The 70,958-nt window shown below is 47.6% G+C and overlaps 3 protein-coding genes across 5 annotated transcripts in view; 1 reads left to right on the top strand and 2 right to left on the bottom strand.

The window, feature by feature from the left end:
• Positions 1 to 3,470, bottom strand: part of LOC112443425 (group IID secretory phospholipase A2-like) — a 12,407-nt gene extending 8,937 nt beyond the window's left edge. For both annotated transcript variants that reach the window (XM_024983116.2, XM_059879945.1), the window contains exons 1-2: positions 3,396 to 3,470; positions 1 to 24 (exon numbers count right to left, since the gene is read on the bottom strand). The exon at positions 1 to 24 is cut by the window's left edge and continues 121 nt beyond it. In XM_024983116.2, coding sequence (XP_024838884.1) covers positions 1 to 24; positions 3,396 to 3,435 — 64 coding nt within the window. In that variant the 5' untranslated portion in view covers positions 3,436 to 3,470. The remainder of the gene's footprint in view (positions 25 to 3,395) is intronic.
• A 19,094-nt stretch (positions 3,471 to 22,564) lies between these two features.
• Positions 22,565 to 30,504, bottom strand: PLA2G2D4 (calcium-dependent phospholipase A2 PLA2G2D4). 2 transcript variants are annotated; one of them, XR_009496606.1, is made up of 5 exons: positions 30,433 to 30,504; positions 26,875 to 27,019; positions 25,012 to 25,118; positions 23,707 to 24,425; positions 23,182 to 23,269 (listed from the first exon to the last, which is right to left on the bottom strand). XR_009496606.1 is itself a non-coding variant. In NM_001012687.4 (4 exons), exons 1-4 carry the CDS (start codon positions 30,470 to 30,472, stop codon positions 23,118 to 23,120), a joined length of 444 nt encoding a protein of 147 aa, NP_001012705.3. In that variant the 5' UTR covers positions 30,473 to 30,504; the 3' UTR covers positions 22,565 to 23,117. The 2 variants fall into 2 exon arrangements, 1 of the variants encoding a protein (NP_001012705.3); NM_001012687.4 differs by lacking the exon at positions 23,707 to 24,425 and having other exon boundaries at positions 22,565 to 23,269.
• Positions 30,505 to 55,697: 25,193 nt separating this feature from the next.
• Positions 55,698 to 68,594, top strand: PLA2G2F (phospholipase A2 group IIF). The gene is given in 5 exon segments (NM_001102522.1): positions 55,698 to 55,917; positions 56,574 to 56,626; positions 59,960 to 60,104; positions 61,469 to 61,578; positions 64,669 to 68,594. Coding segments are annotated over 5 exon segments (591 nt in total). The 5' UTR covers positions 55,698 to 55,807; the 3' UTR covers positions 64,842 to 68,594.
• The last annotated feature ends 2,364 nt before the right edge of the window (positions 68,595 to 70,958 follow it).

The raw sequence follows: 70,958 nt of genomic DNA, 5'->3' as shown, positions 1-70,958 counted from the left end.
TGTCGGCCTCGGCTGGAGCCACACCTGCCAAGGAGCCCAGCCACAAGGAGAGGACGTGAGTCTCAGGGGAGTCCAGGGGCTGCAGGCCTGGCACCTCTGCTCTGCCTGGGCCAAACCAATGACCTTGGATAATAAAGTAACAACAAACACTATGGTATTGGAAATATAATGACAGTTGGTAACTGATTACCAGGGATCTTTTCATGTGGAGACCTACTGACTTCTTCCTTTCCATGAGAGACTCTTTTTTTTTTTTTTTAATCCTTTTATTTTGGTTTATTCTCGATGTAGAGGAAAGTTGCCAAGATCATATAAAGAGATCTCATACACCTCCCCATTCAGTTTCCTCTCATCATGGTATATGTATGAAAACTAAGAAGCCAGTACTGGAACCATAAATGCTGTTTTTAATCTCCATTTTAGGGATGAACACACTGAGGCTCAGTAACTTGTTCCAGGTCATGGTAGCTGGTAAACAGAGGAGCAGGATTAAAGCCCAGGGCAGTCTGGTTCTGCTCTGTCTCTGGGTCACATTCTGTAGTAGGAAGACACTCCCCCCACCACCCCTGACTCCCACCACAGCCCACAGGGAATCCACACATTAAACAGTATGTGTGGGGGCTTCCCTGGTGGCTCAGTGGTAAAGAATCCACCTGCCAGTGCAGGAGACACGGGTTCAATCCCTGGTCCAGGAAGAGCCCACGTGCTGAGGAGCAGCTAAGCCCGTGCGCCACAGCTGTCGTGCCTGGGAGCCACAACTACAGAGCCCACGGGCTGCAGTTACTGAAACCTACGCCCCCTAGAACCTTCCTTCCACAACAAGAGAACCCCCCGTGCTGAGAAGCCCACACACCGCTACTAGAGAGAAACCTCACCCAGCAACAGAGACCCATCACTCCCAGAAATAAAATAAAATAAATAAAATCATTTTTTAAAAAAGCCTCTTTAAAAAACTATGCATGGCTCTTCTGGGAAGCAGCGTGATTTAGAAATCAATGTTTTTCATGAATATTTTACACTTCAGTCATAATATCTGCTGGTGAGAATTGATCATAAAGGAAATTCATTTTATTGGGAGAGAGGAATGCATTATATTGAGTTAGGAGAAATAAAATATGTTAATCCAGTGAGTTCAGGGAAGAATTTGGGAGAAACAGATGAGATGCGAAAGGGACTGGAATGTACCTGTGTGCAACCTCAGGAGATGACCAAGAACACAGATGGAGCCCAGAGTCTCAGACAGACTGGGCTGGGGAGGCCCCTTCGGGTGACCCTAGTTTTGGGAGCTCACCCCCCACCCTCAGGTAAATGGTGTTACAATGAAGCTCTCAAATAAAGTGAGTAATAAGCAGGGGAGAGCCCTAAACTACGGAAAGCTGGGGCTGGGATGAACTCATGCAGTGGGCCGGGGGTGCCATCAGAAGCAGGGTGCTTGCCTTGTGAAGAAAGTGATAGTTACTCAGTGGTGCCCGACTCTTTGCAACCCATGGACTGTAGCCTGCTAGGCTCCTCTGTCCATGGGATGCTCCAGGAAAGAATACTGGAGTGGATAGCATTCTGTTCTCCAGGGGATCTTCCCGACCCTGGGATTGGATCTGGGTCCATTTCAGGCAGATGCTTTACTGTCTGAGCCACCAGGGCTGCAGCTAAACGGTGACTGGTAGAGTCTGGACTCGCAGGTGGGTCGTGTCCCAGTGTGTGGAAGTCCACATTGCCACTCTCGTCTGCCATGGTGGCTCTAGCTGTGCAGATGTTAAGAGAAACTTACTAATTTTGACTGTGCTGAGGAATGGCCCCAGGCCCCTTGGAACCCCAGATCTGGTGATAAGGGCCCAGAAACAGCCCACGGCCAAGAGAGTTAATGTGCACCCAATAGGCCAGCCAGGGATCTGAATTCAGAATCTCACCTTTTTGCTGAGCCTCCATCCCCTTGTGCACCCCAAGTTTAGACCTTTCTATTCCAGCTTAGAAGTAGCCACACTAATTCACACCTGAATTCTGCAGCTGTTCCTCGCCTAGCAAACAAATTCAGCTTTGATTCAGGGTGCTTTCAGTGGTCTTATTTCTTACAGTTTTACATTGAGGTCAACCCAGTCCTTGGGAATCGAGGAGCTCAAATTGTGGTCAAGAGGGCTTCAGGACACTGACTTAGCTTAACAGTGATTCCTGCCTTGGTTGCTTTTTCCATCCTCAGCTGTCGCTTAGGAGGATGGAGCCCCTTCTCCCAAGGGTTAGTGACAGTGGCAGGGGCCATGTCACTACTAACTCATGCATGCACTTTGTGTGAAGTTACTTCTCGCTAACTGTTACTTACACTTGCTAAGGTTTTGTGTATATTTTCTCATTAGAGTCCTTCTAACAACCCAATGAAGAGGATATTATTGTGCCCACTTTACAGATGAGGATATAGAGGGGTAGGGGGACTTGGCCAAGGTCATACCACCGGAAGCTGATGGGCCAGCATCTGAATGCAGGTTCTTCTGTGTATTTCATCTCTACACCATATTGCCTCTTTGCATCTGAGAGATGAATTTGTGCAGCTTGATTGCAGTTTTCCTAATGGTTTTCACTGTAACCCTGCTGATGTGTTCCTCTAGGGAATTTGGGAGTCCCCAAAACAACATAAAGCACATTAAAAAATGAAGTGCAAATCCTTTTTCATATCACATATTCTGAGATGGATCAACAAGTAAAAACTCCAGTTTGCTAGCAACCAGATTTGCAACATTTGATCTGTTAAAGATCAGGTGGAAACTTCACCATTTCCCAATGGACCACAGAACCCCCAGGGTCAAGGGAGCTGAAAGGGTTCTAAAAATGTAGTGGTTTATCACTAAGTCATGTTCAACTCTTTCGACCCCATGGACTCTAGCCTGCTAGGCTCTGCTGTCCATGGGATTTCCCAGGCAAGGATACTGGAATGGATTGCCATTTTCTTCTCCAGGGGATCTTGCCAACCCAGGGATCAAACTTCAGTCTCTTGCATTGCAGGCGGATTCTTTACTGACTAAGCCACCAGGAAAGTCCCCTAAAAGTGTGGAGAGGTGTGCATATGTAAGAAATTACTATTATCTAGTCAGAGGGACACAGGAGAGCAGATCCATTTCTGTAGTTTGTGTCCGAAGTACCACAGACGTCAGTTCAGCTGGAGCCCAGTTTCTGAACTTCTAGTTTCCCGCCTTTGCCTGCCACATAGCTTGGCCATCCACAGCTCTCTGACTGAAGCCACTGTTCCAGGGGATTGAGCCACTGACGACTCCTTGCAGGGGGCCGAATAGTGGGGGACTGGTACCGGGGCAGTGACGATCAGCACAGCAGCTCAGTTTAGGAAAGAGATACAGGGCATCCCAGCTTCCCTCCCCACCTTCCTGGCCATGGGTGGTGTCCCCACTTACCAGCAAAGACCAGCAGTGCACAGAGCAGGGAGAGGCCCATGACCGCAGCACAGAGCAGTGGAGGCAGCGACTGGAAGTCCCTTGTGAGCCAGCAGCCCCTTATATCAGATGGGCCCTGCTCGCTGAGCTCGCCCCCACCCTCCCAGCTTCAGCTCTGCTGGAGGTCACCCATGCTCTTTGTGTTTCCTCTTTTCTGGCAATGCGGAGTTTTATTATTTCTGTTTTCAATATCTTTAAAAAATGTTTTTGATTGCATGTTTGGCATAGAGGATTTGGAGAACTTGAACAACTAGAAGCAATTTAAAATCATTTGTGAATCCATTCATCACCATTAATTTTTTCAATGAAATTGACATATAACATTGTGTAAATTTAAGTGTACAATATATTGATGTGATACATTTATATATCATGACCTTGTGTTAGTGCAGCAATAACTAGAATTTCTATCACATCACATAATTACAATTTCTCTTTGTGGCTGGAATAATTAAGGTCTAGTCTCTAGGCAAGTTTGGTGATTATGACACAACATTGTTGTCTATATGCACTGTACTGTCTAGGACTTATTTACTACTTGTTGCAAGTTCGTACACTTATACAATACTTATCCTAGCCCCCCACCCCCGACCCCACTTTCTGTAACCACCATTTTACTCTCTATTTTAACATGTCTGTACACACACACACACACACAAATGGAATCTTCTTTACGCACTCATCCATTGATGGGTGCTTAAGTTGTTTCCATCATTAACATTTTCGTGTCAATGTTATCCTGATTCTATTACTCTCTGTATATATATCCTTTTTCCTGATCAAATTAGGTAAAGATTACAGGTAGTACATTGCAGTCTGTCTTTTCATTTACTAAAATAACTTAAACATATTTCTATGTTGTTAAGTCATCTCCTGCAGAAACATTTTGAAAGGTAGCCTTGTATGCCATTCATTTAAAGAATCCCCTGTTGTTGGGTATATGGGTTATTTCCAATATCATACTATTCTAGACCACACAGCAGGACAGTGAAAAAACTCTTTGAGATGAAATCTCGTCCCTGCCCAGAATCGTTTCTATAGGGTGTACTCCTGAAGTGGGCTTGCTGAGTCAAAGCACACCTACAATTTGAAGGCAATTGACATGTGTTGACAACTTACCCTGCAGAAGGTCTGCCCCAGTTTAAAATGGGACTCCTAATGAGGCACATGACGTTGACCCAGCCCAACTAGGGTGGAGGTGCTGATGGCAAGACATGCTTGGCATTACAAATGGGTAGTCTGCTGCAAACGCTCTACCAGTAACCCCTAAGGTTTGCCAGAGAGTCCACGAGAGCAGAAACTGAGCTTCTTTGGTGCCTGTCAGATGGCTGTTCAAGAGCATAGAGCACAGGCTGACCTCTTTGCTGCCAGCTAACTGGTCTACCCAAAAAAAGTCAGGTCAAGGCTGGGTGATCTCCCTCTCCCTCTTCCCTGTCTCTTTAAAATCTAATTTTCCTTTATTCCTAGACTCAGTCATTAACTGATCATCTCATACATGAAAAAGCAATCTGCATGCAAAATACTAAGCAGCAAATACATGAAGTCTCTCTGGCATAGTCTTGGGCATGCCTCCCCCGTGTGTGCTCTGTAGCCATATGCTCTTTCCCTTTATGCTCTGACCACCGTGGGACCTTCCTGTGCACTCTTCTAGGCCTGTGGTTACCCTTCTGAGCCCCAGCTTCCCCCTGAGTTGGTCTCAATCAGGCAGAAGCAAAAGTGGCCAGGACTTCTGCTGATTCCAGAGGTCTTTGCCCTAGTGGGAGAGAAGACTTGATAGATGCTGCAAAAAGTCTTCAAAATCTGCTGTCCCAGACGTTCCCAGAGGTCCCAGGGCACAGTTCAAAGGGAACACATTCAAACTCTAGCTTCTTCAGCTACCATCTTGGGACCCTGGGGCAAGTCATTTGACCTCAAGAGCCTTGCTTTCCTCATGTGCAGAACGTGCACAATGTGGAGGCAACCGACCCTCTCTCCTCTGATGGCTGTGGGCTTTAGAGACCACATGCACACAACACGCTGCGTGCAACACACCCGCAGAGAGATGATGTTATGGTGACCACAACACAGGTTATGTAGCATCACATGGAACAAAGAGGCCGGGAACTGGAACCCAAACCCAGGCTGCCTCCCTGGCGTTCCAGATGCTTCCTGGGAGAAAGCTGCTCAGCTCCGTGTCTTCCATTTTCTCACGCGTGAAACAGGGTGGTGAGAGTGTTACGGAACCAAACTTGAGTCCACTTGCCCAGAAAAGCCAGTCTACTGACTTCAGGTCATGGTGAAGTAAAGAGCATCATTTATTGCAGGGCACCAAACAAGCAGTCCAGACAGCTAATGCTGAGTTCAGTTCAGTTCAGTCACTCAGTCGTGTCCAACTCTTTCTCAAAAGGCCTGAATTCCCATGGTGGCTTTCAGGGAAGGCTTTAAAGACAGGCTGAGGGGAAGGGGTTTGGGGGTGTGTGGTCAGCCTGTGGGCATTCTTATGATTTGTTGGTTATAAAAGAATTAAGGGATCAATATCGTCAACAATCTGGTTCCAGCCGTCTGGGGTCTATGTGCTTGTGACAGCTTACATACAGTTGACTTCTTCCACATGGTGCAGTCTGTGAAACAGTTCATACGATTGGCTCAGAACAGCCCTTAAGGAGGAACTAAAGGTCCTCGAGTTTGTTTAATGGCTAAACTTTTATTACTTTTGTCCTGTTTTCTTTTGGCTTTGCATTTTTCTTACTTTTCTGATTAAATGTATTCTTTGGAACTTGGGGAAGACCTAGGAGGTTAAAGTTTTTTTTCATAAGTGAGAGGCAGGTGGAAGACTCAAGTGGGGGCAGGTCTGTCCTGAGAAAGCACCATAGGGTCCAGCTTGGTTACCATAGCACCTGCTTCATAGACTTGTGGGAATTAAATGAGGTGATATGGGGACAGAGCTCCGTCAGTAGCCAGAAACCAACAAATGTGGGCTACGGTGACTCCCCGTACCATCATCTTCATCTGCACCTTCGCTGCTTAAAATGAACAGAATAAATAGATAACCTTTGCTTTTACATTGTCTAATCTGCATTAATCCTCTCTAGTCTGTCTTCTCAGTGTTTTTGTTTCTCTCTAGAAATTTGATCTAGTTTTTTTTTTTTTTTTTTTTTTTAATATCTCCACATCCAAGGAGCAGTGGTTACACGGGTGCAGGAGGGCCGAGAGGAGCTACTCCATGTTCAAGGTCAGGAGGGGCGGCGGTGAGGAGAAACCCCTCGTCCAAGGTAAGGAGCAGCGGCTGCGCTTTGCTGGGCCAGCCGTGATGAGATACCCCACATCCAAGGTAAGAGAAACCCAAGTCAGAAAGTAGGTGTTGCAAGAGGGCATCAGAGGGCAGACACACTGAAATCATACTCACAGAAAACTAGTCAATCTAATCACACTAGACCACAGCCTTGTCTAACTCATTGAAACTAAGCCATGCTCGTGGGGCCATCCAAGACTGGCGGGTCATGGTGGAGAGGTTTGACAGAATGTGGTCCACTGGAGAAGGGAATGGCAAACCACTTCAGTATTCTTGACTTGAGAACCCCATGAACAGTATGAAAAGGCAAAATGATAGGACACTGAAAGAGGAACTTCCCAGGTCAATAGGTACCCCATAAGCTACTGGAGATCAGTGGAGAAATAACACCAGAAAGAATGAAGGGATGGAGCCAAAGCAAAAACAATACACAGTTGTGGATGTGACTGTGTAGACCCAAGGTCCAATGCTGTAAAGAGCAATATTGCATAGGAACCTGGCATGTTAGGTCCATGAACAAGGCAAATTGGAAGTGGTCCAACAGGAGATGGCAAGAGTGAATGTCAACATTCTAGGAATAAGCGAACTGAAATGGACTGGAATGGGTGAATTTAACTCAGATGATCGTTATATGTGCTACTTCGGGCAGGAATCCCTTAGAAGAAATGGAGTAACCATCATGGTCAACCAAAGAGTCCAAAATGCAGTGCTTGGATGCAATCTCAAAAACGACAGAATGATCTCTGTTCATTTCCAAGGCAAACGATTCAGTATCACAATAATCCAAGTCTATGCCCCAACCAGTAATGCTGAAGAAGCTGAACAGTTCTATGAAGACCTACAAGACCTTTTAGAACTCACACCCAAAAAAGATGTCCTTTTCATTATAGGGGACTGGAATGCAAAAGTAGGAAGTCAAGAAACACCTGGAGTAACAGGCAAATTTGGCCTTGGAATACGGAATGAAGCAGGGCAAAGGCTAATAGAGTTTTGCCAAAACAACACACTGGTCACCCTCTTCCAACAACACAAGAGAAGACTCTACACATGGACATCACCAGATGGTCAATACCGAAATCAGACTGATTATATTATTTGCAGCCAAAGATGGAGAAACTCTATACAGTCAGCAAAAACAAGACTGGGATCTTGTGGCTTGGATCATGAACTCCTTATTGCCAAATTCAGATGTAAATTGAAGAAAGTGGAGAAAACCACTAGACCATTCAGGTATGACCTAAATCAAATCCCTTATGGCTATAGTGGAAGTGAGAAATAGATTTAAGGGCCTAGATCTGATAGATAGAGTGCCTGATGAACTATGGACTGAGGTTCCTGACTTTTACAGGAGACAGGGATCACGACCATTTCCATGGAAAAGAAAAGCAAAATGGCTGTCTGGGAGGCCATATAAATAGCTGTGAAAAGAAAATAAGCGAAAAGCACAGGAGAAAAGGAAAGATATAAACATCTAAATGCAGAGTTCCAAAGAATAGCAGGAAGAGATAAGAAAGCCTTCAGCGATCAATGCAAAGAAATAGAAGAAAACAACAGAATGGGCAAGACTAGAGATCTCTTCAAGAAAATTAGAGATAACAAGGGAACATTTCATGCAAAGATGGGCTCGATAAGGGACAGAAATAGTATGGACCTAACAGAAGCAGAAGATATTAAGAAGAGGTGGCAAGAATACACAGAAAAACTGTACAAAAAAGATCTTCACGACTCAGATAATCACAACGGTGTGATCATTCACCTAGAGCCACACATCCTGGAATGTGAAGTCAAGTGGGCCTTAGACAGTATCACTAACAAAGCTAGTGGAGGTGATGGAATTCCAGTTGAGCTATTTCAAATCCTGAAAGATGATGCTGTGAAAGTGCTGCACTCAATATGCCAGCAAATTTGGAAAACTCAGCAGTGGCCACAGGACTGGAAAAGGTCAGTTTTCATTCCAATCCCAAAGAAAGGCAATGCCAAAGAATGCTCAAACTACCGCACAATTGCACTCATCTCACATGCTAGTAAAGTAATGCTCAAAATTCTCCAAGCCAGGCTTCAGCAATACGTTAACTGTGAACTTCCAGATGTTCAAGCTGGTTTTAGAAAAGGCAGAGGAACCAGCGATCAAATTGCCAACATCTGCTGGATCATGAAAAAAGCAAGAGAGTTCCAGTAAAACATCTATTTCTGCTTTATTGACTATGCCAAAGCCTTTGACTGTGTGGATCACAAGAAACTGTGGAAAATTCTGAATGAGATGGGAATACCAGAGCACCTGACCTGCCTTGTGAGAAACGTATATGCAGGTCAGGAAGCAACAGTTAGAACTGGACATGGAACAACAGACTGGTTCCAAATAGGAAAAGGATTACATCAAGACTGTATACTGTCACCCTGCTTATTTAACCTATATGCGGAGTACATCATGAGAAACAGACTGGAAGAAGCACAAGCTGGAATCAAGATTGCTGGGGGAAATATCAATAATCTCAGATATGCAGATGACACCACCCTTATGGCAGAAAGTGAAGAGGAACTAAAAAGCCTCTTGATGAAAGTGAAAGAGGAGAGTGAAAAAGTTGGCTTAAGCTCAACATTCAGAAAAGCAAGATCATGGCATCTGGTCCCATCACTTCATGGCAAATAGATGGGGAAACAGTGGAAACAGTGTCAGACTTTATTTTCTGGGCTCCAAAATCACTGCAGATGGTGATTGCAGCTATGAAATTAAAAGATGCTTACTCCTTGGAAGGAAAGTTATGACCAACCTAGATAGCATATTGAAAAGCAGAGACATTACTTTGCCAACAAAGGTCCGTCTAGTCAAGGCTATGGTTTTTCCAGTGGTCATGTATGGATGTGAGAGTTGGACTGTGAACAAAGCTGAGTGCCGAAGAATTGATGCTTTTGAACTGTGGTGTTGGATAAGACTCTTGATAGTCCCTTGGACTGCAAGGAGATCCATCCAGTCCATTTTAAGGAGATCAGCCCTGGGATTTCTTTGGAAGGAATGATGCTAAAGCTGAAACTCCAGTACTTTGGCCACCTCATGTGAAGAGTTGACTCATTGGAAAAGACTCTAATGCTGGGAGGGATTGGGGGCAGGAGGAGAAGGGGTCGACAGAGGATGAGATGGCTGGATGGCATCACCGACTCGATGGATGTGAGTTTGAGTGAACTCAGGAGATGGTGATGGACAGGGAGGCCTGGCGTGCTGCGATGCATGGGGTCACAAAGAGTCGGACAGGACTGAGTGACTGAACTGAACTGAACTGAACTGATGTTTCTAATTGGCTTCCTTGGTGACTCAGACAGTAACGAGTCTGCCTGCAGTGCAGGAGACCCAGGTTCGATCCCTGGGTCAGGAAGATCCCGTGGAGAAGGAAATGGCAACCTGCTTCAGTATTCTTACCTGGAAAATCCCATGGACAGAGGAGCCTGATGGGCTACAGTCCATGGGTCGCAAAGAGTCAGACACGACTGAGCTACTTCCCTTTCTTTTTCTATGTTTCTAATTAACAGGCTCAAGCTTTCCTCTATTTTCTTAAACATATAGAGTATAGTGTAAGACTGTCTTAGTATGTTTATCTACTAATCCTATCATTTTTGTTCCTAAGTCTGTTTCTATTGATTTTTTTTTCATTATGACTTTTAGGTCGCCATTGCTCATCATTATAGGAAACACTCTGAGGACTTCCCTGAGGGTCAGAGTGGTTAGGACTCTGAGCTTCCACTGCATGGGGTGCTGGTTTGATCCCTGTTTGGAGAACTAAGGTCCCCCATGCTATGTCGCCAAAGAAAAGAAGAGAAAAGACTATGATAATAATAAATCTTTGTCTATTTTAAAAAGGAAGTGTCTTTAAAGTAGATTTCCAGAAGTGAAATTGCTGAATCAGAAGATAGAAATGTTCTTAGAGTTCTTCCTTTTTCTGAAATTGGTTGAAATTTAGAAACTCTCTAGCTTTTGGCTCCATCAGCAGCATATAATAGATGGAACCAATCATCTCCTGAGCCTTTCCAGCAAACCTGAGTTTTCACTTCCTTGGAAACAGAGGAGACACACTTGGTGATACTGTTCGCCCATGATCCATCGAGATCTCCAGGTGGAGGATGGAAGGAAGTAGGAGAGGGCTTAGACCCTGACGTGCAAATTCTATTAAGAATAGTTACCATCAGCTGGGGCCCAGCGAGGTTAGGAACCTGCCCAGAGTCACACAGCAGCAGGTGAGTGGCAGATTTTGGGTCAGAATACAGGTCAGCCAGAGCTGCCCCTACTACATGCTGGGCACTGTTCTAAGTGGTTCACACAGAGTAAGTGCAGAGAGGCACTGCCAGGATCCCCATGATACAGATGAGTCATTGTACCCAGGGGCTACTTTCTGAGCCAACATAGATGGAGGTGGAAATGAGAAGAGCTGGCAGAGCTTGGAGTCTGCTGCCCCCAAGCTCACTGCAGAGAAGGTGAACCCCCATCTCCTAAGAGACACCCCCTTTCAGCCAGTGACCAGAGTCCTTTGCTTGACTCATGTGCTAAGTCGCTTCAGTTGTGTCCAGCTCCTTGCAACCCTATGGACTGTAGCCTGCCTGGCTCCTCTGTCACCCCTTCCCATAAAGTCTCGTTTACTGAAATGGCCCCACTGCCTGGATTCCATCTGTGATGAAACCTGCCAGAGGCTGCTAGATGCAGCTCCGAATTATTATTATTGGTGCATAATGTCTGCATGGGAAGAGGAAATTGAAGGAAGCTGGGCTTACCAAGAGATGCTCACACTAAGGGAGAAAAGCAAAGAAAGCCAATACTATATGACATCACTTATATGTGGAATCTTTCAAAAAATGATACGAATGAATTTATTTACAAAATAAAAACAGACTCACAGACTAAGGGGAAAGTTAGGGGAGGGATAAATTAGGAGTTCAGAATTAACAAACACACTACTATATATAAAATAATGAACAAGGACTTACTGTACAACACAGGGAATTCTACTCAATATTGTGTAATATCCTATATGAGAAAAGAATCTGAAAGAGAACAGATATATGTATATGCAGAACTGAATCTCTTTGCTGTACCTCTGAAACTAATACAACATGGTAAGTCAACTAACTACCTTCCAATACAAAATAAAAATTAAATTAAAAATATAAAGAGAAAAATAGGTTAAAAATATGTATTTGTTTTCACTGCACAGCTTCAATTGTTGTTCATAATTTCATAGGATATCTTACCATCTACAAACATATTGGATGACGTAGGGGACACAGGAGATGTGGGTTGGATCCTTGGTTCAGGGTTGGATCCCTATGTTGGATCCGTAAATATCTATGGCTGATTCCTGTCGAGGTTTAGCAGAAAACAAATTCTGTAAGCAAATATCCTTCAATAAAAATACAAATTAAAAAAATAAAGAAAGAAGCTGGGCTTTCTTAGGGTCTCCTGCACTTCGTCTCCGATATGCTCTGCCAAGCGAGGAGGAGGGAGAGATTTAAAATTCCTTTGTGGGAGAGTGACCCACTTTTCTCCAGCTGCACCAAGGCAGAACTAAAGCAAGTGAATTAAATGACCAGAAACCACTCAAATGTCTGTCTGCTGCAGAATGGTAAATTATGTGATTATACCACCAACAAACCACAGCTGCACATAACAACAGGGAAAGCCTCACAAACATTATGCTGAACACAAAAGAGTACATGTTGTAAGAGAGATTTATATGAACTTCCAGACAGTCAAGCTAATCTGTACTTTTAGAAGTCAGGACAGTGGCTACCCATTGAAGGCCGTGGTGACTGGTGGGGTTACTAAGAGGGCTTCAGGGATGCTACCGATGGTCCTTCTCTTCTGGTATTGGAGACGTTGGTGTGTTCATATTCTGAAAATTCTTCCAGCTGTTCAGTTTTGATTTGTATATTCTTGTGTATCTTTTATATATACAATGATGTGAGTAATAACAATGATAATGAAGATCGTGAGAGTAAAAGCAAGTGGACTCAAACTTTGGTAGGAAAGACTTGAGATAGCCTTCTGGATGATCAGAGAGCCTTCTGGTACTTAAGATATCCTTCTGGATGATCAGATATCCTTCTGGATGATCAGGTATCCTTCTGGATAATCAGATATCCTTCTAGTACTTGAGACAGCCTTCTGGATGATCAGATATCCTTCTAGATGATCAGATATCCTTCTGGATGATCAGGTATCCTTCTGGATGATCAGATATCCTTCTAGTACTTGAGATAGCCTTCTGGATGATCAGATATCCTTCTGGATGATCAGATATCCTTCTAGATGATCAGATATGTTTCTGGGTGACCCAGTATCCTTCCAGGTCATCCAATATCCTTCTAAGTGGTCCTTCTGTGTGCGTGCGTGTGTGTGTGTGTGTGTGTGTGTGTGCGTGCGCATGCGCGTGCACACATGCGAGGTCACTTCAGTCATGTTTGAGTCTTTGCAACCCCATGGACTGTAGCCTGCCAGGCTCCTCTGTTCATGGGATTTTCCAGACAAAAATAGCAGAGTGGGTTGCCATGTCCTTCAACAGGGGATCCAACCCTGAACCAAGGATCGAACCCACGTCTCCTGTGTCCCCTACGTCATCCAATATGTTTGTAGATGGTAAGATCTCCTACTAAGTTATGAACAACAACTGAAGCTGTGCAGTGAAAACAAATTTCTACTTTAATATCAAGCAAATCTGGCTTCAAATTCTAGCTTTTTTATGACATTAATTACATTACTTTGTCTCTCTGAACCTCAAGTTTCCCATCTGAAACTGGGACCGACATGCACTCTTTGAGGCTTGTTGTCATGATTACAAGTAGAATGGCTGGCACACAGTTGATAGTAAACGCATGGCACCTGGTGACCCCTCCCCGTCAGGAGAAAAGAGTTTAAAGTTCTGAGCTCCCCTTACACCTCAGGCCCAGAGACTCTTGCTTCTAAATGATACAGTTGGTCATAGACCAGGGAATTTCCACTTTGACTTCTCAGACAAGTGGCCACAGAATGTGATTTCAGAAGCACTCAAAACCTGCCTTCCCAGCAACTTCAATATTGTCATTGCTTGAAGGTTCTTCTTGTTTTCAGACTTGGCCTGAGTCCCTGTGACCTTCCACAAGGTCACATTACCCTGGGAAGCAGCAGAGCCTGGGTGTTCAGAAGGAGGCTTGGGGGTTAGATGGCCCAGATGTGGATCCTGACCCCCACTTGTGTTTCCTCATCTGTTAAATGGGGTGAAGGAACATGAGACTGCCCAGCTACTGGAGTTCTTGTGAGAATTCTGAGATATGGGGCTTGTGCCTAGACAGCATATTAAAAAGCAGAGACATTACTTTGTCAACAGAGGTCTGTCTAGTCAAGGCTATGGTTTTTCTAGTAGTCATGTATGGATGTGAGAATTGGACTATAAAGAAAGCTGAGTGCCAAAGAATTGATGCTTTTAAACTGTGGTGAAGGAGAAGACTCTTGAGAGTCCCTTGGACTGCAAGGAGATCCAGTGAGTCCATCCTAAAGGTGATCAATCCTGGGTGTTCATTGGAAGGACTGATGTTTAAGCTGAAACTCCAATATTTTGGCCACCTGATGCAGAGAGCTGACTCATCTGAAAAGACCCTGATGCTGGGAAAGATTGAGGGCAGGAGGAGAAGAGGACAACAGAGGATGAGATGGTTGGATGGCATCACTGACTCAATGGACACGGGTTTGGGTAGACCCCTGGAATTGGTGATGGGCAGGGAGGCCTGGTGTGCTGGGGTTCATGGAGTCACAAAGAGTCGGAATTGACTGAGCGACTGAACTGAACTGAGCTGAACACAGTAAGTGTTCAGTAATGGTAGTTGATGTTGCTGTTATTAGTACTATCTTGTGGGAGACAAAGACCACCTGTCCAAGAAATCTCAGAGGAAGCTAGCAAATGATTGATTCAGCAGGCATTTTGTAAGCACCTACTATATGCCCCATCCCCGAGTCAGACCCACCACACTGTGTGGGGTGCAGACAAGAAGCAGTAAGATACATCCCCACCTGCTAGGAGATAGTGTCCCTGGAATGACCAGACACTTTTGAGCTGGTTGGATCCTGAGCTGTGTCACCCCGCAGTGGCCTGTCTGGTGGGTGTGGGTTGGATCCTTGCATTAATTTGCACAGGCTGATTTGTGTGGAAGTGGGCTGATCTGCCTGAAGAGTCGAGTTGGGGGGATGACCACAGACCCCAAGATATTTGTCTCATGGCTTTGGCCTGAGCACTGTGGACAGAGTCCTCAGGCACAGGCTCCAGGAAGCTCCAGGCCCAGGCTCTGGTCACTGAGGGGGCCCTGCAGGGCACAGGGAACAAAACGGTGCCAATTCCGTACAGGACAGGGCTGGGGACATGCCCTGCCTCTGTGCAGAGCACGGAGTGGCTCTGACACTGGAAGGTAGGGAGACCCCACTGGGCATCCGCAGGCCCACAGCTTTGGGGTGCTGAGACCTCCAGGAACAGCAGCAGAGGTGGGGTAGGGGAGCAGAGCAGAAGACTGTGAGAGGCCTGGAACCCCTAAGTCTGCTCTGGAGACCCCCAGAAAGAACAGCAAGATTTCATGTTGTGAGGATTTAGAATGGAGCTGACTTATGTGGACCAGACAAGAGACCAGAGGCATTTCTGGCTGTTAGTATGATTCTCCCAGGGGCCCACAACCTCTTGAGACTGGGTGGAAGGGTACTCCCAAGAGATACACCATTAGCAGTGCTTTGCCTTTTTCGTTTTTAATTTTAATTTATTGCAGTATAGTTGCTTTACAATGTTGTGTTAGCTTCTACAGCACAGCAAAGTAAAGGAGCCACACACCATGTAGGTCCCTACCCTTGTGGACTTCCTTCCCACTCAGGTTACCCCAGAGCCTTAACTGGAGTTCACTGCACTATACACCATGTTCTCGTTAGTTATCTAGTTTCCGACATTGTTGCTCAGTTGCTAAGTCATGTCTGACTCGTTGTGACCTCACAGACTGTAGCCCGCCGGGCTCCTCTGTCCACGGCATTTCCCAGGCAAGAATATTGGAGTGGGTTGCCATTTCCTTCTCCAGGGGATCTTCCCATCCCGGGGATTGAACCCAACCCACATCTCCTGCATTGGCAGACAATTCTTTACCGATGAAATACCAGAATAGTACCGGTAGTACACATACCATTCACACAAGGTCTTTGATGGCACCATTTGTACCATGGGTATTATTTGTTCCATTTGCAGAAGGGGTTAGTGGAGCTCCATGGGGTCAAGTCACCTCCCAGGCAGGGCACTGACTAGACCCGGTCTCCTGTCTCAAGGCTGATTCTTTCCCAGTGGGCCTTCGACATGGGCCATCTGGACAATGGGTGGTGTTATGGGTTGAACTGTGTCCCCCCACTCCCACAAATGTATATACCCCAGTACCATGTTTGGAGATAGGGTCTTTAAAGAGGTACTTAAGTTAAAATGAGATCATTAGTGTGGGTCCTATTCTAACATGACTTGTGTCCTTTAAGAAGAGGAGATTGGGACACAGGCAGGTAGGTAGGAGACTGTTATCTGCAAGCCAATGACAAAGGCATCAGAAGGACCCAATCCTGCCTGAAATGGATCAGGACCCTCTGGTCTTTGTCCCCCCATGTCCTCTGCCTGACTTTTGTCTGTGGATAAACCTTAGCCAAAGAACAAATTTAATCAGAGAAGTGAGAACATGGAGAAACAAAGGAAAACTGTCCAAGAAGACCAAAGAATAATCATGGAGCCATTAAGCACAGTCAAGGACCTTTAGTTCCTCCTCCAGGACTATAGAGAGTATCCTGAGCCATATCCTGTGAGCTGTCTCCTAGATACTGAAACCCCAACCAGGTGGTGGTTATAAAGTGGTGGTTTAGTCACTAAGTCAAGTCCGACTGTTGTGACCCCATGGGCTGTAGCCTGCCAGGCTTCTCGGTCCATGGGATTCTCCAGGCAAGAACACTGGTTGCCATTACCTTCTCTATGCAATTTCCTTCTACCTGGTGGAGAAGTTAACTGCCTTATGACCAGACTGTAGCCTGACAAAAGCTTCCACAGTTCCAAGAATTGGCCTCAGGGAAGTGGGAACAAACTGACCCTGGAACTGAAGACCAACTATACTTGAAACAATCAAGATGATGGTCAGACCACCGATGGTCAATTTCAAAATGACTGTGAGGGCTGACTGTGCTGTTTCTGTTATGTAGCCCCCTCCTCTGTCTGTAAAAGCTCTTGCCCCCTGATTGTCAGGGGCAGGGTATGCCTTTAGACAGGCATCTGCTTTCCCTAAAACCCCTCCTAGTTGCTGGTATCCAAAATAAATTTTCCTTTCCACCAGCCTTGCCTATTTATTGGCTTTTTTGGAGCAGCGAGCAGCTGGACCCCACATCTGGTTATTTACAGTACCTTGATATCTGACTTCCAGCTTCTAGAACTGTGAGAAAACAAAATTCTCTTGTTTAAGCCACCCACCCTGTGGTGCTTTGTTATGGCAGCCCGAGCAAACTAACACAGGTGTTAGGAGAGCCCAGACATGATAATGGATGCACAGGCAGGCTTCCTGGAGGTGAGCGGCCTCTAGTCATGACCTTCTTTCTTCTTCTTGGCCTCCTTCCTCTCCCCACAATGTCAACACGTGCCAAGTCAGCAGGAGAGACTGTTCTGAGGGGCTGTACTGGTCCCCAGGGTGCTGCCTGTAGCCAGACCTTCCCTGACTCCCTGAGCCACATGGCTTCCCATCTTGCTGTCTCAGTTTCCACCTCCATAAAATGGGAATCCTTTGATGCCTCCCTCCTCCAGAGTCAACTGCTTACAATTAGGAATTATTTGGCTAAATAGTCATTATACACTGTTCATGGGGTTGCCAAAGCAAGAATGCTGAAGTGGTTTGCCATTTCCTTCTCCAGTGGAGCACAACTTGTCAGAACTCTCCACCATGACCGATCCATCTTGGGTGGCCCTACACAGCATGGCTCATAGTTTCATTGAGTTAGACACAGTTGTGGTCCATGTGATCAATTTGATTAGTTTTCTGTGATTGTGGTTTTCATTCTGTCTCCTCTCCAAGGGCAATAAGGAGTTCATGATCTGAGCCACAGTCAGTTCCCGGTCTTGTTCTTGCTGACTGGATGGAGCTTCTCCATCTTTGGCTGCAAAGAATATAATCAGTCTGATTTCGGTGTTGACCATCTGGTGATGTCCATGTATAGAGTCTTCTCTTGTGTTGTTGGAAGAGGGCATTTGCTATGACCAGTGTGTTCTCTTGGCAAAACTCTATTAGCCTTTGGCCTGCTCCATTCCATGCTCCAAGGCCAAATTTGCCTGTTATTCCAGGTGTTTCCTGATTTCCTGCTTTTGCATTCCAGTCCCCTATAATGAAAAGGACATCTTTTTTGGGTGTTAGTTCTAAAAGGTCTTGTATGTCTTCATAGAACCATTCAACTTCAGCTTCTTCAGCGTTACTGGTCGGGGTATAGGCTTGGATTACCGTGATATTGAATGGTTTGCCTTGGAAATGAACGGAGATCATTCTGTCGTTTTAAAGATTACATCCAAGTACTGCATTTCAGACTCTTCTATTGACTATGATGGCTACTCCATTTCTTCTAAGGGATTCTTGCCCACAGTAGTAGATATAATGGTCATCTGAGTTAAATTCACCCATTCCAGTCCATATTAGTTCACTGATTCCTAGAATGTTGACATTCACTCTTGCCATCTCCTGTTTGACCACTTCCAATTTGCCTGTTCATGGACCTAACATTCCAGATTCCTATGCAATATGGCTCTTTACAGCATTGGACCTTGCGTCCATCACCAGTTACATCCACAACTGTGTATTGTTTTTGATTTGGCTCCATCCCTTCATTCTTCTGCAGTTATTCCTCCACTTATCCCCAGTAGCATATTGGGTACCTAATGACCAGGGGAGTTCATCTTTCAGTGTCCTAACTTTTTGCCTTTTCCTACTGTTCATGGGGTTCTCAAGGCAAGAATACTGAAGTGGTTTGCCATTCCCTTCTCCAGTGGACCACATTCTGTCAGACCTCTCCACCATGACCCATCCATCTTCGGTGGCCCCACACGGCATGGCTTTGTTTCATTGAGTTAAACAAGGCTGTGGTCCGTGTGATCAGATGGGCTAGTTTTCATGATTATGGTTTCAGTGTGTCTGCCCTCTGATGTCCTCTCGTAACACCTACCATCTTAATTATGTTTCTCTTACCTTGGACGTGGGGTATCTCTTCATGGCTGCTCCAGCAAAGGGCAGCCGCAGCTCCTTACCTTGGATGAGGGGTATCTCCTCACGGCCACCCCTCCTGACCTAGAACATGGAGTAGCTCCTCTCCCACTAGACCATTCAGATATGACCTAAATCAAATCCCTAACGATTATACAGTGGAAGTGAGAAATAGATTTAAGGGACTAAATCTGATAGATAGAGTGCCTGATGAACTATGGATGGAGGTTCGTGAAGTTGTACAGGAGACAGGGATCAAAACCATCCCCAAGGAAAAGAAATGCAAAAAAGCAAAATGGTTCTCTGAGGAGGCCTTACAAATAGCTGGGAAAAGAAGAGAAGTGAAAAGCAAAGGAGAAAAGGAAAGATATTTACATTTGAATGCAGAGTTCCAAAGAATAGCAAGGAGAGATAAGAAAGCTTTCCTCAGCAATCAATACAAAGAAATATAGGAAAACAACAGAATGGGAAAGACTAGAGATCTCTTCAAGAAAATTACAGATACCAAGGGAATATTTCATGCAAAGATGGGCTCAATAAAGGACAGAAATGGTATGGACCTAACAGAAGCAGAAGATATTAAGAAGAGGTGGCAATAATACACAGAAGAACTGTACAAAAAAGATCTTCATGACCCAGATAGTCACGATGGTGTGATCACTCACCTAGAGCCAGACATCCTGGAATGTGAAGTCAAATGGGCCTTAGGAAACATCACTTCCTATGACAAAGCTAGTGGAGGTGATGGAATTCCAGTTGAGCTATTTCAAATCCTGAAAGATGATGCTGTGAAAGTTCTTCATTCAATATGCCAGCAAATTTGGAAACTCAGCAGTGGCCACAGGACTGGAAAAGGTCAGTTTTCATTCCAATCCCAAAGAAAGGCAATGCCAAAGAATGCTCAAACTACCACACAATTGCACTCATCTCACATGCTAGTAAAGTAATGCTCAAAATTCTCCAAGCCAGGCTTCAGCAATACGTGGACGATGATGTTCCAGATGTTCAAGCTGGTTTTTGAAAAGGCAGAGGAACAAGCGATCAAATTGCAAACATCAATCGATCATCGAAAAAGCAAGAGAGTTCCAGAAAAACATCTATTTCTGCTTCATTGACTATGCCAAAACCTTTGACTGTGTGGATCACAACAAACTGGAGAATTCTTAAAGAGATGGGAATACCAGACCATCTGACATGTCTCTTGAGAAACCTGTGTGTAGGTGAGGAAGCAACAGTTAGAACTGGACATGGAACAACAGACTGGTTCCAAATAGAAAAAGGAGTACATCAAGGCTGTATATGGTCACCCTGCTATTTTAACTTCTATGCAGAGTACATCATGCGAAACACTGGGCTGGATGAAGCACAAGCTGGAATCAAGATTGCCGGGAGAAATATTAATAACATTAGATATGCAGATGACACCACCCTTATGGCAGAAAGCGAAGAACTTAAGAACCTCATGATGAAAGTGAAAGAGGCGAGTGAAAAAGTTGGCTTAAAGCTCAACATTCAGAAAACTAAGATCACGCCATCAGGTCCCAGCACTTCATGGCAAATATAGGGAAACAACGGAAACCATGACAGACTATTTTTTTGGGCCAAAATCACTGCAGATGGTGACTGCAGCCATGAAATTAAAAGACACTTACTCCTTGGAAGAAAAGTTATGACCAACCAAGACAGTATATTAAAAAGCAGAGACGTTAGTTTGCCAACAAAGTATGGTTGACAGAGCTATGTCTAGTGACTAGCTAGTCAAAGTTATGGTTTTTCCAGTGGTCATGTACGGATGTGAGAGTTGAACTATACACAAAGCTGAGCGCCGAAGAACTGATGCTTTTGAACTGTGATGTTAGAGAAGACTCTTGAGAGTGCCTTGGACTGCAAGGAAATCCAACCAGTCCATCCTAAAGAAAATCAGTCCTGAATATTCATTGGAAGGACTGATGCTGAAGCTGAAACTCCAATACTTTGACCACCTGATGTGAAGAACTGACACATTGGAAAAGACCCTGATGCTGGGAAAGATTGAAGGTGGGAAGAGAAGGGGATAAAAGAGGATGAGATGGTTGGATGGCATCACTGACTCATCAATGGACATGAGTTTGAGTAAGCTCTTGGAGTTGGTGATGGACAGGGAGGCTGGCGAGCCCCACCATGGGGTCGTAAAGAGTTGGAAACTACTGGGTGATTGGACTGAACTGCTCAGGTTTTGGGATCTTAGTTCCCCAAACAGGGATCGAACCTGGGCCCTTGGCAGAGAAGGTGCAGAGTTCTAGCCACTGGACTGCCAATAAAGACCTTGGAATCTGAACCTGGCACCCATAGTTCTAAGCCTCTACTGTGCTCTCCGGCATGAGCCTCTGAGCTTCACGCAGATGGGAAACCACTCGGTCAGCTCTTTCACAGATGTGTGTCACAGCCCGGATGGTGTGGGTGGCTCCAGGTGCCCCGGCCATGTAGCTAATCCTTTATGAATGACAGGTGGGACTTCTTGTAAGAATATATTCACCATCTATCCATTCATCCAATGAAGGCAGATTCCCTAACTGCCAAGCCTGGGATGAGAATTCTTGGGCAAGGGAATGATTTATTGAGGAAGTGCCTTAGGGAGAAACCTGTAGGAGAAAGAGAAAAACAGGGCAGCCACGGCACAGATCCAGACGTCTAGGCTGAGCCCAGGAAGAGCCCTGGGGCACGCCGTGTACGACCCAGATGGCCTTGCATCAGGCGGGGAGAGGGCGGTTATGCCCTCCACAGTGTCATTCTCCCAACTCACTGGTTAGAGGTGGGCGAGGAGGGGTGGGTGATGAGCAGGGTGGCACCCAGCAGCCTGGGGGCAATCCTCAAGAGAAGGAGGCCGAAGTGCGCACTTGGCAGCTGACCCCTGGGTTGGGGACCTGGGCCAAGAGGGGATCTGGGTGGGGCCTGAACACCACCTGCCCCCACCTCCATCTCTTCTCTGGGGGCTCTTTGATTCCAAAGCATTGACTGCACACCTATCACCTGGGGGAACGGAGGAAGCAGAGATGAGAGTGACGTGGACTCCACCCTCCCGGAGCTCCAGTCTGCTCAGAGCGGCCCAGACAATCACACACCACTCAAGCGGGAGCTGGCAAGGTGAAGACACATAAAGTGCTGCGGGAGCTTGCGGGTGGGACTGAGCCCTTGGAACTGGAGAGGAATTCGCCGGGCAAGACTGTACTAAGTAGCCCTTGGACCCCGAGGAGCCTCAGGTGGGCTTAGCTACCTGGGGGACAGCAGGCCAGTGGAGCGTCGCTGCAGAAGTCCAGGTTGAGCAAATGCCTGGCAGTCAGAGAGGAAAGAGTGCCCGGAAGTCCCATGGCCTGCAGACCTGGAGCCCAGGGAGCTTGGTCTAGTCCTTGCCTCGAAAAGTATTTACTGAACCCCTCTGGGCTCGGGTACTGCTTTGGCCACCAGAGCTGCAATGAGTCCAAGACAAGCATTAGCCAAGTCTGCAAGGGTCCCCAAGGCTCCAAGGGACAGGGACACACTGCCAGGTAGTAACGGGTCCCAGACACTCTGCCTGCTGCCCCCCGCCCTGTCCTGGATGTGCAGAGCCTTGGGGTTGTGGGTTTTCTTTTTTTTTTTTTTTCATCTATTTATTTTTAATTGGAGGATAACTGTTTTGTAATATTGTGTTGGTTTCTGCCACACATCAGCATGAATCAGCCATAGGTACACATGTGTCCTGTGATGACTGGAGGGGTGGGATGGAGCGGGAGGCAGGACTCGGGGCCTTGGGGTTTGAAGAAGCAGAGTCCCATGGACAGAAAGATCCATATCGCCCTTTACAGAGGCCACTCTGGCAGCTGCTTGGATGGTGTTTTAGGGGTGGGGAGAGCCCCGAGGGGCCTGGTGAGTGGTCATGAAGGGAGAACCTGCCCCACCCTGGCCACAGACCCTGCCCCCATTGCCCACTGCTTTGCCCCAAACACACACACCCCCTGTCGGCTCCCTGGCCTTGGTTTTTCCTAAGATCTCAATCCACCCTCGGAACAGACAGCCTGGGAGATTCAGAAGGTCCAGGAGGCAAGTGGTAGCTAGGGGTGAGGCCAAGCCCCTTCCTCTTCCAGGAGTGCTTTAAAGGCTCCAGGCGGGAGTCGGGGCTGTGGCCAGTGGTCCTGGGGGGCCTTCCCCAGAGCTCAAGATGAAGGGGGACAGGCTAGAGTCTCGCCCTCGCATCTGGACAGACGACGCAGGTGATTCTTGTAGGTGTTCAGGTTCCGCTGCAGGCAGAAGGCCAACGTCTTGTCACAGGCGCACAGCTGCTGCTCACACCAGCTCCCCTTGGTGGCTGCGAGGGAGTGAAGGAGGGCACTTAAGCGGTCTGCCCCTTCCCGTGGTAGGGTGGGTCGTCGCCCCTGGAGGGGAGCTGCTGAAGGCAGCTCAGCCCTCGTCCACCCTTTGGTGCCCTTCCCGGGTCCTTGGACTCTGGCTCTGTGACCTTGGGCATGGGGTGTGACCTCCCTTTGTGCCATTGGTCCTTCGTTCATTCATCCGTTCAGTAAGCAACTGAGCACCTGTCCTTCGGGAGTCTTAGGAGGGAGAGGAGAACAGAATGGACCCCTGAGTTCACACTCCCCTGGGGCGGGGCGGGGGTGGGCAAATGTCAGAGAAGCGTGTGGTCGTTGTTGTTCAGTGGCTCAGTCCTGTCTGACTCTTTGTGACCCCACGGATGGCAGCATGCCAGGCCTCCCTGCCCTTCACAGAAGTGAGTGCAACTGTGCTTACCCGGAAGTAAGGAACAAGGCAGGGGCTCTGAGCTGGTGACTGATGGGACTGACTGAGTGTCAAAAGCCATTTGAGCTGAGATCAGAAGAGTGAGCTGTTGCTCCTACTCTGGAAAGCCAGGGTGGAGGAGAGGGACTGTCCCTGGCAGAAGGAACAGCATGTGCAAAGACTCTGAGGAAAGACAGACCATGGTGCTTCAGATTCACCATCTGTCAAATGGGGATAAGAGAGCCGGACCTACTCTATAGCATGGGGAACTCTGCTCAGTATTTTGTAATAATCTATAAGGGAAAAGATTATGTATACATACATATATATATATATATTCAGATTAAAATAAGAAGGCAAAGCCTTTAGCACATAGTAAGTGGTCTATAAATGTTGGCCATTTCAGTTGTTGCCACTAAGTTCTCAGTTGACAGGGACAGCTGGTGAGCCCATTCAGCTTCTAGCCCCGGGACTTGCTGCCTTTCTCCGTGCGTGGACCCTGGGGCTTGGTGACCTGGGTTACAGCCCAGGCTTTCTCATTTGTAGCTGTGTGACCCTGAGCAAACAGTGCACTCTAGTTTCAGTTTTCTTGTCAGTAAAATGGAGATCAGGGCTTCCCAGGTGGCTCAGAATTTGCCTGCCAAGCAGGAGACATGGGCTCAAGTCCTGGGTCAGGAAGATCCCCGAGCAAGGAAATGGCAACACACTCCAGTATTTTTGCCTGGGAAATCCTGTGGACAGAGCAGATGGGCGGGTCACACGTCATGGGGTTGCGAAGAGTAAGATGTGACTTAGCGACCAAGAACAACAAGAAAGTGATCACCGGGGTGGTGCTGCCTCCTATCTGGGTTGCTCTTGAACCCATGATGATGAAAAAATGAACACTAACCTCAGTAGCCGGAGAATTCATCAAGCATGCATCTGCAGGGCACCTTATGTCTCCTCCTATTTTAGTTTTTGAATTAACTTTATGGAGCAGAATGCTATTATCATCCTGAATTTCCAGAGGAGGATCCTGAGGTTCAGAGAAGTTAAGCAAAGTGTTCAAGGTCACACAGCTGGTCGGTGGTGGGTCTGGGATCTAAGCTGAGGTCTGGCAGCCTTCCAGATCCTAAAGGGGTCAGAGTGCCTATGGGACCTCTCCGTACTTCTACCCCTATTGCTGCCTCTCCTTCACAGCCCAGATATTGAACTGGATATATGAGAAAAACAGAGAGGCTGAGCAGCTTGTGCTTTGTCACACAGCATACGAAAGCAATGTGTGCGATAACTCCTTTGCTCAGCCTCCTACTCCAACCCTGAGGCCCAGGCACTCACAACACTGGACTTTCCCCTGGAAAAAGGTGTAGTCATAGTGGTCGAAGCTGATGTCACAGTTGTCAGATTTCAGGTGACGGTAGCAGCAGTCATGTTCACGGCAGCACCTGGCAGGAGAGGACAGGAGGTGGGTGAGTCCTTGGCTGACTTGAGTCTCAGGTTGCCCCTGCCTCAGAGCAGAAACTGCGTATCTGCCTCGGAAGTCAAGACCTGCCAGGGTCTAATCTTCTTTCTAGCTAAAACTTCTCGAGTGCTTCCTGTGTACCAGGTGGTGGTTTAGTCTCTAAGGCGTGTCTGACTCTTGCGAACCCATGGACCGTAGCCCGCCAGGATCCTCTGTCCATGTGATTCTCCAGGCAAGAATACTGGGGTGGGTTGCCATTTCCTTCTCCAGGGGCTCTTCCTGACCCAGGAATCGAACCCGGGTCTCCAGCATTGCAGGAAGATTGTTTACCATCTGAACTATGAGGAAGATTCCCTCCTGTGTACCAGGCACCTGCTCTACCTAGGAATTCTCTCTTAATCCTTTTGGCCGCTCTGGGATAGAGGTACTAGCATTATCCCCATTGCACAAATGAGGAAACTGAGGCTCTGGGAGGTCAGGCCACATGCCCAAGATCATATAGCCTGTATGTGGTAGGTGAGGGTGCTGGCCTCGGGCCTGGCTGGCTCTCATCCCTCCTCTGGCAGATCCCTGGGTTGCTGTGAAAACCAGTGAGATCGTGGCAAAATGAAGTGGGGCTTTTTTAAAAACAATGTTCAACGGCAATGGGAAGTGTCTGTGGCTCTTCTAACTAGTTTGGGGTTGAGAGTGCAAGACAGACTTCAGAAAGTCTGAGGAACCCTCCAGAAGGGCTGGGGCTGGATCGGAGCTCAGTGGAGTTCCTAGCAGGGAAAAATATGAGAACATTCAGGTAAGACCTAAATCAAATCCCTTGTGATTATACAGTGCAGGTGATTAATAGATTCAAGGGATTCGATCTGATAGACACAGTGCCTTGAAGAACAGCTATGGGCTGTGGTTCGGAACATTATACAGGAGGTGGTAACCAAAATCATCCCAAAGAAAAAGATATGTAAGAAATTAAAATAGTTGTCTGAGGATACCTTACAAATAGCTGAGAAAAGAAGAGAAGCGAAAGGCAAAAGACAAAGGGAAAGATATTTCCAAATCAATGCAGAGTTCCAGAAAGAGCAAGGAGAGATAAGAAAGCCTTCCTCAGTGATCAATGCAAAGAAATAGAGGAAAACAACAGAATATGAAGGACCAGAGATCTCATCAACAAAATTGGAGACACCATGGGAATATTGCATGCAAAGATGGGCACAATAAAGGACAGAAATGGTACGGACCTAACAGAAGTGAAAGAGATTAAGAAGACGTGGCAAGAACACACAGAAGAACTATACAAAAAAGGACTTAATAACCTGGATAACCACCACAGTGTGATCACTGACCTACAGCCAGACATCCTGTTGTGTGACGTCAAGTAGGCCTTAGGAAGCTTTACTAGAAACAAAGCTATTGGAAGTGATGGAATTCCAGTTGAACTCTTTCAAACCCTAAAAGATGATGCTGTAAAAGTACTACACTCAATAAGCCAGGGAAATTTGGAAAACAGCAGTGGCCACAGGACTGAAAAAGTCAGGTTTCGTTCTGATCCCAAGGAAAGGCAATGCCGAAGAATGTTCAAACTACTGCACAATTGTGCTCGCTTCACATGCTAGCAAGGTAATGCTCAAATTCCTTCAGGCTAGGCTTCAACAGCACATGGCACCAAATGAATAAATGGATGGAGAAGAAGCAGGAGGGAAAAGGGGAGGGTCCCTGGGGAGAGGCAGAGCACGATTGGGAGGCATTACCTGTCTGTGGCATCTCTGGGTTGGCCTTGGCCACCTTTTCTGCAGTAACAGCCATAGTGTGAATAGAAGAAGATGGGGATCTTCCCCGTCACTTGTCTGACCATCTCGTTCAGGTCCAGTATGTCGGCCTCGGCTGGAGCCACACCTGCCAAGGAGCCCAGCCACAAGGAGAGGACGTGAGTCTCAGGGAGTCCAGGGGCTGCAGGCCTGGCACCTCTGCTCTGTCTGGGCCAAACCAATGACCTTGGATAATAAAGTAACAACAAACACTACGGCTATTGGAAATATAATGACAGTTGGTAACTGATTACCATGGATTGGAAATATAATGACAATTGGTAACTGATTACCATGGATCTTTTCATGTGGAGACCTACTGACTCCTTCCTTTCCATGAGAGACTCTTTTTTTTTTTAATCCTTTTATTTTGGTTTATTCTCGATGTAGAGGAAAGTTGCCAAGATCATATAAAGAGATCTCATACACCTCCCCATTCAGTTTCCTCTCATCATGGTATATGTATGAAAACTAAGAAGCCAGTATTGGAACCATAAATGCTGTTTTTAATCTCCATTTTAGGGATGAACACACTGAGGCTCAGTAACTTGTTCCAGGTCATGGTAGCTGGTAAACAGAGGAGCAGGATTAAAGCCCAGGGCAGTCTGGTTCTGCTCTGTCTCTGGGTCACAGTCTATAGTAGGAAGACACTCCCCCCACCACCCCTGACTCCCACCACAGCCCATAGAGAATCCACACATTAAACAGTATGCCTGGGGGCTTCCCTGATGGCTCAGTGGTAAAGAATATGCCTGCCAGTGCAGGAGACACGGGTTCAATCCCTGGTCCAGGAAGAGCCCTCGTGCCGAGGAGCAGCTAAGCCCGTGCGCCACAGCTGTCGTGCCTGGGAGCCACAACTACAGAGCCCACGGGCTGCAGTTACTGAAACCTACACCCCCTAGAACCTTCCTTCCACAACAAGAGACCCCCTGTGCTGAGAAGCCCACACACTGCTACTAGAGAGAAACCTCACCCAGCAACGGAGACCCATCACTCCCAGAAATAAAATAAAAATAAATAAAATCATTTTTTTAAAAAGCCTCTTTAAAAAACTATGCATGGCTCTTGTGGGAAGCAGCATGATTTAGAAATCAATGTTTTTCATGAATATTTTTCACTTCAGTCATAATATCTGCTGGTGAGAATTGATCATTAAGGAAATTCATTTTGTTGGGAGAGAGGAATGCATTATATTGAGTTAGGAGAAATAAAATATATTAAGCCAGTGAGTTCAGGGAAGAATTTGGGAGAAACAGATGAGATGCGAAAGGGACTGGAATGTACCTGTGTGCAACCTCAGGAGATGACCAAGAACACAGATGGAGCCCAGAGTCTCAGACAGACTGGGCTGAGGAGGCCCCTTCGGGTGACCCTAGTTTTGGAAGCTCACCCCCCACCCTCAAGTAAATGGTGTTATAAAGAAAGCTCTATACTCAAATAAAGTGAGTAATAAGCAGGGGAGAGCCCTAAACTAGGGAAAGCTGGGGCTGGGATGAACTCATGCAGTGGGCCAGGGGTGCCATCAGAAGCAGGGTGCTTGCCTTGTGAAGAAAGTGATAGTTACTCAGTGGTGCCCGACTCTTTGCAACCCATGGACTGTAGCCTGCTAGGCGCCTCTGTCCATGGGATGCTCCGGGAAAGAATACTGGAGTGGATAGCATTCTGTTCTCCAGGGGATCTTCCCGACCCCGGGATCGGATCTGGGTCCATTTCAGTCAGATGCTTTATTGTCTAAGCCACCAGGGCTGCAGCTAGACAGTGACTGGTAGAGTCTGGGACTCGCAGGTGGGTCGTGTCCCAGTGTGTGGAAGTCCACATTGCCACTCTCGTCTGCCATGGTGGCTCTAGCTGTACAGATGTTAAAGAGAAACCTTACTAATTTTGACTGTGCTGAGGAATGGCCCCAGGCCCCTTGGAACCCCAGATTTGGTGATAAGGCCCCAGAAACAGCCCACGGCCAAGAGAGTTAACGTGCACCCAATAAGCCAGCCAGGGATCTGAATTCGGAATCTCACCTTTTTGCTGAACCTCCATCCCCTTGTGCACCCCAAGTTTAGACCTTTCTATTCCAGCTTAGAAGTAGCCATGCAAATTCACGCCTGAATTCTGCAGCTGTTCCTCGCCAAGCAAACAAATTCAGCTTTGATTCGGGGTGCTTTCAGTGGTCTTATTTCTCACAGTTTTACAGTGAGGTCAACCCAGTCCTTGGGAATCGAGGAGCTCAACTTGTGGTCAAGAGGGCTTCAGGACACTGACTTAGCTTAACAGTGATTCCTGCCTTGGTTGCTTTTCCCATCCTCAGCTGTCACTTAGGAGGATGGAGCCCCCTCTCCCAAGGGTTAGTGACAGTGGCAGGGGCCATGTCACTACTAACTCATGCATGCACTTTGTGTGAAGTTACTTCTCGCTAACTGTTACTTACACTTGCTAAGGTTTTGTATATATTTTCTCATTAGAGTCCTTCTAACAACCCAATGAAAAGCATGTTATTGTGCCCACTTTACAGATGAGGATATAGAGGGGTAGGGGACTTGGCCAAGGTCATACCACCGGAAGCTGATGGGCCAGCATCTGAATGCAGGTTCATCTGTGTATTTCATCTCTACACCATATTGCCTCTTTGCATCTGAGAGATGAATTTGTGCAGCTTGATTGCAGTTTTCCTAATGGTTTTCACTGTAACCTGCTGATGTGTTCCTCTAGGGAATTTGGGAGTCCCCAAAACAACATAAAGCACATTAAAAAATGAAATGCAAATCCTTTCTCATATCACATATTCTGAGATGGATCAACAAGTAAAAACTCCAGTTTCCTAGCAACCAGATTTGCAACATTTTATCGATTAAAGATCAGGTGGAAACTTCACCATTTCCCAATGGACCACAGAGCCCCCAGGGTCAAGGGAGCTGAAAGGGTTCTAAAAATGTAGTGGTTTATCACTAAGTCGTGTTCAATTCTTTTGACCCCATGGACTCTAGCCTGCTAGGCTCTGCTGTCCATGGGATTTCCCAGGCAAGGATACTGGAGTGGATTGCCATTTTCTTCTCCAGGGGATCTTGCCAACCCAGGGATGGAACTTTGGTCTCTTGCATTGCAGGCTGATTCTTTACTGACTGAGCCACTAGGAAAGCCCCCTAAAAGTGTGGAGAGGTGTGCATATGTAAGAGATTACTATTATCTAGTCAGAGGGACACAGGAGAGCAGATCCATTTCTGTAGTTTGTGTCCGAAGTACCACAGATGTCAGTTCAGCTGGAGCCCAGTTTCTGAACTTCTAGTTTCCCGCCTTTGCCTGCCACATAGCTTGGCCACCCACAGCTCTCTGACTGAAGCCACTGTTCCAGGGGATTGAGCCACTGACGACTCCTTGCAGGGGGCCGAATAGTGGGGGACTGGTACCGGGGCAGTGATGATCAGCACAGCAGCTCAGTTTAGGAAAGAGATACAGGGCATCCCAGCTTCCCTCCCCGCCTTCCCGGCTGTGGGTGGTGTCCCCACTTACCAGCAAAGACCAGCAGTGCGCAGAGCAGGGAGAGGCCCATGACCGCAGCACAGAGCAGTGGAGGCAGCGACTGGAAGTCCCTTGTGAGCCAGCAGCCCCTTATATCAGATGGGCCCTGCTCGCTGAGCTCGCCCCCGCCCTCCCAGCTTCAGCTCTGCCGGAGGTCACCCATGCTCTTTGTGTTTCCTCTTTTCTGGCAATGCGGAATTTTATTATTTCTGTTTTCAATATCTTTAAAAAATGTTTTTGATTGCATGTTTGGCATAGAAGATTTGGAGAAATTGAACAACTAGAAGCCATTTAAAATCATTTGTGAATCCATTCATCACCATTAATTTTTTCAATGAAATTGACATATAACATTGTATAAATTTAAGTGTACAATATATTGATGTGATATATTTATATATCATGATCTTGTGTTAGTGCAGCAATAACTAGAATTTCTATCACATTACATAATTACAATTTTTCTTTGTGGCTGGAATAATTAAGATCTAGTCTCTAGGCAAGTTTGGTGATTATGACACAACATTGTTGTCTATATTCACTGTACTGTCTAGGACTTATTTACTACTTGTTGCAAGTTTGTACACTTATACAATATTTGTCCTAGCTCCCCCCACCCCACTTTCTGTAACCACCATTTTACTCTCTATTTTAACATGTTTGTACACACACACACATATGCACAAACGGCATATTCTTTACGCACTCATCCATTGATGGGTGCTTAAGTTGTTTCCATCATTAACATCTTGGTGTCAATGTTATCCTGGCTCTATTACTCTCTGTATATATCTTTCCACACTGTTCCCTGACCAAATTAGGTAAACATTACAGGTAGTACGTTGTAGTCTGTCTTTTCATTTACTAAAATAACTTGAATATATTTCTATGTTGTTAAATCATCTCCTGCAGATTTTGAAAGGTAACCTTGTATGCCATTCATTTAAAGAATCCCCTATTGTTGAGAATATGGGTTATTTCCAATATCATACTATTCTAGACCACACAGCAGGACAGTGAAAGAACTCTTTGAGATGAAATCTCATCCCTGCCCAGAATCGTTTCTATAGGGTGTACTCCTGAAGTGGGCTTGCTGAGTCAAAGCACACCTACAATTTGAAGGCAATTGACATGTGTTGACAACTTACCCTGCAGAAGGTCTGCCCCAGTTTAAAATGGGACTCCTAATGAGGCAAATGACCTGGACCCAGCCCAACTAGGGTGGAGGTGCTGATGGTAAGACATGCTTGACATTACAAATGGGTAGTCTGCTGCAAACGCTCTACCAGTAACCCCTAAGGTTTGCCAGAGAGTCCACGAGAGCAGAAACTGAGCTTCTTTGGTGCCTGTCAGATGGCTGTTCAAGAGCATAGAGCACAGGCTGACCTCTTTGCTGCCAGCTAACTGGTCTACCCAAAAAAAGTCAGGTCATGGCTGGGTGATCTCCCTCTCCCTCTTCCCTGTCTCTTTAAAATCTAATTTTCCTTTATTCCTAGACTCAGTCATTAACTGATCATCTCATACATGAAAAAGCAATCTGCATGCAAAATACTAAGCAGCAAATACATGAAGTCTCTCTGGCATAGTCTTGGGCATGCCTCCCCCATGTGTGCTCTGTAGCCATATGCTCTTTCCCTTTATGCTCTGACCACTGTGGGACCTTCCTGTGCACTCTCTAGGCCTGTGGTTACCCTTCTGAGCCCCAGCTTCCCCCTGAGTTGGTCTCAATCAGGCAGAAGCAAAAGTGGCCAGGACTTCTGCTGATTCCAGAAGTCTTTGCCCTAGTGGGAGAGAAGACTTGATAGATGCTGCAAAAAGTCTTCAAAATCTGCTGTCCCAGACATTCCCATAGGTCCCAGGGCACAGTTCAAAGGGAACACATTCAAACTCTAGCTTCTTCTCCTACCATCTTGGGACCCTGGGCAAGTCATTTGACCTCAAGAGCCTTGCTTTCCTCATGTGCAGAACGTGGACAATGTGGAGGCAACCGTCCCTCTCTCCTCTGATGGTCGTGGGCTTTAGAGACCACATGCACACAACACATTGCGTGCAACACACCCTCAGAGAGAATGCCGTTATGGTGACCGCACACAGATTATGTAGCATCACATGGAGACAAAGAGGCCGGCGTTCCAGATGCTTCCCGGGAGAAAGCTGCTCAGCTCCGTGTCTTCCATTTTCTCACGCGTGAAACAGGGTGGTGAGAGTGTTACGGAACCAAACTTGAGTCCACTTGCCCAGAAAAGCCAGTCTATTGACTTCAAGTCATGGTGAAGTAAAGAGCATTGTTTATTGCAGGGCACCAAGCAAGCAGTCCAGACAGCTAATGCTGAGTTCAGTTCAGTTCAGTCGCTCAGTCGTGTCCAACTCTTTCTCAAAAGGCCTGAGTTCCCATGGTGGCTTTCAGGGAAGGCTTTAAAGACAGGCTGAGGGGAAGGGGTTTGGGGGTGTGTGGTCAGCCTGTGGGCATTCTTATGATTGGTTGGTGATACGAGAACTAAGGGGTCAATATTGTCAACCTTCTGGTTCCAGTCGTCTGGGGTCTATGTGCTTGTGACAGCTTACATACAGTTGACTTCTTCTACGTGGTGATGTCTGTGAAACAGTTCATACGATTGGCTCAGAACAGCCCTTAAGGAGGAACTAAAGGTCCTCAAGTTTGCTTAATGGCTAAACTATTATTGTTTTTGTCCTGCTTGTCTGTTTTCTTTTGGCTTTGCATTTTTCTTACTTTTCTGATTAAATGCATTCATTGGAACTGGGGGAAGACCTAGGAGGTTAAAGTTTTTTTACATAGGTGAGAGGCAGGTGGAAGACTCAAGTGGGGGCAGGTGTCCTGGGAAAGCACCATAGGGTCCAGCTTGGTTACCATAGCACCTGCTTCATAGACTTGTGGGAATTAAATGAGGTAATATGGGGACAGAGCTCCGTCAGTAGCCAGAAACCAACAAATGTGAGCTACGGTGACTCCCCCCACCATCATCTTCATCTGCACCTTCGCTGCTTAAAATGAACAGAATAAATAGCTAAGCTTTGCTTTTACATTGTCTAATCTGCATTAATCCTCTCCAGTGTCTTCTCAGTGTATTTGTTTCTCTCCAAAAATTTGATCCAGTTTTTTTTTTTTTTTTAAATATCTCCACATCCAAGGAGTGGTGGCTGCACGGGCACAGGAGGGCCGAGAGGAGCTACTCCACATTCAAGGTCAGGAGGGGCAGGGGTGAGGAGATACCCCTCGTCCAAGGTAAGGAGCAGTGGCTGCGCTTTGCTGGAACAACCGTGACAAGATACCCCACATTCAAGGTAAGAGAAACCCAAGTCAGACGGTAGGTGTTGCAAGAGGGCATCAGAGGGCAGACACACTGAAACCATAATCAAAGAAAACTAGTCAATCTAATCACACTAGGACCACAGCCTTGTCTAACTCAATGAAACTAAGCCATGCCTCTGGGGCCACCCAAGACTGGCGGCTCATGGTGGAGAGGTCTGATAGAATGTGGTCCACTGGAGAAGGGAATGGCAAACCACTTCAGTATTCTTGCCTTGAGAACCCCATTAACAGTATGAAAAGGTAAAAAGGTAGGACACTGAAAGAGGAAGTCCCCATGTCAGTAGGTGACCAATATGCTGCTGGAGATCAGTGGAGAAATAACTCCAGAAAGAATGAAGGGATGGAGCCAACGCAAAAACAATATCCAGTTGTGGATGGGACTGGTGATAGAAGCAAGGTCCGATGCTGTAAAGAGCAATATTGCACAGGAACCTGAAATGTTAGGTCCATGAATCAAGGCAAATTGGAAGTGGTCAAATAGGAGATGGCAAGAGTGAATGCCAACATTCTAGGAATCAGCGAACTAAAATGGCCTGGAATGGGTGAATTTAACTCAGATGACCATTATATCTACTACTGTGGGCAGGAATCCCTTAGAAGAAATGGAGTAGCCATCATGGTCAACAAAAGAGTCCAAAATGCAGTACTTGGATGTAATCTCAAAAATGACAGAATGATCTCTGTTCGTTTCCAAGGCAAACCATTCAGTACCAGAGTAATCCAAGCCTATGCCCCGACCAGTAATGCTGAAGAAGCTGAAGTTGAACGGTTCTATGAAGACCTACAAGACCTTTTAGAACTAACACCCAAAAAAGGTGTTCTTTTCATTATAGGGGACTGGAATGCAAAAGTAGGAAGTCAGGAAACACCTGGAGTAACAGGCAAATTTGGCCTTGGGGCATGGAATGGAGCAGGCCAAAGGCTAATAGAGTTTTGCCAAGAGAACACACTGGTCATAGCAAACACCCTCTTCCAACAACACAAGAGAAGACTCTATACATGGACATCACCAGATGGTCAACACCGAAATCAGACTGATTATATTCTTTGCAGCCAAAGATGGAGAAGCTCTATCCAGTCAGCAAAAACAAGACCGAGAACTGACTGTGGCTCAGATCATGAAATCCTTATTGCCAAATTCAGACTGAAATTGAAGAAAGTGGAGAAAACCACTAGACCATTCAGGTATGACCTAAATCAAATACTTTATGATTATACAGTGGAAGTGAGAAATAGATTTAAGGGCCTAGATCTGATAGATAGAGTGCCTGATGAACTATTGACTGAGGTTTGTGACATTGCACAGGAGACAGGGATCAAGACCATCCCCATGGAAAAGAAAAGCAAAAAAGCAAAATGGCTGTCTGGGGAGGCCATACAAATAGCTGTGAAAAGAAGAGAATCAAAAAGCAAAGGAGAAAAGGAAAGATATAAGCATCTGAATGCAGTGTTCCAAAGAATAGCAAGAAGAGATAAGAAAGCCTTCTTCAGTGATCAATTCAAAGAAATAGAGGAAAACAACAAAATGGGAAAGAGTAGAGAATCTTCAAGAAAATTAGAGATAACAAGGGAACATTTCATGCAAAGACGGGCTTAAAAAGGACAGAAATAATATGGACCTAACAGAAGCAGAAGATATTAAGAAGAGGTGGCAAGAATACACAGAAGAACTGTACAAAAAAGATCTTCACAACCAAGATGATCATGATGGTGTGATCACTCACCTAGAGCCACACATCCTGGAATGTGAAGTCAAGTGGGCCTTAGAAAGCATCACTATGAACAAAGCTAGTGGAGGTGATGGAATTGCAGTTGAGCTATTTCAAATCCTGAAAGATGATGCTGTGAAAGTGCTGCACTCAATATGCCAGCAAACTTGGAAAACTCAGCAGTGGACACAGGACTGGAAAAGGTCAGTTTTCATCCCAATACCAAAGAAAGGCAATGTTAAAGAATGCTCAAACTACTGCACAATTGTACTCATCTCACACGCTAGTAAAGTAATGCTCAAAATTCTCCAAGCATGGCTTCAGCAATACGTGAACCCTGAACTTTCAGATGTTCAAGCTGGATTGAGAAAAGGCAGAGGAACCAGAGATCAAATTGCCGACATCTGCTGGATCATGGAAAAAGCAAGAGAGTTCCAGAAAAACATCTATTTCTGCTTTATTGACTATGCCAAAGCCTTTGACTGTATGGATCACAATCAACTGTGGAAAATTCTGAAAGAGATGGGAATACCAGACCACCTGACCTGCATCTTGAGAAACCTATATGCAGGTCAGGAAGCAACAGTTAGAACTGGACATGGAATGACAAACTGGTTCCAAATAGGAAAAGGAGTACGTCAAGGCTGTATATTGTCACCTGCTTATTTAACTTCTATGCAGAGTACATCACGAGAAAAGTTGGGCTGGAAGAAGCACAAGCTGGAATAAAGATTGCTGGGAGAAATATCAATAACTTCAGGTATTCAGATCACAGCACTCTTATGGCAGAAAGTGAAGAGGAACTAAAAAGCCTCTTGATGAAAGTGAAAGATAAGTGTGAAAAAGTGGTCTTAAAGCTCAACATTTAGAAAACGAAGATCATGGCATCTGATCCCATCACATCATGGCAAATAGATGGGGAAACAGTGGAATCAGTGTCAGACTTTATTTTGGGGGGCTCCAAAATCACTGCAGATGGTGTCTGCAGCCATGAAATTAAAAGACGCTTACTCCTTGGAAGGAAAGTTATGACCAACCTAAATAGCATATTGAAAAGCAGAGACATTAATTTGCCAACAAAGGTCCATCTAGTCAAGGCTATGGTTTTTCCAGTGGTCATGCATGGATGTGAGAGTTTGACTGTGGAGAAAGCTGAGCACCAAAGAACTGATGCTTTTGAACTGTGGTGTTGGAGAAGACTCTTGAGAGTCCCATGAACTGCAAGGAGAACTGCAAGGAGATCCAACCAGTCCATTCTAAAGATCAGTCCCGGGTGTACTTTGGAAGGAATGATGCTAAAGCTGAAACTCCAGTACTTTGGCCACCTCATGCGAAGAGTTGACTCATTGGACAAGACTCTGATGCTGGGAGGGATTGGGGGCAGGAGGAAAAGGGGACGACAGAGGATGAGATGGCTGGATGGCATCACCAACTCGATGGACATGACTTTGAGTGAACTCGGGAGCTGGTGATGGACAGGGAGGCCTGGCGTGCTGCCATTCATGGGGTCACAAAGAGTCGGACTCGACTGAGTGACTGAACTGAACTGAACTGAACTGATGTTTCTAATTGGCTTCCCTGGTGACTCAGACAGTAACGAGTCTGCCTGCAGTGCAGGAGACCCAGGTTCGATCCCTGGGTCAGGAAGATCCTGTGAAGAAGGAAATGGCAACCTGCTTCAGTATTCTTACCTGGAAAATCCCATGGACAGAGGAGCCTGGCGGGCTACAGTCCATTGGATCGCAAAAAGTCAGACACGACTGAGCTACTTCCCTTTCTTTTTCTATGTTTCTAATTAACAGGCTCAAGCTTTCTCTATTTTCTTAAACATAGAGAATATAGGTGTAAGAATGTCTTATATGTTTATCTACTAATCCTATCATTTTGTTCCCAGGTCTGTTTCTATAGATTTTTTTTTCATAATAACTTTTAGTCTCCATTGCTCATGGTTCTAGGAAAAACTTTAGGGACTTCCCTGAGGGTCCAGTGATTAGGATCTGAGCTTCCACTACACGGTGCGCTGGTTTGATCCCTGTTTGGGGAACTAAGGTCCCCCATGCTATGTGGCCAAAGAAAAGAAGAGAAAAGACTATGATAATAATAAATCTTTGTCTATTTTAAAAGGGAAGTGTCTTTAAACTAGATTTCCAGAAGTGAAATTGCTGAATCAGAAGATAGAAATGTTCTTAGAGTTCTTCCTTTTTCTGAAATTGGTTGAAATTTTGAAACTCCCTAGCTTTTGGCTCCATCAGCAGCATATAATAGATGGAACCAATCATCTGCTGAGCCTTTCCAGCAAACCTGAGTTTTCACTTCCTTGGAAACAGAGGAGACACACTTGGTGATACTGTTCGCCCATGATCCATCGAGATCTCCAGGTGGAGGATGGAAGGAAGCAGGAGAGGGCTTAGACCCTGACGTGCAAATTCTATTAAGAATAGTTACCATCAGCTGGGGCCCAGCGAGGTTAGGAACCTGCCCAGAGTCATACAGCAGCAGGTGAGTGGCAGAATTTGGGTCAGAACACAGGTCAGCCAGAGCTGCCCCTACTACATGCTGGGCACTGTTCTAAGTGGTTCACACAGAGTAAGTGCAAAGAGGAACTGCCGGGATCCCCATGATACAGATGAGTCTTTGTACCCAGGGGCTACTTTCTTAGCCAACATAGATGGAGGTGGAAATGAGAAGAGCTGGCAGAGCTTGGAGTCTGCTGCCCCCAAGCTCACTGCAGAGAAGGTGAACCCCCATCTCCTAAGAGACACCCCCTTTCAGCCAATGACCAGAGTCCTTTGCTTGACTCATGTGCTAAGTTGCTTCAGTTGTGTCCAGCTCCTTGCAACCCTATGGACTGTAGCCTGCCTGGCTCCTCTGTCACCTCTTCCCATAAAGTCTCGTTTACCGAAATGGCCCCACTGCCTGGATTCCATCTGTGATGAAACCTGCCAGAGGCTGCTAGATGCAGCTCAGAATTATTATTATTGGTGCATAATGTCTGCATGGGAAGAGAAAATTGAAAGAAGCTGGGCTTACCAAGAGATGCTCACACTAAGGGAGAAAAGCAGAGAAAGTCAATACTATATGACATCACTTATATGTGGAATCTTTCAAAAAAATGATACAAATGAATTTATTTACAAAATAAAAACAGACTCACAGACTAAGGGGAAAGATAGGGGAGGGATAAATTAGGAGTTCAGGATTAACAAACACACTACTATATATAAAATAATGAACAAGGACTTACTGTACAACACAGGGAATTCTACTCAATATTGTGTAATATCCTATATGAGAAAAGAATCTGAAAGAGAACAGATATATGTATATGCAGAACTGAATCTCTTTGCTGTACCTCTGAAACTAACACAACATGGTAAGTCAACTAACTACCCTACAATACAAAATAAAAATTAAATAAAAAATATAAAGAGAAAAATGTTTAAAAATATGTATACCTATGGCTGATTCCTGTCAAGGTTTAGCAGAAAACAAATTCTGTAAGCAAATGTCCTTCAATAAAAATACAAATTAAAAAAATAAAGAAAGAAGCTGGGCTTTCTTGGGGTCTTCTGCACTTCATCTCTGATACACTCTGCCAAGCGAGGAAGAAGGAGAGATTTGAAATTCCTTTGTCGGAGAGTGACCCACTTTTCTCCAGCTGCACCAAGGCAGAACTAAAGCAAGTGAATTAAATGACCAGAAACCACTCAAATGTCTGTCTGCTGCAGAATGGTAAATTGTGTGATTATACCACACCAACAAACCACAGCTATACACAGCAACACGGAAAAACCTCACAGACATTATGCTGAACACAAAAGAGTACAGGTTGTAAGAGAGATTTATATGAACTTCCAGACAGTCAAGCTAATCTGTACTTTTAGAAGTCAGGACAGTGGCTACCCATTGAAGGCCGTGGTGACTGGTGGGGTTACTAAGAGGGCTTCAGGGATGCTACCAATGGTCCTTCTCTTCTGGTATTGGTGATGTTGGTGTGTTCATATTCTGAAAATTCTTCCAGCTGTTTTGATTTGTATATTCTTGTGCATCGTTTATAAATACATGAATGTGAGTAATAACAATGATAATGAAGATCGTGAGAGTAAAAGCAAGTGGACTCAAACTTTGGTAGAGTACCTGCGATAGCCTTCTGGATGATCAGATATCCTTCTGGATAATCCAATATCTTTCTGGATGATCAGATATGTTTCTAGGTGACCCAGTATCCTTCCAGGTGATCCAGTATCCTTCTAAGTGGTCCTTGTGTGTGTGTTTGTGTGTGTGTGTGCGTGTGTGTATGTGTGCGTGTGTGTACGTGTGCGTGTGTGCGTGTGTGTATGTGTGCGTGTGTGTATGTGTGTGTGCATGTGTGTATATGTGTGTGTGCGTGTGTGTATGTGTGTGTGCGCACGTGTGTGTATGTGTGCGTGTGTGTATATGTGTGTGTGCGTGCATGTGTGTGTATATGTGTGTGTGCGTGTGTGTGTGTGCGTGTGTGTGTGTGCGCGTGTGTGTGTGTGTGTATGTGTGCGTGCGTGTGTGTGTATATGTGTGTGTGCATGTGTGCGTGCACACATGCACGTTCTAGGTCACTTCAGTCATGTCTGAGTCTTTGTGACCCCATGGACTATAGCCTGCCAGGCTCCTCTGTTCGTGGGATTTTCCAGACAAAACCACCAGACTGGGTTGCCATGTCTTTCAACAGGGGATCCAACCCTGAACCAAGGATCAAACCCGTGTCTCCTGTGTCCCCTACGTCATCCAATATGTTTGTAGATGGTAAGATATCCTACTAAGTTATGAACAACAATTGAAGCTGTGCAGTGAAAACAAATTTCTACTTTGATATCAGGCAAATCTGGCTTCAAATTCTAGCTTGTTTATGGCATTAATTACATTACTTCATCTCTCTGAACCTCAAGTGTCCCACCTGAAACTGGGATCGACACGCACTCTTTGAGGCTTGTTGTCATGATTACAAGTAGAATGGTTGGCACACAGTTGATGGTACACGCATGGCACCTGGTGACCCCTCCCCCCAGGAGAAAGGAGTTTAAAGTTCTGAGCTCCCCTCACACCTCAGGCCCAGAGACTCTTGCTTCTAAATGATAGAGTTGGTCATAGACCAGGGAATTTCCACTTTGGCCTCTCAGACAAGTGGCCACAGAATGTGATTTCAGAATCACTCAAAACTCCCCAGGAGAAAAGAGTTTAAAGTTCTGAGCTCCCCTTACACCTCAGGCCCAGAGACTCTTGCTTCTAAATGATACAGTTGGTCATAGACCAGGGAATTTCCGCTTTGACCTCTCAGACAAGTAGCCACAGAGTGTGATTTCAGAATCACTCAAAACCCGCCTTCCCAGCAACTTCAACACTGCCATTGCTTAAAGGTTCTTCTTGTTTTCAGACTTGGCCTGAGTCCCTGTGACCTTCCACAAGGTCACATTACCCTGGGAAGCAGCAAAGCCTGGGTGTTCAGAAGGAGGTTTGGGGGTTAGATAGCCCAGATGTGGATCCTGACCCCTACTTGTGTTTTCTCATCTGTTAAATGGGCTGAAGGAACATGAGACAGGCCAGCTATTGGAGTTCTTGTGAGAATTCTGAGATATGGGGCTTGTTCCTAGACAGCATATTAAAAGGCAGAAACATTACTTTGTCAAAAGAGGTCCATCTAGTCAAGGCTATGGTTTTCCTAATAGTCATTTATGGATGTGAGAGTTGGACTATAAAGAAAGCTGAGCACCGAAGAATTGATGCTTTTGAACTGTGGTGTTGGAGAAGACTCTTGAGAGTACCTTGGACTGCAAGGACATCCAACCAGTCCATCCCAGAGGAGATCAATCCTGGGTGTTCACTGGAAGGACTGATGTTGAAGCTGAAACTCTGATATTTTGGCCACCTGATATGAAGAACTGACTCATTTGAAAAGACCCTGATGCTGGTAAAGATTGAGGGCAGGAGGAGAAGGGGACGACAGAGGATGAGATGGCTGGATGGCATCACCAACTCAATGGACATGGGTTTCAGTGAACTCCGGGAGTTGGTGATGGACAGGGAGGCCTGGTGTGCTCGGTTCATGGGGTCACAAAGAGCTGAACGTGACTGAGCTGAACTGAACTGAACACAGTAAGTGTTCAGCAATGGTAGTTGATGTTGCTGGTATTAGTACTATCTTGTGGGAGGCAAAGACCACATGTCCCTGAAATCCCAGAGGAACTCAGCAAACAATTCAGCGGGCATAAGGTTTTGTTTGTGTCCTCCAGGAGTCTGTTTCCCAGCCCTGTGTAAGTTCTGGCAGCTCTATGATGGGGTTAATGGTGACCTCCTCCAAGAGGGTTTATGTCATACCCAGGTCTGCTGCACTGAGAGCCCCTACCCCTGTGGCAGGCCAATGCTGACCCATACCTCTACTGGAGACACTCAAACTCTCAAAATCAGGTCTGGTTCAGTCTCTGTGGGGTCTCCTGGTGTGTGCAAGGCATTGCTTGAGCCCTCTGTCTCTGGCAGGTATGGGGTTTGATCTTAAATGTGATTTCATCCCTCCTACTGTCTTGCTGGGCTTCTCCTTTCCCTTGGGCGTGGGGTGTCTTTTTTTGGTGGGATCCAACCTTCTCTTGTTGATGATTGTTCCACAGCAAGTTGTAATTTTGGAGTTCTTACAAGAGACGATGAGCTCACATCCTACTCCGCCATCTTGATCGAGAAGAGCCAGAGCCAGAGCAAAAGCAACACCCAGCTGTGGATGTGACTGGTGGTGGAAGTAAAGCCCGATGCTGTAAAGAGCAATATTACATAGGAATCTGGAATGTTAATTCCATGAATCAAAGTAAATCAGAAGTGGTCAAACAGGAGATGGCAAGAGTGAACATCAACATTTTAGGAATCAGTGAACTAAAATGCACTGGAATGGGTGAATTTAACTCAGATGACCATTATATCAACTACTGTGGGCAAGAATCCCTTAGAAGATATGGAGTAGCCATCATAGTCAATAGAAACGCAGTACTTGGGTGCAATCTCAAAAATGACAGAATGATCTCTGGTCATTTCCAAGGCAAACCATTCAATATCATGGTAATCCAAGTCTCTGACCCAACCAGTAATGCTGAAGAAGCTGAAATTGAATGGTTCTATGAAGACCTACAGAACCTTCTAGAACTAATGCCCCAAAAAGATGTCCTTTTCATTATATGAGACTGGAATGCAAAAGTAGGAGTCAAGAGATACCTAGAGTAACAGGCAAATTTGGCCTTGGAGTATAAAATGAAGCAGGTCAAAGGCTAAGAGTATTTTGCCAAGAGAATGCACTGTTCATAGCAAACGCCCTCTTCCAACAACACAAGAGAAGACTCTACACGTGGACATCACCAGATAGTCAATACTGAAATCAGATTGATTATATTCTTTGTAGCCAAAGAGAAGAAGAAGAAGGAGAAGTTCTATAGGAGAAGTTTTATACAGTCAGCAAAAAAAAGACCAGGAGTTGACTGTGGCTCACATCATGAACTCAGTATTGCTAGATTCAGACTTAAATTGAAGAAAGTAGGGAAAACCACTAGACCATTCGGGTATGAACTAAATGAAATGCCTTACAATTATAAGTGGAAGTGAGAAATAGATTCAAGGGATTATAACTGACAGACAGAGTGCCTGAAGAACTATGGACAGAGGTTTTTGACATTGTGCAAAGAATAGCAAGGAGAGATAAGAAAGCCTTCCTCAGCGATCAATTCAAAGAAATAGAGGAAAACACTAGAATGGGAAAGACTAGAGATCTCTTCAAGAAAATTAAAGATACCAAGGGAGCTTTTCATGTAAAGACGGACACAATAAAGGACAGAAATTGTATAGACCTAACAGAGGCAGAAGATATTAAGAGGAGGTGGCAACAATACACAGAAGAACTACACAAAAAAGATCTTCGCGACCCAGATAATCATGATGGTGTTATCACTCACATAGAGCCAGACATCCTGGAATGTGATGTCAAGTGGGCCTTAGGAAGCATCACTATGAACAAAGCTAGTGGAGGTGATGAAATTTCAGTTGAGCTATTTAAAATACGAAAAGATGATGCTATGAAAGTGCTGCACTCAATATGCCAGCAAATTTGGAAAACTCAGCAGTGGCCACAGGACTGGTAAAGGTCTGTTTTCATTCCAATCTCAAAGAAAGGCAATGCCAAAGAATGTTTGAACTACCGCGCAATTTCTCTCATTACAATGCTAGCAAGGTAATGCTCAAAATTCTGCAAGCCAGGCTTCAACAGTCTGTGAACCATGAGCTTCCAGATGTTCAAGCTGGATTTAGAAAAGGCTGAGGAACAAGAGATCAAATTGCTAACATTCATTGGATCATTGGAAAAGCAAGCGAGTTCCAGAAAAAACATCTACTTCTGCTTTACTGACTACACCAAATCCTTTGGCTGTGTGAATCACAACAAACTGTGGAAATTCTTCAAGAGATGGGAATACCAGACTGCCTTACCTGCCTCCTGAAATCTGTATCCAGGTCAAGAAGCAACAGTTAGAACTGGACATGGAACAACAGACTGGTTCCATATCAGGAAAGCAGTATGTCAAGGCTGTATATTGTCACTCTGCTTATTTAACTTCTATGCAGAGTACATCATGAGAAATACCAGGCTGGATGAAGCACAAGCTGGAATCAAGATTGCCGGGAGAAATATCAATAACCTCAGATATGCAGATCACAGCACTCTTATGGCAGAAAACGAAGAAGAACTAAAGAGCCTCTTGGTGAAAGTGAAAGAGGAGAGTGAAAAAGTTGGTTTAAAGCTCAACATTCAGAAAACTAAGATCATGGTATCTGGTCCCATACATCATGGCAAATAGATGCAGAAACAATGGAAACCGTGACAGACTATTTTTGAGAGTTCCAAAATCACTGCAGATGGTGACTGCAGCCATGAAAGTAAAAGACACTTACTCCTTGGAAGAAAAGTTATGACCAACCTAGACAACATATTAAAAAGCAGAAATGTTACTTTGCCAACAAAGTATGGTTGGCAAAGCTATGTTTTTTGACTAGCTAGTCAAGGCTATAGTTTTTCCAGTAGTCATGTATGGGATGTGAGTGTTGGACTATAAAGAAAGCTGAGCACCGAAAAATTGATACCTTTGAACTGCAGTGTTGGAGAAGACTCTTGAGAGTCCCTTGGACAGCAAGGAGATCCAACCAATCAGTCCTAAAGGAAATCAGTCCTGAATATTCACTGGAATGACTGATTTCAGCTGAAGCTGAAACTCCAGTACTTTGGTCATCTGATGCAAGGAAGTGACTCATTTGAAAAGAACCTGATGCTGGGAAAGACTGAAGTCAGGAGGAGAAGGAGAACGACAGAGGATGAGATGGTTGGATGGCATCACCAGCTTAATGGACATGCGTTTGAGCAAGCTCTGGGAGTCGGTGATGGACAGGGAAGCCTGGCATGCTGCAGTCCATGGGGTCACAGAGTCGGACATGACTGAGCAACTGAACTGAAATGAATTGAAATAGTCATTATATATGTGTGTATCTATATATTAATAAAACATTTTTGTTTCAAATAGAGAGGGAACATGTGTTTCTTAATTTTTTGTTTCTTTTATTTGTTTGTTTCTTTTAAAGGCAAGTTTGCTCATGGTCTTTGCTTTAGTTGTGTCTGACTCTTTGCAACCCTGTGGACTGTAGCCCACCAGTCTCCTGTCCATGGGATTTTCCTGGCTAGAATACTGGAGTGGGTTTCCATGCCTTCTCCAGGGGATCTTCCCAACCCAGATATTGAACCCACGCCTCCTGCATTGCAGGTGCATTCTTTACTGTGGAGCCACTGGGAAAGCCCCAAAATCAACTCTCTAAAGTACAATATACACAAAATTTGGTATGGTCAGTCTTTTTAATTTGGGGCACTCTAACAGGTTTGTAACAGAATTTCATGTAATGTCAATTTTTACATCCCTAATGTATAATGATGCGGAGCATCTTTTTCTCTATGCTAGTTTATCAGTCTTCATCTTCTTTGGTGAAGAGTCTGTTCAAACACTTTGCTTATTTTTAAAACTTGAGTGGTTTGGTTTCTTATTAAGTTTTGAGAATTCTTAACAAATTCTGGATAAAAGTCTGTTATCAGATGTGTGATATGCAAATATTTTCTTTTGCTCTATGATATATCTTTCTATTATCTTAGTATAGTCTTTAAAAGCAGAAGTTTAATTTTCATGAAGTCCAATTTATTATATTTTTTTCTCTTCTATATTGTGCTTTTAGTGTCATACCGAGAAATCTGCCTAGTCCGATATCACAAAGACTTTCTGCTGTGATTCCTTATAAAAATATTACAAGCTTAGGCTTTACATCTAGGCCTATGATCTGCTTTTTTTTAAAAAAATATTTTTTTAAATTTTTGGTAAAATATACAGAAGGTAACATTTGTTGTTGTTGTTCAGTTCAACGGGATAAGCTGTGTCTGACTCTTTGTGACCCCATGGACTGCAGCACCCCATGTTGGCCTGTCCTACACCATCTCCTGGAGTTTGCTCAGATCCATGTCCATTGAGTTGGCCATGCTGTCTAGCCATCTCAACACTTGCCATCTTAATTATTTTTGAATATACGGTTTACTGGCATTAAGTACCTTCACAGTGTTGTGCAACCATTACCGTCATCTAGCTGCAGAATTCCTTTCCTCTGCAAAACTGAAAGTGTACCCACTAACAAAAACTCCCAGTTTCCACCTTCCCCCAGGACCTGGCAACCACTGTTCTTCTGTCTCTATGAATCTGACTATACTAAATACCTCACATGAGTGAAATTATATAGCATATGTCCTTTTCTAAGGAGAGAAGTTTCTAATTTGGATGAACTTCCATTTGTCCCTCTCTCTCTTTTTGGCCACTTGTGCTTTTCTTGTATCTAAGAAACCACTGCCCAACCTAAGGTCACAAAGATCTCCTCTATGTTTTCTTCTAAGAGTTTCATAGTTTTAATCCTTGCTGTTTAATCTATTACCCGTTTACTTAACACATTGCCCTCAAGTTTTATCCATATAAGTTCAGTTCAGTTTAGTGGCTCAGTCGTGTCCGACTCTTTGCAACATGGACTGCAGCACGCCTGGCCTCCCTGTCCATCAGCAACTCCCGGAGTTCACTCAAACTCATATCCATGGAGTTGGTGATGCCATCCAACCATCTCACCCTCTGTCGTCCCCTTCTCCTCCTGCCCTCAATCTTTCCCAGCATCAGGGTCTTTTCCAATGAGTCAGTTCTTCGCATCAGGAGGCCAAAGTATTGGAGTTTCAGCCTCAGTATCAGTCCTTCCAGTGAATATTCAGGACTAATTTTCTTTAGATGGCCTGGTTGGTTCTCCTAGCAGTCCAAGGGACTCTCAAGAGTCTTCTCCAACACCACAGTTCAAAAGCATCAGTTCTTTGGTGCTCAGCTTTCTTTATGGGCCAACATTCACATCCATACATGACTACTGGAAAAACTATAGCTTTGACTACACAGACCTTTGTTGGCAAAGTAATGTCTCTGTTTTTCAATATGCTGTCTAGGTTGGCCATAACTTTTTTTTCCCAAGGAGCAAGCGTCTTTTAATTTCATGGCTGCAGTGAGTTTGGAGTCCAAGAAAGTAAAGTCTATCACAGCTTCCATTGTTTCCCCATCTATTTGCCATGAAGTGATGGGACCAGATGCCATGATCTTAGTTTTCTGAATGTTGAGTGTTTAGCCAGCTTTTTCACTCTCTTATTTCACTTTCATCAAGAGGCTCTTTAGTTCCTCTTCATTTTCTGCCATAAGAGTGGTGTCATCTGCGTATCTGAGGTTACTGATATTTCTCCCAGTAATCTTGATTCCAGCTTGCGTTTCATCAAACCCAGCATTTCTCATGATGTACTTGGCATAGAAGTTAAATAAGCAGAGTGACAATATACAGTCTTGATGTACTCCTTTCCCGATTTGGAACTAGTCTGTTGTTCCATGTCCAGTTCTAACTGTTGCTTCTTGACCTGCATACAGATTTCTTAGGAGGCAGGTCAGATGCTCTGGTATTCCCATCTCTTTCAGAATTTTCCACAGTTTGTTGTGATCCACATAGTCAAAGGCTTTGGTGTAATCAATAAAACAGAGGTGAAGGTCAAGTCGCTCAGTCATGTCCGACTCTTCCCGACCCCATGGACTGCAGCCTACCAGGCTCCTCCGTCCGTGGGATTTTCCATCTGGAACTCTCTTGCTTTTCAATGATCCAACTGCTGCTGCTGCTAAGTCGCTTCAGTCGTGTCCGCCTCTGTGCAACCCCATAGACGGCAGCCCACTAGGCTCCTCTGTCCCTGGGACTTTCCAGGCAAGAATACTGAAGTGGGTTGCCATTTCCTTCTCCAATGCATGAAAGTGAAAAGTGAAAGTGAAGTCGCTCAGTCATGTCCAACTCTTCGTGACCCCATGGACTGCAGCCTACCAGGCTCCTCCGTCCATGGGATTTTCCAGGCAAGAGTACTGGAGTAGGGTGCCATTGCCTTCTCCACAGATGTTGGCAATTTGATCTCTGGTTCCTCTACCTTTTCTAAATCCAGCTTTAACATCTGGAAGTTCTCCATTCCTGAGAACTTTGTTCATATGGCATATGTCAAAAATTCCTTTCTTTTTAAAGCTGAATAATATAATCCATTAAAAATAACTTTACCAAAGTATAATTTGGATACCATACCCTTCATTCATTTCAAGAATATAATTATTTTGTCTATTCACAGTTGTACAGCCATCACCACAATCTAATTTTAGGACATTTTCAACATGCTCCAAAGAAACCATCCCAACAGTTACTCCCCAACCTCCTCTACTGCACACTCCCTTCCCTAAGCCCTAGTGGTGGTGGTTTAGTCACTAAGTCAAGTCCAACATTAAGTAATATCCCAGGCTCCTATGTCCATGGGATTTTTCCAGCAGGAATACTGGAGTGGGTTGCCATTTCCTTCTCCAGGGGATCTTTCCTATCCAGGGATCAAAGCATAGCTCTTGCATTGCAGGCAGTCTCCTGCATCGCAGGAGGATTCTTTACCACTGAGCCACCAGGGAAGCCATCTCTAAGCCATAGGCAACCGCTAATCTACTTTCTGTCTCTATAGAGTTGCCTCGTCTGCAATTTCATGTAAATGAAATCATATAATATTCGGCCTTTTGTGACTGGCTTCTTTCATTAAACAATGTTCTTGAGGCTCATTCGTCTTATGTATCAACATTTTATTGTTTTTAATTGTTGAATAAAACATTTGTCAAATAAGACATGAATTCAAACAATAGTTGAATAAAACACGAATAATTCCATTGAATAGATATTCCACCTTTCATGTATCCATTCATCAACTGATGAACGTTTGTTTTTTCTTTTGTTTTTTCTACTTTTTGGTTATTATGAATAATGCTGCTATGAACATCTGTGTGCAAATTTTTGTGTGGATGTATGTTCTCATTTCTCTTAGGTACGTACCTAGGAGTGGAGTTGCTGAGTCATGTATGGTAACTCCATGTTTAACGCTTTGAGAACTGTCAAATGTTTTCCAAAGCGGCTGCACCATTTTACATTTCCATCAGCAAAATATAAACTTTCCAGCTTGTCCACGACCTCGCCAACACTTGTTATCATTTGTCATATATGTATGTATATATATATATGGCCAGTATTGTCATCCTAGTGGGTGTGAAGTCGTCTCTCATTATGGTTTTGATTGTGTTTCTCTAATGACTCATGATGTTGAGCAAATTTTCTTGGGCTTATTTGTCATTGTTAATCTTCTTTAGTGAAATGTTTATTCAAATCCTTCACCTGTTTTTTTTTTTCCCCCAAACTTTAAACTTTATTTTGTGTTAGGGTATAGCCAATTAACAATGGGGTGGTAATTTAAGGTGAACAGCCCTTTACCTATTTTTAAATTGGGCTGTTATCTTTTTGCTGACATACAGGAATTCTTTACATATTCTGGACCCAAGTCCCTTATCAGATGTATAATTTACCCATATACTGTTCTATCCTATGGGCTGTCTTTTCACTTTCTTAGGGGTATGGTTTCCAACACAGAAGTCTTTAATTTTGATGAAGTTCAATTTGTCCCTTTTTCCGGTCACTTACGCTTTTGCTGTAGTATCTAAGAAAGCACTGCCTAAACTAAGGTCACAAAGATCTACTCCTATGTTTTCTTCCAAGAGCTTTATAGTTTTAATCCTTACAGTTAAATCTATTATCCATTTTGAGTTAATTTTTGTGTATGGCATGGGAAAGGAAACCAGCTTCGCTTTTTTACATGTGGATACCTAGTTGTTTCAGCATCATTTTTCTAAGGCCTCTTTCCTTCTTGAATTGTCTTGGTACCCTTGTTGAACTATGATCCATTCTGATTAATTTTTTAACATGGTGACAAGTATGGATAAAAATTTTTGTCCTTTTTTTCTCCTCCCTCCTTTCCTTCTTTCCCTCTTCTTTTTCAGATCTATTTTCAATTGTTCCACACCATTTTTGAAAATCTATTCTTCCTCCACGGAATTGCTTTTACACTTTTGTCAAAAACAAATTCTCCATAAATGTATGGGTCTAATTCTGGATCATCTATTCTATTCCACTGACTGTCTTTACACTAGTCTATACTGTGTTGATTAAAGTAACTTAATAAGCCTTAAAATTAGGTAGTATAAATCTGTCAACTCTGCTGTTTCAAAGTCAATTTGATATTCTAGGTCCTTTTCACTTCCATATGCATTTTAGGATCAGTTTGTCAGTTTCTACAAGAAAAGTGAACCAGGATTTTGATTGAGAGGGCATTGACGCTATAGAGCAAATGACATCTTAATAAAATGCAGTCTTCTGATTCATAAACATGGTCTTTCTTGATTTCTCTGGGCATTGTTTCATAGTTATCTATGTACAAGGCTTCCATGAGCTTCCCTGGTGGCTCAGATGGTAAAGAATCTGCCTGCAATGCAGGGCACCTTGGTTCAATCCTTGGGTTGGGAAGATACCCTGGAGAAGAGAATGGCTACCCATACCAGTATTTTTGCCTGGAGAATCCCATGGACAGAGGAGCCTGGTTGGCTACCGTTCGTAGGATTGCTAAGAGTTGGACACAACTGAGTGACTTTCACTTTCTTCCTTCATCTTTTCCACTATCCCTAAATATTTCATATTTTTAAATGTTACTGTTAAAGCATATTTTTCAATTCATTTTCTGGTTTTTTATTGCTAGTAAATATGAACTTAAAAGAAATTAAAAAAAACATGAAATTACAGGCATGAAATTAAAAGGCTCTTGTTCCTTGGAAGAAAAGCTATGATCAATCTGGACAGCATATTAAAAAGCACATTATTTTGCCAACAAAGTTCCGTCTAGTCAAAGCTACCCAGGGACTGAACCGAGGTCTCCCACATTGCAAGCGGATTCTTAACCAGCTGACCCACAAGGGAAGCCCAGTATCTCAGAAGATGACTGTATTTGGATAAAGGGTTTTTAACTGAGTTTATGAGTTTATGAGATGATGCTATGAAAGTGCTGCACTCAATATGCCAGCAAATTTGGAAAACTCAGCAGTGGACACAGGACTGGAAAAGGTCAGTTTTCATTCTGATCCCAAAGAAAGGCAATGCCAAAGAATGCTCAAACTACCGCACAATTAGACTCATCTCACACACTAGTAAAGTAATGCTCAAAATTCTCCAAGCCAGGCTTCAGCAATATGTGAACCGTGAACTTCCTGATGTTCAAGCTGGTTTTAGAAAGGGCAGAGGAACCAGAGATCAAATTGCCAACATCCGCTGGATCATGGAAAAAGCAAGAGAGTTCCAGTAAAACATCTATTTCTGCTTTATTGACTATGCCAAAGCCTTTGACTGTGTGGATCACAATAAACTGTGGACAACTCTGAAAGAGATGGGAATACCAGACCACCTGACCTGCCTCTTGAGGAACCTGTGTGCAGGTCAAGAAGCAACAGTTAGAACTGGACATGGAACAACAGACTGGTTTCAAATAGGAAAAGGAGTACGTCAAGGCTGTATATTGTCACCCTGCTTATTTGACTCTATGCAGAGTACATCATGAGAAACGCTGGACTGGAAGAAGCACACACTGGAATCAAGATTGCTGGGAGAAATATCAATAACCTCAGATATGCAGATGACACCATCCTTATGGCAGAAAGTGAAGAGGAACTAAAAAGCCTCTTGATGAAAGTGAAAGAGGAGAGTGAAAAAGTGGGCTTAAAGCTCAACATTCAGAAAACGAAGATCATGGCATCTGGTCCCATCACTTCATGGGAAATAGATGGGGAAACAGTGTCAGACTTTATTTGGGGGGTTCCAAAATCACTGCAGATGGTGACTGCATGAAATTAAAAGATGCTTACTCCTTGGAAGGAAAGTTATGTCCAACCTAGACAGCATATTCAAAAAGCAGAGAGATTACTTTGCCAACAAAGGTCCGGCTAGTCAAGGCTAAGGTTTTTCCTGTGGTCATGTATGGATGTGAGAGTTGGACTGTGAAGAAGGCTGAGTGCCAAAGAATTGATTCTTTTGAACTGTGGTGTTGGAGAAGACTCTTGAGAGTCCCTTGGACTGCAAGGAGATCCAACCAGTCCATTCTGAAGGAGATCAGCCCTGGGATTTCTTTGGAAGGAATGATGCTAAAGCTGAAACTCCAGTACTTTGGCCACCTCATGCGAAGAGTTGTCTCATTGGAAAAGACTCTGATGCTGGGAGGGATTGGGGGCAGGAGGAGAAGGGGACAACAGAGGATGAGATGGCTGGATGGCATCACTGACTCAATGGACATGAGTCTGAGTGAACTCCGGGAGTTGGTGATGGACAGGGAGGCCTGGCGTGTTGTGATTCATGGGGTCACAAAGAGTCGGACACAACTGAGCGACTTCACTTTCAGTTTTCACTTTCATGCATTGGAGAAGGAAATGGCAACCCACTCCAGTGTTCTTGCCTGGAGAATCCCAGGGACAGGGGAGCCTGGTGGGCTGCCGTCTATGGGGTCTCACAGAGTCGGACAGGACTGAAGTGACTTAGCAGCAGCAGCAGCAACATTGTAAAGAATACCACAGTCAATATTCTTTTTCATCTGCCTCTAGGAACTACTCGGGTTTGTATCTCGGTTTATAGTCTCAGAAGTGGAATTACTGGGTCGACAAGTTTATTCTTGACTTTTCTGATTAAGCGCCCATGGCTGGGAGAGGAGAGAGAGGGGAAGTGCCCATCCTCCCCTCAAGGGACCAGCCCAACCGGTGGCAGCCTGTGGGAGTGTGGGATGAGAAAATGGCCCAGGACTATGCAAAGACTCCCAGGGCACCCCCGCCTGCCCTCCGCCCCAGCTATGACCCCTTGGCATGGATCTAAGTGGCTCCCGGTTACCTGTATGTTGGCAGCTGTATCATCAGTATGGATTGGGCCTTACTTCTTGGCTGTTCCTCCTTTGGAGTTGAGTGATATCATTAAGAGGCATCTGCAAAACTCGAATAGAGAACTGAAGCCAAGCTCTGCATAGGCAAGTGAAGGCAGAGACCAGCCTCACCCTCCCATCGTCACACTCTGATCTCAGGGAGCTCCCGTCTGACAGGGCGGATGCAACCCCTGTCTTTGGGGGAACCCCTGGTCTTTATTGGAGAAATGACAGCCCTCTGTTCCCCAGGATCTCTGGCCTGAGTGCAATGCAAAGACCCACAGACCAAAACATGTACAGGTGCCCACAAAAGACTGTATCAGCAGGTACCAGTCTCCGGCGTCCATGAAGGGATGGGTGACTAGATGCAGTGGGACTTTTCTAGGATAACTTCCTGGGAAAGAGAAGGGTCTGGACCCACAGACAGGAAGTTGGGCAGGGGAAGAGGAGGGGCCTGGGAAGCGGGAAATGGGACCAGCCAGCCCGCTGGTTTGGTAGAGCCAGAAGTACAAGCCGGAAAAGCCGGGGGTGGGGAGGGAAGTCCTGGGTGGGGAGGGGCTCACTCCTGTTCCTCACCAGCAAGTCTGGGGACGTCAGAAGGGACAGATGATGTGAACGTGGGCCGCGATTTGGAGGTTTCATTTCCGGTCAAACTCCTCCCCTCCCTCCCTGTTCCCACTCCCACCACCTTAATCCATCTCAAGGCTGAAGAACAGACCTCGGCTCAGTAACACACAGGTTACAAGCTTGAGCACCTGCCTTAAGCCTCACAGCGCACAACACCTGTTGTCTGTTATTATCTGGGAGCAGGATCCTTACTCAGTGACGCCTGGTTATACCCGCCCTGCAGCTGAGGACACAGAGGCCCAAGGACCAGAGCTAGCTTGTCAGGACGGCAGAGTCAAGAAGTCAGGGCGCTGGGGTCAGAGCCCCTTATCCATGTGACCGTCCACAATGGGGGTCTCTCAGGGCTCCGGCCCCCTCTGCTCCTCCCCACTCCATCTTTCCCCTACTCCATCTTTCCCCAACTTGTGCTGCTATCCCCTACCAGAGGTGAACAGCACCAACTCCCAGGCCACAAGGATCTCAGTCAGAGGTGACTGGGTTCCCAAGGGCACATTTGGGAATGTGTGGAGCCATTTCTACTTCTCAAAAGTCAGCGGGGTGTGGTGGTGGGAGCAGGGAGGAGCGTGCGTGCGTGCTAAGTCCCTTCCATTTTATCTGACTCTTTGCAGCCCTATGGACCATAGTGCCACCTGGGAAGCTAGGCTGGAGCACAGGAAGGCAGCAGCTACTGGGTCTAGTGATGGAGGTAAGGGGCGCTGCCCAAGCCCACAGGATGCCTAGGATGGCCCCGCAGAGGGGTGTCGGGTCACATGACAGTGGTGAGGGGTGCAGAGTAGCCCCGTCCCAGACGCGCAGGCTCGCCCTCCCACGTCTGCGCTGGCGGCTTCCTGTTGTCTGCCTGCACCTGTGGCCCACTCCAGTCTCAGCCAGAGGTGGGCACCCACAGCTTGCAGATGCAGGTGGAGAGTTCTCAGCAGATTCTAGACTAAAGCGCTTCCAGATGTGAAGGGATGCCCTGCAGGCACACGCGTATCCACATGGAGGGCCTCCCTGACAGAGCTGCTCCTTGACCCAACTCTGCTCTGGCTCCTTGAACTCTTTTTCTTCTCTTAGGCCTCAACTTCTGGGCTTCTGTATTCATTTTGGCATTGTTCAGTCAGGAAAGCCCAGGCGGCTCTAGTGGTAAAGAATCGGCCTGCCGATGCAGGAGTCACAAGAGATGCAGGTTCGATCCGATGCAGGAGTAGCAAAAGATGCAGGTTTGATCCCTGAGTTGGGAAGATGCCCTGGAGAAGGGCATGGCAACCCACTGCAGTATTCTTGTCTGGAGAATCCCATGGACAGAGGAGCCTGGTGGGCTACAGTCCATGGGGTTGCAGAGTCGGACACGACTGAAGAGACTGAGCACGCATGTACTGCTGAGTCAGTTCAGCCAGGATTCCTCATCTTGATGTCTGATGGGGCTCCTCACTTCCGTTGCTAGGTGACACCACCCTGCCTGCCTTCAGCCAGATCCTTCTGGTGGTGGGTTAAGCTAGAATCTCCGCTACTCCTGATGTTTCTTCTTAGTAATTGCCCATCCACTGACCTCCACCTTGCACCTTGGCTACAAATTCCCACTTTCTAGGTTCTTCTATTTGGAGTTGAATCCAATCTGTCTCCTCCATGGCAAGACTTCATCAGAGCAGTTTCCAGCCTTCTGTCTCTTGGTTATCGTGGACTCAGGGCATTGCCGGGGAGGCCTCAGCACATTGACCCAGAAGCCTGCTTATCAGTCCCCAGGATGCAAGACTCTCATAAGTTCCTTTGTTGGAAAGAAGTTTGATGGCAACTGCTTCCCAGCCAGGCTCACAACCTTCAACTTCTCTCTACAAGGGCTCTTGGGAGTCAGCAGTCCCTCCAGACCTGGTCCAATAACCCCATTGAATAAATGGTCTGCCTGGCTGTGTTTTAACAAATATTACTGAATGTTTTTCTGTAACTTATCCTCATCCCTTTCGGGTGGGAAAGGAGAGAACGTGGGCTCATTTCCCTTCAGATGCTTGGAGAAAGGCCAAGCCCTCTTCTGATACATCAAGCCCCTGCCCCTGCAGGCCCAAGCACCCTGGGGTGGGATGTGACCCGGCGACTGTGGGCGGGGCGGGGGCGGAGGGAGGAGGCGGGGCCTCCTTTTTCTAGGCCATGTGCCACCCGCTTCCTGCCCAGGGGCATTGCCCCGGCACTCCCCTGCCAGTGAGCGGCAGCGAGACGCTGGGGCCTGTTCCCCGCAGCCATCGGAGCGGATTGCGGACCTTGCGAGACCTATGTCGCTGGCCCCCCAGAACCCAGAAGATGCCAGATGGGGCTCCGGCCAACCCCAAAGGGTGCAGGAAGAAGGGGCTGGTTAGACAACCCCCTGGGAGGAGAGGCCCGAGCCTCAGGACCTCTTCAAGAACCTCCAGGTACGTGCCTGCCTCCCCGGGATGGAGCCCTCGGTGGAGATGAGCAGGGAGGTGGGCGAAGAGCTGGCTCCTAGAACCTGTTTCTTCAGAAAGTCTGAGCCTCTGCTTACGGCTGAGATATTGCCTTTTCTGCACAACCGGGGCCTTGGGATCCATCAGTCCTCATAGGCACTTGAGGCCCAGAGAGGGTAAGGTAAGGGATCTATTGATGGTCACACAGCATTTTGGAAGTAGAGTTGCAGCTTGAACCCAGGGACTCAGGTCTCCTGGCTCCAGATACAAAAGCCAGCCACCAGGTGGGGTCACGTGACTGGCGTGCAAATGGAAGGGGCTGGTTCTGATGTGCGACCAGGTCCAATCCTGCAAGACAGGGAGCCCTCTGTCTCTTGGAAGCCTGGCTCGGGTGGAAGGGAAGGAGGCTCCCTGTGCCTCCCGGCTCTGCACTGCTGGGGGCTGTTGCTCCCAGAGGTGCAGGCAGGCAGGAGGTGCTCAGATGTCTCTGCAGGAGCTAATCACAGGGCAAGGGCAACAGGAACCCGGGCACCGAGGGGTGGTGTTGACTGCGGATGTAAGGAGGCTCAGGAGGGAGCCATAGGCCAGGAACCGCACGCGGTGGGGAGGGACAGACTAAGGACTGGGCTCTCTTCCCCTCTCAGATCTCACCTGGGGATGAAGAGTTTCATCACCATCACCATCCTAGCCAGCAGCGGTGAGTGAAGGTGCTGGGAAACCCCTCCTTCTGACCCCGACTCCAGCCTTTCTCCCGTGACTCAGCCATTGGCCACAGGCTCTCAGACCCACCGCTGGGTCTCTGCTCCCCGGCTCTGCCGGGCTTCCTTCCCTCTCTGCAGCTGTTTACTCCTCCAGCCACCTGTAAACACGCCCGAGGAGGTCAGCATTAACTGTTTACGAGCCTCCAGGGTGCGGGGCGCACAGTTGAGCAAGCATCATAAAGTGGTGCTGGTGGCTGGGCGTCAGGGCGCTTGGCGACACTGGGGCGCTTGTGTACATAGGAAGACGCGTTTGTGTACATACATGTGTACATGCAGACGGAACTCGTGAGCTTGCATGCAGGTATCCACACGTCTATGTGTAGGGGGTGTGTCTGAGCACATGATGATGTCTGTGTGTGTAACACACGTCTGGAAGATGGGTGAGCACGTGTTCACAGCAGTGTGTGTCTCTGGAGTGTGTAGGTGAATATAGGGAGCACACAACTGCACACACGTGTGTGGAGCAGTGTCTGGGTGTGAGAGGTAGCGGAAGATGATGGAGGTGGTCCGGGAGCCTCTTCCTTCTTCTTTCTGGAAGGACCACCCCCGGGACCACCGAGGCTCCTGACACATGGGCAGGCATCCTGGTGGCAGGTGCCCTGTGTAGGCAGGAGAGAGGCTGGGTATTCCACTGGCCTTCTGTCCACCTGTTCAGCAGCCCCTGAACCCAACCAGGTTTGAGACAAAGAAAGAAAATACCAGAGACAAAATGAAGTTGAATGCAGCCAGACATGAGAAATGGTTGGTTGAATTCAGGCAAAGTGACCTATTATTTAGAAAATAACCCCTTGTGTCCAGCCCAGCCCAGGGGCCGGGCACAAAGGCTGCAGACTGAGTGAACACAGGTTTTGTTTCTTCTGCTCCAAGCGGAGTGCGGATGTGGCCACTCTGGGTGTTGCACATGTGTGACAGTGGGAGTGTGTATGCGTGTATAAAGGTGTGGGAGGTGAGTGTGGGTCTGTTTGTGAGACCATGTGCGTGTGAGAGGCATTTGTGGGTGAGTGTGTGTGTAACTGTGTTATATATGGAGGAGAGTGTGCAGCGGGTGAGTGTGTGTTTACATCTGCCTGCGTGTAAGAGTATGACGTGTGTCTGTCCTGCATGTGGGTGGGTGAGTTTTAGGTGAGAACTGATGGTTGAGGGGTCCGGGGGATGGAAGCTGCCCCCCATCAGGGGTAACACCTACAGGACTAGGGGCAGGAGGCCAGGACCTCACAGCAGGCAGTCGGTCCCAGGCCCTGGAGGGGAGGGTCTGTCTTGCTTATGAACCCTGCCCCTGGCCCCGCAGCACTAACGGAGAAGCCTGTTTGCAGATGGGGGTCCGTCTGACCCCCAGGCTTCTGGGCACACGTTTGATTACAGTGACAAGAATCCTACAGAACAGAAAGGGCTTGGGGACAGCTGATGTTACTGGGAAGCCCTCTCAGCCCCCCTCTCTCTTCCATCGTGGCCAAATCAGAGACAGGCCCCCAGGTCGCAGGGACCCCTTCCTCCCTGCCCCAGACCCAGACAACCATTTACAGGCTCTAAACCACCCTCTTAAGGTTGTTGGCCGTTTCTCTCCACGCCTTTGTTTCCTCTTTCATTTGCTACTTATTCTCTGTAACGACAAAAGTCCCGAAGATAGACTGGAAGAGGCAGGTGGAGAGGGATGCCCTAAATTAGTTCTCTGACAGGAGGGCAGGCCTGGCCCAGGGTCCCAGTAAGCCCTGAGAGGGGACGCCGTGGGAAGAGCAAGGGTCTGGTGTGAGCTGGGTGCTTGCACTTCCCTGGAGGCTGGGGTTGTCATTCCCATTTTACGGATGGGAAAACCGAGGCCTAGGGAGCCTTAGTTCTGGGCCCGCATCTGTCTGACTCCAAAGTCTGTGCCTTTCCCACCAAGGCAGGTTGAGGTGGTGAGTTCCCCCATCATCACTAGGGATGTTGGACAGCCAAGTCTCCAGAAGCAAGTCGCTTCAGCCTTCGGGATTCCATCTGGGCTCTGTTTCTGAAATTCTCGGCTTCCTCCCTCTCCCACTACATTTCCTCTATCTGGCCGCAGAGCGGGGTGGGAAGCATGACTTGAGAGCAGGGGCAAAGGTGTGGAACTGGGCGCCTTGCCCCAGGCACAGCTGGAGGAGCCTCCCGGGGGAGGCAGCAGGGGTGAGGGGTGGTGAGCTGGCATCCCAGCTCCTGGGGGGGTCACAGACCCGGGTCCAGGTCTGGGCTCTGCCACTTCCAGGCTGCATGGGGCAAACCACCTCTCTGAGCCTCAGCTGCTCATCCATAAAATGGGGTAAAAGCGGCCCTCCTGCCTATGTGGTAATGGGGGGCAGGGGGGCGGGTGCGCAGCCTCACCCAGGTAAGAACCCAAACACCAGGCTCAATGTTGACTCAGCCGGGAGCCAGCATGCCTGGGAGCCCGGGAGGCAGGGAGACAGAGGAGGGCAGCAGATGGCCCCGGGGTGAGCGGCCTGAAGGGCGCCAGGAAGCTGACCCCGGGAGTCTGCTGGTATCTGAAGGGTTGTGGCACCGCCTGTGAGACAAGGACAAAGGGGAAGAAATGTATACTTGGGCGTGTGTGTGTGTGTGTGTGTGCGGGTGTGTGTGTGCATGTGTGTGTGTGTGCACGCGCGTGCGTGTGTGTATGTGTGCGCGTGTGTGCGTGTGTGTGTGTGTGCACGTGTGTGTGCGTGTGTGTGTGTGCACGTGTGTGTGTGTGCATGTGTGTGTGTGTGTGCGCGCGTGCGTGTGTGTCCAGAACACCCAATTGTCTCCGGATTAACCCTGAGATGCTCCCGCCCCAGGCCCTGCTGGGAGCCCAGGAGCCAGGCCAAAGCAGCAGGGCCCAGAACCCTGTTCAGAAGAGCACGTGGCATCTGGGAAGCAAGCCCCTTAGGGTGTATCAGGCACACGGCTCTCCCTGTCTGGGTCCAAATTCTGCCTCCACTGATTTTCAACAATGTCTCCTTGGGCCAGTTGCTAAATGCTCTGGGCCTCGATCGCCTCATCTGTAAAATGGGTTTTTTTTTTTACAGGGTTGCAGTGAGCACTTGATGGACTCGGGCATGGAAGGGCGGCGGGCAGGGCCCACTTTCTTCTGGGGGCTGTGGGGCTCGGTGTGAGGACATGGGCAGAGCACCGCACGGGGCGCCCTGTGGAGTGCTGCCTCCTTCTGCTCTGCCCTCCTCCCCTGCCCCTGTCTCCCGTCCCCTGGCCCCAGCCAGGTGGGCAGGAGCGGCCACGAATGGGGCTGGGAGCTCACCACACCCCTCGGCTCTCTCTCGCAGTCCTGCCTGCGGCCCGCAGCAGCCTGCTCAACCTCAAGTCCATGGTGGAGACGGTCACCGGGAGGAACGCCATCTTGTCCTTCGTGGGCTACGGCTGCTACTGCGGGCTGGGGGGCCGCGGCCTGCCCATGGACGAGGTGGACTGGTAGGTCCCGAGAGGCTGGGCCACGCTCAGAACTGGGCGGGGACAGCCCAGGTCAGACCGTCCCCAGTCTCCCAGTGGTGGGGGAAGGCCCTTACCCCAAGGAGGAGGCTTGTGTGCTGAGTTTGTAACCAGAAGCCTGACATTTGACCTACGTTCTCCTCAACCGTCTGGGACACTTCCTATTGTCTGTTTCCAAGGTCTTGGGCTTGGAGGCATTCAGTTCAGTTGCTCAGTCGTGTCTGACTCTTTGCAACCCCTTGAACCGCAGCACGCCAGGCCTCCCTGTCCATCACCAACTCCCCGAGTTCACCCAAACCCATGTCCATTGAGTGGGTGATGCCATCCAACCATCTCATCCTCTGTCGCCCCCTTCTCTTCCTGCCCTCAATCTTTCCCAGCACCAAGGTCTAGAATTCCCATTCTCAGCGGAACCTTTGACCTGTCCCCAGACACGCATGGGCTTCCCTGGTGGCTCAGATGGTAAAGCGTCTGCCTGCAATGTGGGAGACCTGGGTTCAATCCCTGGGTCGGGAAGATCCCCTGGAGAAGGAAATGGCAACCCACTCCAGTACTCTTGCCTGGAAAGTTCCATGGACAGAGGAGCCTGGCGGGCTACAGTCCGTGGGGTCGCAAAGAGTCAGATACAACTGAGTGACTTCACTTTCACTTTTCCTTTCACTTTCTTTCAAACACACATGAGAGCTACAGTCACACTGTTGTGTTGGACAAAGCAAGGGCTGAGACCCCTGCCTGCTCAGACAGGAGGCCCTGGAGAGCAGGACTGTGCCTCCTCCATCATCTGGGAGTTCCTGGAAGCCGTGGCTTGTCATCTCCTCCTTTCCCCAACCCAAAGCAGCCAGCATGAGTCTGGCATCCCTGGGGGCTTCATAAATGCATGTTGACTAATTGCCTGCCTCTCACCAGAGGGGATGGGACAGCCACATCAGCAGTGGCTCCATGTCCCCCACCCCCAAGCCCCACTTACCCCTCCAGACTTTGGTCCCTCCCTGGCCATCCTGCACAGCCAGGAGTAGCCCCTGCATCTGGCCGGTCTCCTCCGCTGTGGACTTCACCCAGGCCCCTCCCTCCCACCCTGCCCTTCCTACAGCTGCAGCCAGGGCTCAAGGTGGGGAGAGCCAGAGATCTGGGGAGAGGACAGAGAGAGGGGGTCACGGACTTGATCCCGGGGCACTGGCCTGACTCCTTCTGGCTGTGTGACTTCCGGCAAGTAACTGCCCTCTCTGGGCCACCGTCTGAAGGTCTTACGAGAGGGATGGGAACAGCTGATCATGGCAGGGCTCACTGCCAGTGGGAGAGGGGCCAGGCCTGGCCACGTCTGCCTTCTCTCCCCTCCCTGCCCCTAGGTGCTGCCATGCCCACGACTGCTGCTACCAGAAGCTCTTTGACCTGGGCTGCCACACCTATGTGGACCACTACGACTACACCATCGAGAACGACACTGACATCGTCTGCAGTGAGTGCCCCCCGTCACCCCTTCCCCAGGAAAAGCCCGAACTGCCAGCCATCCCCCTAGCCTGTGCCGGGGGCAGGGCTGCCAATGAAATGCAGGAGGTCCCAGTAACTCTGAATTTCAGATAAACAATGAAAAGTGTTTTCATGGAAGTTTACACTGACTCAGTGGACATGAGTTCGAGTGAACTCCAGGAGATACTGAAGGACAGGAAGCCTGGCGTGCTGCAGTCCAGGGGGTCGCAAAGAGTCAGACACAACTGAGCGACTGAACAGCAACAACAAATATCCTAAATACTGCGTGTGTGTGTGTGTGTGTGTGTGTGCGCGTGCTAAGCTGCTTCATTAGTGTCCAACTCTATTTGACTTGATGGACTGTAGCCTGCCAGAGTCCTCTGTCCATGGGACTCTCCAGGCAAGAATACCGGAGTGGGTTACCATGCCCTCCTCCAGGGGGTCTTCTCGAGCCAGGGATCGAACCTCCATCTCTTATGCCTGCTGCATTGGCAGGCGGGTTCGCCTGGGAAGCCCAAATAGTGCATGGAACATACTTACACTAAACCTTAGCAGAAAATTATTTAGTATTAGTATAAAATAAAGAAGTAGCATAAGTATATCCCATGCAATGTTTGGAATATACTTATACTAAAACGTTTATTGTCTGAAATTCAGATTTCACTGGACACCTTACTTTTGTTTGCTTGCTTGCTGAATCTAATAGGCTCTGGCACATCCCCCTGAAGCGCTCTGAGGCCCCCACCTGAATGGGCACCCTGATTCTTCAGTCCCCACTTCAGCTTTGGAGAACTTAGAGAGCAATCTTGATTCAGTGGGTCAAGTTTGGAGGGTCCCAGTTCTCCGTGTTTTTAACCAGATCCTTGGGTGATTCTGAGACTTTGTAGCAGGCTGGCCAGGGAGTCGGGAGTCCTGTGTTGACACCCAGGTTTGGCCAGCATCTCCTCCCCATGTGGCCCTGGGCAGGGTCCTTCCCCACCTCACTTCAGTCTCCCCATGGGTACACTGAGGGGTTTGGATCTGAGCAGACCCCTTCCCTTCTAGTTCTCTCTCGGGGACCCCAGTAGATGAGGTGGCCCCATGGTACAACTCCCAGTGTTTCTAGGGATTTGAGATGCTGGAGCCAGGCCTGGCAGGTTCCCTCACTTTGCCATAGACTCTTCACGGTCATTCCCCACCCGAGGGGTGCCACATCCGAGCTGTCAGCCCAGAAGTCCCGCCTGTGGCGCCTCCTGCCTGGGCCAGCAGGTGTCCCCTGGGTAGCCCCAGGCTCCCTTTGTCCCCTTACATTAACCAGGCTGTGCGTCATGCCTCACTAAGAGCTCACGAGCAACGTCAGTTTTGCAAAAAAGAAAACAACTCAAGACTCCTGTTCTCTGGTAAAGAGTCTGGTGGGGACCCAAGCACTGCTGGTGCCCCTTGGCAGCCCAGGGCTGAGTGGTACTCAGATGCTGCAGTTCAGATGTAGAGTGGAGGCACTGTTTGAGCAGGAGTCCATTAAGCAGATCAAATCTCCCTCCTCAACCCCTAAGACTGTGGACCATCCTGAGCTGTGGCTCTCACACTGGGTTCTGGGGAGTTCTCGGACCAGCAGGTCAGCTGCTGTGAGCAGTGATGGGGAGGTATCCCTGAGTGGTCCAGCTGGCTCTTTGATGTATTTTGTAGCTCAAGTGGCTTCTCTTTCAGGTGCTTGAGATATTCGTCTTTGGTAAAGAGTTTCACGTCAGAGAAAAGATTCTGCTGATAGAAAGTTTGCAAGTTTGCAAACCACTGGGCTAGTGGGTGGTTCTCGAAAGGGGTTCCCTGAACCTCAGCATCAGCATCACTTGTTAGAAATGCAGATATCAGGCCCCCACCCCAGACTCACTGAATCTGAATCTCTAGGGGTGGGGTGGGATAGCCTTTGTTTTAGGAGCCCTCCAAACAGATTTCATTTTCTTGGGCTCCAAAATCACTGCGGATGGTGACTGCAGCCATGAAAGTAAAAGACGCTTGTTCTTTGGAAGGAAAGCTATGATAAATCTAGACAGCATATTAAAAAGCAGAGACATCACTTTGTTGACAGAAGGTCCATATAGTCAAAGCTCTGATTTTTCCAGTAGTCACATCCAGTATGGATGTGAAAGTTGGACCACAAAGAAGGCCAAGCACCAAAGAATTGATGCTCTCGAACTGGGGTGCTGGAGAAGACTCTTGAGAGTCCCTTGGACTGCAAGGGGATCAAACCAGTCAATCCCAGAGGAAGTCAACCCTGAATATTCACTGGAAGGACTGATGCTGTGACCGAAGCTCCAATACTTTGGCCACCTGGTGTGAAGAGCTGACTCATTAGAAAAACCCCGATGCTGGGAAAGATTAAGGGCAAGAGGAGAAGAGGGTGACAGAGGATGAGATGGCTGACTGGCATCACCGACTCAACAGACATGAATTTGAGGAAACTCCTGGAGACAGTGAAAGGCAAGGAAGCCTGGCGTGCTGCCGTCCGTGGGGTCACAGAGTCAGACACGACTTAGCGGCAGAACAAACAATGACAAGCAGGTGATCCTAAAGCTCACCCGAGGCCGAGAACTCACGGGAAGATGATTTCTGAAGGCCAATAGTAACAACAACAACATCTGCTCCGTGGGAGGCACTGAGCTAAGCTCTTCACGAGTGTTTTGCTCCCTCCATCCTTACCACAGCGCCCTCCAGAGTGGGGGTGCTGGGATTCTGGGCTTGAAGAGAGGAAGCCTGTGATGGTAGAAAGTAGGGAGGGGGCGGGGTGGAGATGGGGGTTAGTTCCCGACACCTCAGTTTCTACCCCAGCTCAGCCTCAGGTTTGCTGGGTGACTTAGGCAAGCCACACCCCATCCTGAGCCTCAGTTTCCCCAACTCAACACTGTCCTGTTGGGCTCCCGTGGTTGTGTGTTTCCCACACGTCAGGGGCACCTGGAGGTCTGGGAATGCAAGAGGCTGGGCCCCGGCCCTGACCTCCTGCGCCTGCAGGCCCAGGGTAGGCCCCCGGACGATGGTGCGGCTGGCCAGGACCACTTTCAGAGGCCCCTGTGATCTCAGGGTCCGCGCGCTCCACTCTCCACAGGCGAGCTCAACCAGACCGAGTGTGACAAGCAGACGTGCGAGTGCGACAGGAGCGTGGTTCTGTGCCTCCAGAAGCAGACATACAGGGAGGAGCACCGCAACTATCTCAACATCTACTGCCAGGGCCCCACGCCCAACTGCAGCATCTACGAGCCGCCCCCCGTGCCGCCCTAGGTCCCCTGGGGCTGGCGGAGGAGCTGGGAGGAGGCTCTGGCCCTGGGGGCCAGGCGGATGGAGCAGGTGGAGGTGGGGGTGGATCGGGAGCCCCCGGTGCATCTGGCCGCCTCCCCTCGGGAGCCTTCCGGTGGTCCAGAGGACTCAGAAAGGTCTGGGCCCTGGCCCTGGCCACCAGGCTCCTCAAGCCCAGCCCTGGGTGTGGCTTCATCCTGGATGCAAGGGGGCGGCGCGTGCCTTGTTGGGGTCTCCCCCAAGTGTGGAAGGGATCGGGGGGCCTCTCGCTGACTGAGCCAGGCACGAAAGGGTGGATCCCAGAGTCTTCAAGACCTGCAGCAGCCGCATGGGCCCAGAGCTCGGTGTGTCCTAGGGCAGCTCCCAGGCAGACGGAGTGCTGGTCACAGGTCTGGGTTCTGGGGGCCCCTCGCTGCTCCTGCAGGATGAGTTGGGGTGATCCATGCTTTGGGGGGAGCAGGATTGTTAAAGGGGCTTTGTTAAAGAGCAGGTGGCCCCATCCTGGCCTTCATCGTTGGCACATGAGTCCCGGCCCAGATCGGATAGTCACAGGGCTTGGGTCCCAGCCCTGAAGTCCAGCCTCAGTGACCCAAAGAGCCTCTAAGCAGGCTCCTGGGCCCTGAGAGAACCCACATGCACCACCCCCACCCTGCCCCAGGTCCACAGGGACCCAGATGGGGGCACACACAAACGTGCACCCCCAGGCAGGCCTTCCTGCCTCTCCCGCTGACCCACTCAGCTCAGAGGAACAGCCTGGCCACGACTCTGCAGCCCTGAGCACTCTGAGGAAGCCCCAACCCCAGCGTCCCCAGTCTCTGACAAACACACAGGCCAAAGGGTCACGGTCTAGATGGCCAGGCCCTCCCCCGCGCCTCCCCCTACGCAGCAGCCAGGCCAGGGAGTGGAATGGGCCAGAAGCCTCTCTCCCTGGACGAGGAGGGACAAGGCTGCAGCGTCAACTCAGAATCCCGCTGCATGCGGAGGGCGCCGAGAGCTGGAACCCAGCTTGAGGAGGAGGAGACAGAGGCAGGAGGGACCAGGGCCAGGCAGGAGGCCGTGGGGAAGATTCAAGAAGGGGTAGACGGGGAACAGGATGAGGACAGGGAAAGGAGGGGGGAGCGGGGAGACACGGCGGGGGGACCAGACTCCAGACCAGAGCGGTCTTGGCAGGAGAAGGGGACGGAGGAGCCTTGGGGACAGGGCCCCGCGGGCTGGGGGGCCACCGGCTGGGGAGGGCGGAGGGCCAGGCCCGGCAGGCCGCCTCCCGACGGCGCCAGCATTGATGTCTTCCCAGGCGCGCCTTCCTCGCCTCCCCTGCTGACCTCAGCAGCCTCCGGGTGCCCAGGGCACCCCGCCGCGTCCTGCCTTCTGTCTTTGTCTGGCATCAACCCCTAAGGCCCAGTGGTGCAGCACTGTGACCCCAGGGATGCTCAGAACATCCACCAGGAATCTCGGCCCTCCCGGGGGCCCCGAGGACTTACAGTCCCCAGGGGAGGGCTGTGGGAGTGGCGAGAAGGTCTACAAAAAACCACGACAGGACTGGACCGAGCCCCGCAGAGCTGCAGCTTCTAGGATGCCTGCCCTGGGGGCTAGGGTCAGCACTCACCGAGTGTGGGACCACCGCTCACCCCCTGCTGTCCTGCTGGCCACAGTGGGTGAGGCTGTGGCCCCCCGCATGCCCTGACCCCACCTGCCCAGTAGCCAAGATCCTCCTGGGAGCCCACCTTTTCCTCACCGTCCCGGGCTGACCCCTGACTTCTCTGAGCTGAATCTCCACCCCCGCTGCCCCCACAACCCAGGCAGGGATGGAGTCAGGATGGGGAGTCCCCCAGAGGAGGGGACCACAGAGGCCTGGGCCCCTTGCCCATGGAAGCCCTAGCTGGGCCCCTCCACACACAAACACACCCTCACCTTCCTGAAAGTCTGGGTGTTGGGAGGCATTCTGCTGCTAAGGGGTTCTGCCTGCCCCCTCCCTCACCCCAGACTCTCCCAAGTGCTGCGACCCCAAGAGACCGTTCCCAGGACTCGACGTCCCCTCCTCAAACTATTAAAACCCTCCTTCCTCAACTCCTCGTCGCTGGATCCTCCCTGGCATGGCACCCACTGGCCAGGCGTCAGGGGAAAGCACAGCCGTTCCCTCCTGGGTCTCCGGCTCTGGGGAAAACAGGTTCCTTGGTGCCTAGCGGTGGGCATGGCCTGCTCCCTCCCTGCCTCTGGCCTGACAGAAGCAGCCGCCCTCCAGCAGAAGTGCAAGTGTTGGGAGGGTTGGAAAGTAGGGCTGTGGTCCAGCAATCGGACAACACGAGCAACCAGTGGGCTGAGAGCTTGCCCGGCGTCCAGTCCACGACACTCTCTATCCATCCCATCTTTTTATTTTCTGTTGGAGAACTGAGGCCCAGGGAGGGCAGGTAACTTGCCCAAAGTCAGCCAGGCCATTAGTGATGGTGCTGGGCTCTGAATCCTCAGCCTCTGACTTTTCATGTCACCTCTTTGCACCTTCTTAACGAGGACTTGGGCCGCTGGGGCCAGTGGGACAAGTGACTGAGAGCCCAGCAGGGTGCCAGGTCCTGGGTCCTGGCTTGACCCCTTGCCTGTGAGGGGTGTCGGTTTCCCCAAGTGCGGAGACCAAAGCAGCTGTTTCAGAGGCTCCCCAAAGCTGTGGATTTTCCTGTGACACCCAGGGGTGACCTCTGGGGAAGGGGAGGCTGAGCAGACAGGAGTCGGAGGCCTCCTACTCATCCTTCCATGAGCAACCCTGCTTTTCCTGCGGTACCTACTGCCCCTTCACAAGAGCTACTGCAAGGAGAAGAGGGACTCTTCGGTCAAAAGGTTGAAAAGCCCTGGACATGGTCATCCGTTGATTGGTTCATTCATTCAGTGAACCTGTCCTGGTGGTCTCCTATGGACCAGGCTGGGCTTTACAGTAGACACTGCTGATCAGACACAGCTCCTGCCCACAGGAAGCCCACAGTCTGGGAGGGGGAGGCAGACATGTGGACCGACATCCTTGACATATGGGGCCAGGTGGTGTCAGGTTGGAGACCAAGCATGTCTCTGCCAGTCCCGGAAGTGGCCCTGGAGTGGGTGGGGTGGAGCTGGAACGGTGTATTAGATGCCTCTGAGGTGGCGAGGAAGAATGGGACCATGGATTTTGAGGAAGGACTCTGCTTAACCCAGTCTGGGTGGTCTTTCTCTCCTCAGGTTAGTGAGGCCTTTGATGCTAAGGCTTGAGGAGGATGAGGGACTTCCTTCCACTGGTCTGAGGGCGGCCACCGACAAAGACGCTCTCCTTGACCACAACTTGGGCAGGCTCTTGCGAGATCTTTTCTCAACCAGGGCTCCACATGTTTTAGCAAGAATCTTGCTACGTCGGTTCACTGAGCACCCCCACCCACCCACGGTATCTGATCAAATCTCTCATCCTCCACTCCTCCCCCCACCAGTGACATCAGATCACCCCCATGCTCTTTCTCCAAGAATCCTGTTTGGTCAGTTCAGCAGAAATTCCCTACCCTCTCAGGAATTTTCCATCCCCACCTCCAACTCCTGCTGTAAATCCCCACTTAAGAAAACTCAGGATCTCACAGTGCTGTACAGCAGAGGTTAACACAACATTGTCAAGCAACTATACTCCAGGAAAAATATAAAACTGAAGATTTGAAGTCATATTTGGAATTGAGCCCAAATCTATACTGGCCCCTGTTGCGAGAGTTTTTGAATAAAAATCTGTTTTGGCAACTTTACTATCCATCTCTGGTTTTCTAGGAGCTGTGACTCAGATGGAGGAGTCAGACTCACCACTGGACCCTGGGATCTCTGCCAACTAAAAACTGTCACTTGCCACGTGCTTCCATAAGAAGGAAGCCACCAGACACTGCAGCCGCTGACTTTTGACACTCCCTAAAAGGAGTTCGGGGTGGAAATGAGCCTCAGGAATGAGGCTCTCTGTGCTCTGGGAAAAAGTGGCAGAACAGGTATTCAGATAGCTAGATATTTCAGGAGAAGATTTTATGAGCCCAATTTCTAGCATCTTCTCACATATAGAAAAGCGTGAAAGTCACTTATGGAGACATCTGCTCCTCATAACTAAACAGCAACCTTCTTGACTCACGGGCATCTTTCGTAAAATGTGTGCTTGGTGGTGCATAACTCCCTTCACCAAAGTCACATATATTCTGACACCTTCCCTCTTTAACTCTTTGGAGCATTTCCTTCTCATTTTGCCCCCAATAAAACTTAACTCACATCTCTCACACTGTGCCTTTTAAAAAATTCGACACCTCTCACTTTCAGTGGGAAAGCATGGTACATCCTCCTGGGTTATTACATCATAGTCCTATTCATGGTCTTTGAGCCATTTTTCACTTCTTGGTTAGACTCCATTTGCCTTTATGCTTTGTTATCTGCCTTTAAACCCGAACAGATTCTGCCATCCTGCACATTTTATTAATTCTTCTAGTTTTCTCCAGAAATGTGGCTACAACTCTTTAAATTAATGTTTCCAATTTTTGTCCCTTCCCTCTTTGTTGTAGCCACACGTTCCAGGAAACAAACTCACTCAGAAGGACAGTGCAGATGGTGGAGTGCAGTCTATTACACCGGCGGGCCCAAGGCAGAGTCTCCTCTTAGCCAAGGACCCTGACCAGCATCTGTGAAAATCTTTTATACCCCATGTGCACGTGTCTGAACCCACCACTCCAAATTCCTTGAGACTTACATAAACCAAGGAAAATACAATCCCAATAACCCCATCATTCACGTGCTATGTGCTCATGTGGTCAACAGTTAAACAATTAGCCAATAATCAATAAACCCGAGGTTACACTCTGATAGATACAGAAAAATTTATGGCCTGTCTGGAGGAAGGGGTGATTAGTGTATGTTTTCTCTTAGGCGATGAGTAACCTAGATACGATCTTCAAGGTTCCCCTGTCTGGAAGGGGGTCTTATCCTTCTGTTGTTGTTTTCATGGGCACTAAACACAGAGTTCAGAGTCCATTGGAAAGGTGGCCGAGCACGATCAGCATGAACAGGCCTAAGATGGAGTCCAGGCCCTGTGAATTCCTTCTTCATCTTGACTTGCAGTCACTGGGAACTAAAGCCAACTGTCCAGAAACTTATCGGAACTTTCTAAAGAAACCCTGGGACCTGAAGCTGGATGCGTCTATGCTCTTCTCCAAGATGCAAACGTGACTGTGACCTTAATGTCTGTGCCATCAACAAAGATGCTTCAAACTGCAAACCAGGAAGACCAACAGGTTGCCACTGCTCTCCTCACTTCACCATCTACAGATGCTTCAAGTTCAACATCTCAGTTGGCTGCCCTCTGGACTTAGAAACTAAGTTTAATTGCTCTACTCATTAATCTCTGTTTTTCTTCTCTTTTTTTTTTTCCTAGAAATCCCCCTCGTTTAAAAGTTTGATGGTTCGTTTACACCATCCAGAAAATACCCTTTACTGCCAAGTCTCAACAGATGGTTCCACTGGTCACTAATGAACAAAAAATGATCAATTGATAAGTGAACTGCTGAAAAAAGTTTGCTATGACTAATGTGTTCTCTTGGCAGAACTTTATGAGCCTTTGCCCTGCTTCATTCTGTACCACAAAGCCAAATTTGCCTGTTACTCCAGGTTTTTCTTGACTTCCTACTTTTGCATTCCAGTCCCCTATAATGAAAAGGACATTTTGGGGGGGTATTAGTTCTAGAAGGTCTTGTAGGTCTTCATAGAACTGTTCAACTTCAGGTTCTTCAGCATTACTGGTCGGGGCATAGACTTGGATTACCGTGATATTGCATGGTTTGCCTTGGAAACGAACAGAGATCATTCTGTCATTTTTGAGATTGCATCCAAGTACTGCATTTCAGACTCTTTTGTTGACTATGATGGCTACTGCATTTCTTCTAAGCGATTCCTGCCCACAGTAGTAGATATAATGGTCATCTGAGTTAAATTCACCCATTCCAGTCCATCTTAGTTCACTGATTCCTAAAATGTCAATGTTCACTCTTGTCATCACCTGTTTGACCACTTCCAACTTGCCTTGATTCATGGACCTGACATTCCAGGTTCCTGTGCAATATTGCTCTTTACAGCGTCAGA

The sequence above is a fragment of the Bos taurus genome, chromosome 2, assembly GCF_002263795.3.
Source record: "Bos taurus isolate L1 Dominette 01449 registration number 42190680 breed Hereford chromosome 2, ARS-UCD2.0, whole genome shotgun sequence".
NCBI lineage: Eukaryota > Metazoa > Chordata > Mammalia > Artiodactyla > Bovidae > Bos > Bos taurus.
Note: the sequence above shows the minus strand (reverse complement) of the source record. Positions and strands in the feature narration are given on the sequence as shown.

Coding starts and splice junctions, on each gene's coding strand:
- PLA2G2D4 (NM_001012687.4), bottom strand. CDS start 30,472: ATGGGCCTCTCCCTGCTCTGCGCACTGCTGGTCTTTGCTG. Junction 27,020..30,432: donor CGCACTGCTGGTCTTTGCTG/GTAAGTGGGGAC, acceptor GCTCCTTGGCAG/GTGTGGCTCCAGCCGAGGCC. Junction 23,270..25,011: donor CCAGGGGAAAGTCCAGTGTT/GTGAGTGCCTGG, acceptor ACTCCCTCGCAG/CCACCAAGGGGAGCTGGTGT.